The sequence below is a fragment of the Patiria miniata genome, unplaced genomic scaffold, assembly GCF_015706575.1.
Source record: "Patiria miniata isolate m_02_andy unplaced genomic scaffold, ASM1570657v1 HiC_scaffold_21, whole genome shotgun sequence".
Taxonomy (NCBI): Eukaryota; Metazoa; Echinodermata; class Asteroidea; order Valvatida; family Asterinidae; genus Patiria; species Patiria miniata.
Genome location: NW_024037060.1, coordinates 7,239,312 through 7,298,299, shown reverse-complemented (window position 1 = coordinate 7,298,299; position 58,988 = coordinate 7,239,312). Strand labels below are relative to the sequence as shown.

Here is a 58,988-nt window from a genome sequence, read left to right as displayed (position 1 = left end):
GGGGGGGGGGGGGATGCCATATTTTCAATGGGGAGCGCCAATAAAATCCTAAAATCATCACACTATATTAACTACAAATGCACCCTTGTCACGACTATTTCTTTAGGGGAGACCGTTTGCATGTACATCGCAATCCTTTTTGCTAATGCAATTTCTTTTTACGGAATTTATTTTTTTGGGGGGGGGCTAGACAAAAAAAAATGGGGGGGGCTAAAGCCCCCCCCCCCCCCCCCCCCCCGCAGAACCGCGCCTGATTGGGCTCTTTTTTCAACAGCTGTTTTGGCGGAAACTTTACATCTGGATTTTTTTTAGAAGCATCTGATTTTGCCCAATTTTAGTAAAATATGCTCGTCGGCAGCTTTCGACACAATCGATCGCCAGATTTTGTTATCTCGCCTGTCACAACGAATCGTGTTCACGTAATCTTCAGTGGTTTGAATCCTAAACCTCGCTGAGTGGTCCACCAGAGTTGATGTAGAGGGGGCGTTGTCAACCCCTTCACTGGTCACGACTGGACTACCACAAAGATCGGTGTTCGCACCACCATGGTGACCGTTTTAAGCCGATTTTTGGCTAACTTTGACAGATTTTTTGTTAAAAAAACGAGTTTGACAGAAAATTTGACAGAATGGATTTTTTTGGGCAGATTTCTGGCAGAATTCTGCAAAATGGTTATTTGACAGAAAAACATAGCAAATTTGAAAAAAAAATGGTACATTTGTTTTAAAAAAAGCTTCAGTCTTTTCGAACACAACCTTGGAGGGGGACAGGTTGCCTAGTCTAGGTACTGAGGTGCACTGGGAACCGGACTTCGTCGTGTTGTAACCTCATTTTGCCTGAGCTTATGCAATTTATAACATCTTGACTATAGATTGTTTATAATGTAATTTGAACTTTAATTAAGGCAATACTGCAACATCTGCATGTGATTTAAAGTGTGTATAGTGTATTTTGAGTAATTCTGGGGAATTTGGCAGATTTTTGATTAATCTGACTGATTTTTGAAGTGCATTTAGCAGAATTTGGCCATGACCTTACGGTCACCCTGCGGACCACTTTGGTACACCATCTACACATTATACAGTCGGTGACATATCACGCCATCATCATGTGTCATACCACACCTATGCAGATGACACGCAACTATATGTCACATTTTGATCCCAAAACTGCTGGAAACCAAGGGGTGGCAATGAAAACATTATCATCATGTACATCTGATACTAGTCTTAGATGATATTAACAAACTCAAACTTAACGAGGATACAACAGAATTTCTCATTATAGGCTCACAATGGAATCTGAAACGCCTTCGCAGTGAAAGCTCGAATCCCATCAATAACACCCTTTGACTCAGCGAGAAACCTTGGGGCTTACTTTATTTCTATGTCTCCCCCACGTGAATCATGTTTTTGTAACAGTTTAAGGTTTCATCTCAAAAGCATATCTCGAATCAGAAAATTCATCGCTGTACACATAATAGGCCTACTCTCACGGCTAGACTACTGCAACGCGCTCCTAACATCAGTCCCAGCAGCACACCTGAATTAGCGTTTACAGAGCCTACAAAATTGGGCTCAGCTCGCGTTATCTTTCAAGCAGATCGGCATCAAGACCCAGTTCCCCTAATGAAATCCTTCGCTGGCTACCTGTTCATCACAGAATTCGATTCAAGACGACTCTACTTGTGTTTAAAACATTCATTAATCAGTCACCAGATTACTGTAAAACTGTCTCCAACGTCACCAACCATCTCGTCACAATCTCCGCTCCCAATTCAGATCCTTTCAGGTTAACAATCCCAAGAACTCACAACCGTGCCAGAGACAGAACATTCACAGTCTTCGCTGCTAAAGAATGGAACAATATTCCAACCACATTAAATCTGCTAGCTCAATTGTACATTTCAAAAAAAATATTAAGACTTACCTGTTCCATAATTAATTATTGTTTTACTATTTTATTCTCTTTCATTTAGATTGTAAGCGCTGTGATTTTGTTTTACAAAGTAGAGCGTATTTAAATGCCCAGTATTATTATTATTATTATTATTATTAATGCTGAGTCAACATTAAAGGGAAAATACAACATTTGCAAACATCAAAAAAAAACGAAATATCAAATTATCACGAAATACCTTACTGGATTGTTAAGGAATGACAGTCTAAAGCATCCTTTAAAATCGCGGCTCCTGACATTTTCAAGAAAACCTGTATTTTTCCAACACTGGTCGGCTGACCAGCGTTGGAGAAAACTGGTTTTTTTTTTCAAAAAAAATATTCTTAATTTTTCATATTTAGTTATTCTGACTTTTCTTTGAAATCGATTACACACCTTTGAAGGGGTACAAGCCTGCTAGACTGATTCTCTTACCTTACAATTCCCCAAAGTGTATTAATTGCTCCGTTTCATCTTAAGTGGGGTCAGGTACCAGACTACAAGAACATGATAGGAAGTTGGTTTTCCAGCATCTACAAGCCCAAAACGTGAAACAAGTCAGTTTAACCAATACTTTCTATAACATATTAATCCTCCAAATCCATTTATTTATGAAAATGAAGCAAAAGCAAATGTTGTACATTCCCTTTAACAAAAGAAAAAAACCTCTCAAGGTTTTAAGAAAAACTGATGCAACAAAAGACCAATCTCCTAAAAGATAATTGCTGAGAGTGGTCGAACAGCGCTAACTTAACTCTCCCGCAAAACCATGGTTTTGGACAATATTAACAGCGGTGTACTCAGTCGGTACCAACTTTTCCGAGAATGTGATCTCAGCGAATAGTATTCAGTATCTTCAATCCGTCGGCATAGTATTTTGCACGAAGATGGAGTTTTTGATGGAGTGTGTTTTCCGGTTTAATTCTTGGAGAATGTTCGGCTCATGCCTAAGTATGTCTACGCACGGTTTATAGGCAATCTCGTAGCGACGGACTTTCCCTATGGAGTATATAATGGCTGTATCTTGTATGTACCAACAATTCGTGACTAGGCTTACAGGATGTGTTTTTTTTCCCTCAAAAATATGAGCCAGGCGTCCGCTAAAGATATCGATTGTTTGTATGCCACAGATGCAGGCGCGGTTCTAGAACCAATATTTTGGGGGGGGGGGCTACCACGGTGGATCCAGAATTTTTTTCAGGGAGGCGTGCTGAATGTTGACCGGTTATTTTTTCCAGACACTTAGGCCACCGAAAATCAATAGGGGGGGGGGGGCTTATGCCAAGGGCGGATCCAGAACACAATTTTTTTGGGGGGGGCCAACATTTTTTTGATCCCCCCCTGCCTTTATTGCGATGTCACATAAAAAAAAAAAATTGGTTTCGTTTTTTTGGGGGGGGGGGGGCCATGGCCCCCTTTGGCCCCCCCCCCCGATCCGCCCTTGGCTCATGCCATATTTTCAATGGGGAGCGCCAATAAAATCCTAAAATCATTCACACTTTATTAACTAATGCACCCTCGTCACGGCTATTTCTTCTTTAGGGGGAGAACGTTCGCATGTACATCACAATCCTTCTTTTTGCTAATGCATTTTTTTTTTTACACGGAATTTATTTTGGGGGGCTAGACCAAATTTTTTTGGGGGGGGGGCTACAGCCCCCCCTAGCCCCCCCCCCCCCCCCCCCCCCCCCCCCGTAGAACCGCGCCTGCTGTTGACAGATGAATAAGATGAATGCAACTAATTCCCAGGAGCAGATTTATCTTCTTCTTTTTAAGAACTAAAAACGAGGGATCCATCTGAGCGTTTTCAAGCGCATTGCTTTTGTCAGTGGAATTTAAAAAGAAGAAAACAAGAAAGACAAAAAAATTAATACCCTGCCATTTTCTCTATCGTGAATAATCAGGGTTTAACTTTTAAGTTCACTAACCAGTCGGGCTACTGAAACAGACTCTTAACTAGCCCGCGGGCATGTTCACTAGCATGCATGTTTTTTCTTTTATATTGTCTCATTTTTTTTTTATAAACAACGATGTGGCAATGTGCATACATGTAAAACGTGTATAGGGACTGAAAGTTGGTGGCCAGGCCCGGATTACCCAATGAGCACCGTAGGCACTGTGCCTAGGGCCTACGAAAAATTTGGGGCCTACGAAAACTCGGGGGAGGGCCTACGAAAATACCGCAGTGTGCCATAACTGACGCTGTACAGCATGTATGCATTGGCCCCACTAATGTACGTGCAAAGTCTGTCGTTCTGAAGCACGATGCCAACCATGGGCGTCGATCGGTGGGGAACGAGGGACTGATGTCGTTCTCCAACGTTTTTCGTCCCTGAATAAAAATACGTAGCCTACATTTGATTTTATAGCTCAGAACAGCTGATTTAATGACTCCAAACTCGAAAAAGATGTTTAAATGATGATCTTGTGCTAAAACTTTGGCAGTCTTAAAAATTGCCTCAGATCGCACCACAGGGCGCCTAGAATCCATTTTTTTTTCAGGGGCCCTTAAGAGGGCCCCGAACCCGCGCCGTTTAGGCTTCGCATTCGTACAATTAGTACTGATCAAGATACACATGTATGTACCACCCCCACTTTGAGAAGCGAATGACGCCCTCGAGAATTGGTGCCAACAGGCTGTTAGAGCTAGGACCTACACCAGTTTGGCCTGGCTTGATTTGTACAGTCCCCCCCCCCCCCCGACAAAAGTGTGCTCTGGATCCGTCCTTGTACCCCCACTCCCAATAGGTATAGCCACAGATTTGTATTATGTGGGTTTTTTTTTGACAGGGACATTTTCCGGTTATTATTACATGATTTTCGTAGAGTATCCAACTGAAGGCGTTGATAACTCATAACATGGTTTTGGGGGACATTCCTCATTTTGCACATTAGGTCACAAAATATGTGCCCCCTCGAGATGAAAATAAAACAGCCCTCAAACGCACATGAAAGCATTATGATCGCGTTTAAAAATGATATCCTCTCTTATAGGCCTAATGCAAAAGTGCCCCTCAAAAACACAAATACCCTCGAGATGGAAAACTATCCCTCGAAAACACGAATGACCCCACTCGCAATACAACAATTTGTGCCCCACTCAATGGAAAACTGGCCTCGTTGGCGTGCGCCGTCATCAGGGGCGTAATTCCCGGGGTGGGGTGGGGTGGGGGTATATATACCCCCACACTTTTTGACCGCGGGGATGGGCTATTGAATCATCCCCCACTTTTTTGTGATGAGAACAAAATGAGGATTTGAGGTATTTTCCGAACATCCCAGCAACTAAAATATATTCAATAGCACTGGAAAGTGGAGAAACAAAGTACAAAAGCTTTTTAAAATGTAAGCGCGAGTATACATAATTGATAAAGAGCGTCCCAGTATAATGTGTTGTCAAGAGTTTGCCACGGAGAGTTCATTTTTCCTAGTGAATTGTGGGAGATGGTCGACAAATTTGCAGCGCGGTACATTTGAAATTGTTAGGTTTTTTTCCGGTCAGTAGTTTCGTAAGCGTATGATTCGAGTATAAATTTGCCTTTTTCTTTTCTTTGTATCAATATGGTGTTTAAGTAAGGCGGCAGAACGCTATACCCGAATTTATAACCACTTAGCTAAAGTTGTTTAATGACACTCATTAAACGGGCCTTGTTTTGTCAACCGTAATTTGAAAAACTGACTCTCCATTGCAAACTCTTGATGGCGCACTGCATTGCGAATCGCCCGAATTTGATGATTTTGGTCATCCCCCATCCCCCCCCCCCCCTCGCCAGCATATATTTACGCCACTGGCCGTCATTGCACTCGCGTGGTCACGATTCTAATCATGCCACAGGCTGACGTTAATGTGACACTGTATTATAATGGCATATCATTCCCTAGACGTAGCGAAGTACAAGAAAAGATGAAGTTTCCCAAGCTAGCGGAGCTGAATTAGAATTTTAGACAAACAAAATTCCCCCGTAAAAAATTGTAAACGGGTCAGTAGTTTGATATAAATATAATGAGGTGGAGGAAACTTGCTAGAATTTCTCTCAGTCATAGCGAAATGTCAGTGCCGGCCGAAAGACGCGCGACGCGAAACAATAATTGATGAGACAGAATAAGGACGAGCTTGGTAAGGTTAATTGCTCGTAGTGACTCTGAGGAATAGTCAACTGCTCGGTACTTAAGAACGATTGTAGAAAATAGTTACGTAACAGCATTCATGTATATATAGCACGATGCTGATGCATCTTTCGTGCAGCTATGAAACACAAAGTAACTCTCCCACTGCGGAAATAAGGATTAAGTTTAAACGCAAAGAAAAAAGCACCTACTGAAACAGCCTAGTTGTTAAGCTGTCTGACAGTGGACCCAGGGTTAGGGGTTCGAATCCGCTTGGTGTCATTTTTGGTTTTCGATGCCCGCGGTTCTGTCATTTAAGAGTATTAATTTCCCGTCGTCATTTACCAACAGCAGTTAGCTCGGTCGGTCGGTAAGCTGACTCACAAGTTGGGACTGTCTGCGAAGTCCAGGTTGGCATCTGCGTATAGGTACGGGGTTCTTTTGCTGACTCGGCAGCAAGGCTTAGGGTGTCACCTCGTTTCCTCCCTTTATGGTGCCTGACTTTCGAGTTACATGGATGGACAGGGAAGGAGGTGTGGTGGGCCGGGTACCGAGTCCCAGAAGAGTTCTATATGGAAGTCGGTAAGGGGCTCATTGAGTTAGGGTCATAAGTCCGACTCCTGAAGACTTGGCCATCGCCACATAACTTTTTGTTTTATTTTCTTTCTTTTCTATCGGAGGACAATTGCAAGAATGATTAATTTGTTATATTGAGAGCTTGTACTGTAATCGTTCGAAATTAATTTTTAAAATTGCTCGAAAATACAAAATTCAATCCAGCTATGATGTTTTTATTTCATTGTCGCAAAACTGCATGTACATACTCAGTACCTTTGCGCATACATTGTTCAGGCCTGTTCCCTGATCCCAGACTGCAGGGGGGGGGTCTTTAAATCCTATAGTGGCATTTTTTTATGTTTTTATATTTTGTATATGCACAGCTGCAGCTGTCAACCCCCCGTATATGAAGCGACTTCGCGCGGCAGCTTGTGCCGACATGACAGAATGTACAATCTTTTGACATGGGTTTCAAAACCTGATTTTAGCTTCGTGGAGTTTTGAGCAGCGGTATTTATTATTTACATTCTCCACTTTGTTCTTATTCCCTCTTCCTTTCTCCTTCTTCTCTGTTCTTCGGAACACTGGTGCCTAGGCGGGCCTACGAAACACTTAATCCGGGCCTGCTGGTGGCGCTTCAGGGCCCCTCGAAAAGAATAATTAATGTGTAAAAGTCAGACTTTTTAAAATTAGTTTGGTATATTGATTTCTTTAAAAAAAAATCACCCGCGGAATTTTATGGAAACTGAAAAATCGCATGATAAGAAAGAGAAATATCCTGCAAAAAATGGACCTGTCACTTCCGAAAACTTCCGTGTGGACTCGTGAAACTTGATCACTCGTTTAAGCATGAATATTCATGGGATAATTTTGTGGCAGACAATTTTTTTGGAACAAACTTGAAGGATTTATTTTTTATTTACAAACAAATCTCAAATGACCGTTGATAAGAACTGTATTAAAACGTGATCCAAACGAAATCTAGAATCCATCAGAGTAGGTAGGTATAGGTTTTCCCGGCCAATTTCACCAAGTTTTCATTCAATTTACCGCCTGGCTCATTCGATTTAGATTGAAATTGAAAGATCACGAAGATCGGCATTCGACAATCAAAAAGAATCATTCTATTTCACTATCCGAGCATTCTATCGCCTTTTATCTTCACTCGTCTCTATCAAAGATGCATTCATACTAAAAGTATCGCTTTGTTCATTCAATTTCGTCTTAACCAGCAGTCTTCAATCCGTAGATGCCTTTTTTTTTCTTAATTAAAGGGTATGTGCAATGAATTGTTCTCATGTATTCTTTTTGTGCAACTTTTATGTAAAAAAAACTACACATTTGACAACATTTTTTGGTCAATCTTATTGCAAAAGTGCACTTCTTTAAACATTTAAAAGTTTCCATGCTTTTTCGGACTACCTATGAGTGTGCTGTCACTGTGATGTCATTTCAGGGAGACACTGTTCAGTTTAGTGGTTTTTCTTTCAAATTATTCATCCAAAACTTGCTAATTGAAAACTTTCGTGTGAAAGCATGCATTAGCATAAAAATGGAGAGGGCACACAAAAAAACACCCTTCAAAATGGAAAATAAAACTTGCGATTAAGGTTAAATGTTACACAAAGATGTATTTTCAAGGTTTGCGTTGAAAACTTACTTTTGCATGGGCCCTTTGAATACGGTAAATGTTCGGTCGGACATACACAAGAAAACATAAATAACGCAAGAGAAGTGTTCCCGATGGTTGCCAAACACACGTGTCCCGATGTCTTGCACGTCAAAAAAGTCCCAACGTAAAGATACCCCTTGATCAAACGTTTAAACAAGTAGACAAGATCAACAGTGAAAAATAAATTATCTTAGTCACTTTCAATTAATTATTTTGTTACATCTTGTTTCCCTCATATCAGTTAATTTGTAACATTGTACATTTTACAGTCATCAAGATTTTTTTTGTGGGGGGGAATGAACCTTGGAGGAAAATAAGAAAACCTATCGATTAAAACATCTTATTAATTTGAATGACCATACGATGAAAGCGATTGCCCATAAACGAATAAGAAACGAAAAGCACGGTTATACGTTATAAGCGCACAGATGTTCGCTAATTTGAATGCGTCAACCGTCAAAAGGTTGCGAAGACTTAATTTAAGACTGCTACAAATTAAGCGTTGAATGCATCAAAACGAAATAGCATGCCCGAAAACGAACACGAACTTTCAGAGCAAAATCTTGGCTGCCTAAAAATGAAATTGAATGAACCCAAAATGAAAAAGAAACCCCAATTTGACCACATGTGCAAAACTCACGTGAAATTGAATGGCTGATAATGAAACTGATTAGAAAAATTCGGAAATTCGCCGGGAAAACCTATATTAAAATCTTCGCGTCGTTATCATTTTCGTTCTCACGCAAGCACGCGATGTGAAAACAGACGCGATCGAACAAGGAGACCTACAATCCCGGCAAAAATGGTTGGGACACTTGGAAATAACCTTAGCCTTTCACGGTCACCCACTCCCCCGCTCCCCCGGTCAATGTTGTTCTTTCCAGCTGATGGAGCACACACCGCGCAATGAGAGACAACATTGACAGGGGGCCGGGGGGTTGTGGGCCCAGCGAGATTTGGCCAGGATTGTAGGTACGAAAATAGGTCGTTGGTAAAATTCGCTTTTACCCATTTCCGACTGATTTCTCATCTATTCTGAGGCAATTTTGTAAGTGTTTTTAATAAAGATCTTATAACTTAACCCGTTAAAACAGTTGATAAAAATATACACAAATTGATAGATGTGGTTTCTGAATTTCATGATTTATTTCTTCCTGTCCTTTCATCTTTGCCGTATCCCAATAATTTTGGACTCGCCAGCCGGGCTACTTAAGGAACAGTTTGACTAGCCCGCCGCTGTTTTGACTAGCATTTGTCTAGCGGGCTGCCGCTAATTTCGAACCCTGGTGAATAACGTTTTTCTTACGGTGATGGCTACTTTCAGTGTTCCTACCCTGGTACTATGGCACAGATAACGTCATCAAACAAAGGCGTAGAATTTTGTGTTCCGACGTCTCGGGAAAATGCCTTGAACAATGAAAAAATCCGGGATGCTCGAAATTGGAACAGCATTGAAGGTGAAGGGGACCATCGGACACTAGGTGGCGCTTTAGGCTACATGAAAATAGTCTGGTTCCCAGATCTAAAGATTCTGATAACTATAGGACGTGTCCAAATTACTTGGATACGGCTGGAAGTTACACACGGGTCTATGGTATTTCCAGCCGTAGCCTAAAATTGTTTTTAGGGATAACCGCGGCAGATAAATGCACACAAAGCTATGCGGACGTGGCATTCTCTGCAAATTTTCGTGCAATCGAAAAGAGATGGAACTTTCGTTGGCACTTAAGTTTTGACACACAGGACACCTACACTTGGCTGTCCAAAACGTTTTTTTGCAAAATGTTATACGTCAGAACACGATGATATCTTCAATTAGTTGCTGGTACCTCGCTATGCTTTTAAACGCATACGATGACATTTTTTATCCAGAAAGAAAAATCGGCAAATCTTGATGTGCACATGCGCAGTTGGAATACCGAACTGGCTTATTCGGACGCGGCCCGATGATAACTTATTCTGACTAATATTAGATCAGGTAGCCGCATTATATCACGTGACCAAACCGGGCAAAACAATATTTGTGCGGTATTACAAAAAAAATTGTATTCTGTATCTGCTGATGTCTACATAAAAAGTTATCTTGTGATTTTCAGGCACAAGTTGTTGAATAAGTATTTTTCTCGAAGTCATGGGCCATACATATATGTGACTCCTATCAAGATTAGTACAATTGTCATATTAAGGGAATGTGTGTTCGGGAGGTATTATAACACTCTGTTTAAGACCGGTGGAAGTCTGGATAGGTGATAATTACCCAAGGCGAAGCGAAACGTTAAAAGGTACCGGATTTCATGGGAGTCCAAATTTCATGTGACACTGGGAAAGTGTTTAAGACCAGCTAGCCATGTCTTTATCATCCGTTTAAGACCGCCACGTGACGGGCTCTCGACCAATAGGAATGCGTAAACTGTCTTAGGTATTTATGGATATTTTTAATGTCGTGCACAAAGAATGGAAAAGAGGTCTTTATCGCATTACTTTCTGTCTTTTGTTGTGTATAAAACAGCGAAAACGTGGATGTCACTTCCGTCCTTTTTATGATGCCTTCAAGGTTGCTAACATGAAATTATACTTCATGGCGCGGCTTGACGAATCTTTTCCTACTTACTCTTAAGAGGATAACAAATGTCATAAAAAGTAATTTAATTGAAAAGGTATATCCATAGAGCAAGGAACTACCCATGAGCCCGAGCAATTGGTAGAAATTGAGTTCGGCTGCCACTCCTTTGTAGTATAGTTTTTTTTTATTGCAAATGCATGTGCCCTTGTAGTTCTGAAATGGCAAAAGGATGTACGTAAATGTGCTATTGAATTTGCGATCCGAGTGAAAAATGCAGTAAAAAGCATTCAATGGCGGTGGCCAGGGAGGAAGTGAGGTTGTAGCCTATGTGACTTCTTCAGTGTGCTGATATTTTGACACTTCAGAGCTTCCGAAGACTTCGTTCCCTGGAACCCGACTGGGTGTCGCCCTTATAAAATCCTTGCCCTTGATTGAACGAAGCCATTGTGATCTGTAATAAGTGCCACCTCCCCTCTCTGTCTAACCCCGCCCCTGACCCTGAGTACAACTCGTCTGTCTGTCATCCAGCATAAATAAAAAGAAACACCTATAGTGAATGAAAGAAAACAATTTGGTGCATCATAATATTTAAGTTTAACTTGTGAATGACATTTGAAATCATTGCACCAGCGATGATAGTTTATGGCTTGGCGCGCTCCTCGGTCTTTGCACTTGTGATGTTCGTTCCCTAAAAAAAATATTTACGAAAGGATGTCCTAGTAATTTTGAGAAGGGGAGTTGCGAGTGAAAGCTATGCTAAAATGTTACCAGTATAATTGGGCAAGATTTAATTAAGTGCATATCTAATAAGCCTAATTGCACAAAAGGTCATAAATTGTTTTAAAAATTTACAACTTGGTGCTCATTGGCATTCTTGCGAAAAGTTCGTTCAGCAAGATCTGGATTTGACTCTATGTTTCATCACAGTCTTTCAACTTGATATAACTACTTGGATGTTTGTGTGTGTGGGGGGGGGGGGGGACAGTGGAATCCCGGAGTTGGTCTGGTTCCTGTTGTCCTCACAATACGATTCAGGGAATTCTAAGTTGATGGACCAGGATGTACGCTATTTACGCTCATGGATTGCGAGATGAACGCCCTCCTACGCGAACCCGCCCTAATGCGCTCATCGTCGCCCGTAGACTGCAACGCAGACGAGAGGAATCGAATGGCGTACAACTTCGGGATGTACACGCAGGCTGCTGTCAGGTAGGCGTTTAGCAGCACGGCCATACAGATCGCAGCTACTTTCTGCAGGCTATCGCGGGACGTGTAGTAAACCGTTATGGCCGCCAGGCACGCCAGAAGGGTCGAGTAGACGCTGGCCCCAATGAACTTGGACTCGTTGTAGTTGTCTGGCACCCTGCGCGCCAGGAAGGCGAAGACGCAGCAGGCCAGGATGAGCACCAGGTTGTAAGTGCTGGATACCAGGAAGCCGGTGTCGAAGACGCAGTACAATTCAAGACGAGGCTCTCTGGGCCTGAAGGTCAGTAGCTGGGGCTGGCAGGGGTGGACTGCTGACGTCACGATGACGCAGATAACCTGCATATCGAGACATAAACGCACCCAAATAATTCAGACGTATGGAGATGAGTCAGACATTATTGAGTAATTCAGACATATTGAGACACGCCTACCCATAAGAATTCGTATTCTCGAATTTACTTGTATACTCGAATTTACTTGAGGTTCAAAGTTGTACCTTGTTTCGTGGTCCCTGAAATTGTTTTCTCATGAATAACTGTCGATGCTTATTAAAGTATTTTCCAATAAAAGGCACACAGTAATAGTCCTGAATTTTCAACAAGTGAATATTTCTCTCATATGTAAGATATTTCCCCCTGACAATCAATTCAATATTTAAACATGGCGATCCAATTACTTATGCAAAGTTTTTTTTTTTTCATAAAGGCACTGCTCAAAACAAACAAAAAAATTCAATAAAAGGTTGAAATTGACTGGAGCGGAAAATGAACCTGCGACCTCCCGATTGTACACCTATATAGGAGACTCGGACATGCTCAGAACCAATGATATTTGAGGGACGTTTTGTTGCCCAAAGGGCGACTGCAATGTTTCCTTCATACCAAAAAGGTCGTGTAGGTTCTAAAAAATTGAAGAATTCACGAAAACCGTCTCTATCAATTTATAACAAGGACCTGGCAATATTAAATTTTAACCAGGACTGCCATTGACAAATTACAAGCCTGTAAAGAAAGGCTATACATTGATTACCATTAATTTGATTAGGAGTGTTTTCCTGTATATAGTCCATTATCGCTTAATGTTGTTTCTTGACAGTCAGGGGGAAAGGCCTGACCCATCGATCGAGATATCAATTAATGAACGAGATTTAATGAATTCCGTTCTAGGGGATGAGGCGTAAGCTCAATTATCCCAAAATAATTGTAGATAATTTGACAGAGGCATGGCTGGAGAAGAATGTCAATGTCTTTTTTTTCTTTTACAAATTGATTGATTAACGAGAATGGAATTCAATGATTATGTTTACGAAGAGTAATTCTCTGCCAAAAGCCACGAACGGCGCTATACATTTCGAGGGTCTGGTGTGATTTATGCCTTCCCTCCATCCGCGCATTCAACACAACACTTGCTGCCTGTTTTCTTGCGGGGTTGTGATAAAACAGATTGTAAGAGATATATTTTGAATAATAATATTCATCACTGGATACATCTCGATAAGATTATTCAGAGGAAAAGAATCTGATTATAAAATATTTTATGAAAAGAACACTCTTTGCAAATGACATTATGCTTTAGAACCGTGCACTGCCCGTTCCTGAATGTCAATATTGTGTTTTAAAAATACACGTTCTTTAAATTTCAGTTTGACGGGAGAAAATACAGAAATAAAACTAATGTCTTCGGTCTTTTCAAAGGTGATAGCCCTTCCCTTTGTTGGATTGATGTAATGGATCTATCACTCACAAAATTTGTCAACGATGTGTAAATATAAAAACTGACTGTCGGCTTTTTTTTTCCCAGTACGAGTCTGTTTACAGCACACCAAAATAGAATAGGTTGAGAAAATATTATGTAGGTACCGCACACAAAAGATAGATACTGCCATTGTATTTAGTTACCAATTAATTATTTTTTTTTAAAGCGAAAAAAAAATGCACAAAATAGCCAAACTATAGTTAGATCCTACTTGACAAACATCGCACACAACAAGGCACATTGCTGAAAATGCAGTAGTGACAGAAACATAGCCGTTATTTTGTGGAGAAAACATTGTGGTCGACAACAAACCTTTTTTTTTATCATACTGATTTAATGTCCAAGCAAGTCATCTGTTGTTTTTATTATCATTATTAATCATTTCTGGTAATGAAACCAAGGATTCCTCAAAAGCGCCCTAGGCACTGTAGCACACAAGCCTGAAGAAACATGTAGAGAGAAGACAATGACAAGAAATTACGGTTTTAGAGGTGGGAGGAGAAGCCCAGAGGAATATTCTGAGGAAAACCCACGGAATCAGGTAGAGACTGAAAACCCAATCCACATATTGGCCCAGGCGGGATTCAAACCCGGGTCACAGCGGTGGAAGGCGAGGAAAGTACCGCTACGCCAACCTGACCCCCCCCCCCATATTTAGTAATATGCTAAATTGTCCATACTCACACAGCCCCCCCCCCCTCCCCACCCAGGGGGAATTAACTCTCGAATAGCTAGGAGCATTTCAGCCAAAGAAATTAAATGAAATGCTTATTGCTGGGAGGAAAAAGGCAATAACGTAAACTAATTTGGAAACAGAAGACACATGTCGAATTGGTCAATTCAATTCGGTGTCATTTCCTTGCTACGTCCTTTTCAATTAGTTCCACCCGTGTGATTTATTCATCTTCGTCAAAATGCCATCATATTAATGAGTTGTGGAAATTGAATATCAGAGAAAACAAACATGAAAGTCTTATACTCCACCATTCGGACCAATATGATTTGTACCAATCGCGTTGTGACGCAAGGGGCCTTGAACGGTCGGCTCGGCCGGGAGGGAGTTGTTTTTCGTGGGCCGGGATGGGTGTTTCGCGGGTTGTTTCTTGAATTAGTTACCTGTTCAAGGGGCTCTCAAGAAGATGCATATTTGATGTAATAATTGCACAAGAATATGCTACTTTGGAGAATTTCATTCTCATATGCTTGTCTAAACTCAGGAGAAAGGTGTAATTTGGACGGGTATAGTTGCAATCTTTAGTGGCTTTCTTTGGATCTCTTCTTTAGCATTACGCTTACGGAGAAAACAAAATTCACTTGCCAGATTAAATATAAAAAGGCTTATTGTCAAATCCGTAAAATATGCCTGTATACATGCATATTCATGTATAAAGGTTACCCTATGTGAGTAAAGAACACACCAAACAAAATGTCTTGCCCAATTTGTTTTTAGATCAATTTCTTTAAGCAGATTTAATGCAGTTTTGTCTTCCTGACAAATATTCAACTGTCAATTTATATCCAAGTTCACACAAGAACTTGTTCAGTGTATAGAGACTATAAACTGGGTGAAAACTGAACATTGTACATAAGCATTACTTCCGAGCATTATGGATTTCGAGAGGGAGCAAGGGCGGATCCAGGGGAGCCAACGGGGGCCATGCCCCCCCAAAAAAAAACCAACCCCCTTTTTTTAAACTTACGTCGCAATAAAGGCAGGCACTGCGTACACCACCAAAACAAATGGTTAAAGTGGTCAGATATTGCCTCAGATCGCACCACAGAGCATCTACAATCCAAAAAATTTAAGCGGGCCCCGAACCCCACGCCGTAAATTTTTGGACCCACTTTTTGGCGGACCAAATTTTTTTTGGCCCCTCAAAAAATTGTGCTCTGGATCCACCCTTGAGAGGAAGATGTTTAAAACATATTACTATAAAGTGTTGTCAGCATTATATTTAACTATATATGAATAAAAAAATTAACTTTTGATATCATGTTGGTAAAGCAAATCAGTTCGTAGTATGTTCCTCGTTTTGTATGTTTCAACTGTGTTAAATTTACGAGATACCAAGAATTGAAGATGCAGCTTCGACAGGGGTTAGAACATTCGCTCATCGGAACAAGAAAAAAACCCAGTTTTACAAACAAGACTTACTTGTTTTCTACTGGAAAAGTTAAATTGGCAAGTGAGAAAGAGCGCATATAGTTACCTGAATTAGAATCAAGAAGCAGACGATGGTGAGTTGTACCGTGGGAGATATGAGACGTGGCCGGCCCGCCGACTTCCTAGCGGCCCTGAAGATGCGGTAGATCCTACATACTTTGAGCAAGGTTGGGGCGTAGGCTAGCGTGAAGCAGAGGCTAACAGATGCTTGGGACATGCAACAGGTGATGGGAGTGGGTTCTGCTATCAGGAGAAAAGGAGCCACAAACCCAAGAAGGAGGCCCAAGACATTGACGCTGCTTAGCTCACGGCTAGTCGCCTTGATGACGTTGTGGTTGCGGTACCAGGCCAGTCCAAAAGCAATGATCACGGCTAGTGTCAAACCCATACACGACAGGATCAGGATAGTCAGCTGCAGCGGGTGGGTCCATTCAGTCGTCACTGGGGTGATCGGGACGCAAGAGGAGCGTTTCTCGTCGGGCCACTCGGTCTCCTCACACTCGATGCATTCTGTGTGGTTAAACACGATGGCGTAGGGCGCGCAGGCGGCACACCCGAAGCAGCAATTCTCTTTCAAGGGAGCGACCCTAGAACCGGTGGGACAGACATCCCTACACGTTGAGGTCGGTACTACATCGGATCCGTCTGCCCAGATGATATCCGTATCAAATCTTAGACGCTCTGGGGTTGTGGCATCCCAAAGACCCACCGTAACCATTTGGAACTCCCCCTGGACCATCTGGGCATTTTGAAGGAGGTACTTGCCTGACACTGCTCCGTCCGAGTTGAACTCGAATCTTCCTCTCTCCTCCTGGAAACTGACCGCTTTAAGATGGTGTAAAAAGTCTTTTCCTTTCACCGTGTCGGAAGTGGACGAATTGAGCAAAGAGTGCAACGCGTACGCAAATGCATAAACCGCGTCTATGACGGGTGACATGATGGACGACGGGGTGTAGAGATCCCGGTGTGGTATTCCACATCCGTCCTCCACCCACACCGTGCAATTATTGACTGCCTCCCAGTTTTCCAGAAAGATTTCGAACCAGGGATTCTTCAAGATGGCCTCCCTGTCCAGACTGGAGAAGTACTCAAAGAACCCACTAGGTTCTGGGTTGTGAAGAAGCACAAAGACGGTACCCATGGGTGGTGTCTTGCCCGAGCCGTCCCGACCTACACCGTGCGCCCAAGCTTCACTGCCAATCCAAATGAAATGTTCCTCCATACTTAAGTCTCTGGCGGCTCCAACAACAGCGTTTGCAGTGGCCAGTCCGGCAAAGATGACCAGTACGCGCGCCTTACGGGCTTCCAATAGCTTCACCTTGACCTTCTCGAGTTCGGAATGTGAAGGGTACTTTTGGACGGGGAGGGACAGAGCCACGCACACCCCTCTCCCCTCGGCAAGACTTTCCAGCGCATGAGCCCCTCGGATCCCGTAGGTATCTGCTCGGTAGATGATGGAAACGTACTCCCAACCCATGTGGGAGATCAGGTCCACGATAGCTTCGGCCTGCAGGCGGTCTGGTGGTACGGTGCGAAGGAAGTATGGAAATCGGTCCTTGTCGCTCAGTTCGTCGCTTGTCGCGCCGAAAGTGATCATCGGTGTGTCGTACAGGTCTGCCACCGAAGTCACGGTCAGGCTAGCGATGCTCGTCATCGGACCGACGATACCGACGACCTTCCCGGGGAAACCAGAGGATGAATTCCCGCATGAAGACTCCCCGTTGTCCCCTCGGACGAGCGAGAGAGACGACCAGAGGGCCAGGTCTTCATTCCGACAGCTGTCCCTGATATCGAAGCCAAGCGTTACGTTGGGAAGCAGGTCTACCCGGCTGTTGATGTCATCCACGGTGTATGCCATGGCCTCAGCCTGCTGCAGAGACCACATTGTCGGGATGGCATCGCAGTCGGTGAAGTGCAACGGGAAGAGTCCACCGAGGATGTAATCGCCTTGCCGGGCGTAGGCCAGCCGAGCTGCCGGTGGAACTGCGCTCCGCACGGCACCGATGATTACAAATAGTACGCTGGCGGCACATGACAGCGTCATGGCTAAAGACATGAATCGCGGTTGTTGAGATTAAACTATGTATGGGTAGCCTTCAGTTAACAACGCTTTTAAAAATATCCAAGGGCGTACTGGACGTCTTCTCACAGAGCTGTGCTCACAAATCGAAGAGCTGCACGTATGAGCAGACACGCTAAAATTGAAATGGACGGTTCCAAAATAGTAAGAAATAGACTGCATGAATTCAAGACAGTCGAAACAATTTTATGACCGAAATCGAGGCATAACATTAACATCATGATGAATACGTGACCATATATTATTTAGCTGACGGTTGTTTGTGTCAAGTCGTGATATCTGAAAGAACGCCAAGGTTGAATGTCGACCATTAAAATATTCATGTCCAGAATAAAAACACATCGCAATCGATAACTAGGCGCGCACTGGACTGTTCTACCGACTGATCTTTACAAATTTACGTTGGTGGCAAAATTGATGTTCAACTATACGATGCTGAATTAATATCGTGAAATAAAGTTGGCTACCCGTGCTCTTCAACATATTCGATTTTTTTAATCCGAACGATTTTTTAAACCGTACTTTTTTTTTTGAACGGAAAAAACTAATTTATTAATTCGTATGTTTTTGGACGTTTTCAACCTTTTTCAAAATACGCTTCTATTCTGCCGGGTCGTTTTTGCACCAATAATTTACAAAAAGATACGCCCAAACTATTGTCGGCCCCATAAATAATTGAAAATTTGTTATATGTATAATATTCCATAACCTAAAACAAAATATTTTTTTCGGTGTAAAACTCTAACATAGCACAACGAAGCAACTTTAACAAACGAAAACATAAGAAGAACCATTTACCAAAAGAGAACCATCTTCGCTTTAGTCAGCGTGTATCGTTGGCGCCAATTTCAATTAACGACACAACTCGTGCAGCTCTTTCAAGTGGCTGAGTGATGAAAGTGACAGTAAGTAAGCGGCCAAAGTGCAGCTCCGATGTATATTCCCTGGATAGAAAATGTAGTTCAAAAGCTTCGGTTTTGAAACTCAGGCTCCTCCAAAACATTGTCTTGTTTATTCATATGTTCTTCACTGCATCGGCGTTCAACTTTTCCAGTTGTGTTGGCCCGTGCGTTCTGCATATTTTGTAATAATGTATTTCTTCATTATCGTTTGCAGCATAGCGTGGGTATACTGCAACTGAAATTGCGTCAGTATTAGATTATTTTCGAGTCATTTTAATGTTCATATTATTTCGGGGTCAATTGGGTTTTTTTAAAGGTAACTTAATAATGCGGTTATTTTTGTTCAACCCAATGTGTGACATAACTAGTGTTCAACCCAAATAGATGACATATTTAATATATGTCATGCGTTTGGGTTGAACATAGTTAAGGGATGTAAAAACATAATTAAGGCCAAAAAAAAAGTCTCCGGTTTCTGGTATGCGCGCGCGTCGCCGTAGCCATGCGCGTCGGCAAAATGAAAAAGTTTTTTTTTCAATACAAGATGATGTCTCAAAACCGCCAAACTCACTGGTTTGACTGGAATCCTGCTGCTGCACAATTTTAACGTGTTTTTAGATGGGGTTATGATCGAGAATAAGCTTTATGTGGCCTCTCTGGACTCCCATAAGTTTAGTCGGGCACCATTTGCAGTCATCAGCCGACATTTGAAGCCAAAAAAAAAAAAAAACAGGTAAAAAAAAAAAAAAAGCCGCGTCGCCGCACCACTTTTGGGGCAAGCTCCATACCAGAAACCGGAGACTTTTTTTTTTGGCCTAAGGGATGTCATAATTACGATGGTATGGTAGGTGCACAAAGGGAAATGTCTTGACTGAATGGAATCTTTTCGAGTATTTTCTTTTCTAAATGTTCATAAATTATAAAGTTATTCATACCGTACCTTATATTTTGCTCACGAATTCGCATTGAAGCCAACTGACTTGCAATTTGACAGAAAATCACAATTTGGAGAAAACCAAATATTTTGAAATGACTACAGATTGGAACTCTGACGCCGAGTGATGCATCATGCAATTGAACTAGCTGTATCCGATACTTCTGGACACAATGTACGAATTCTATTGTGCTCGTTGTATTACTAAAAAATGGCATTCAGCACGATCTCAAAAATCAACTCTGATTTGGTCGAGTGATAGTGACACGGCGTGACATTTTAAAGCTTAATAAATGCTGGAATGCCATTTTGAGCGAGTATCAAACATTTTAATGCATATCTATACGATAAAGGTAAACATGTTCGTTACCGTTTTGACGAAGTGACGAATCCGTCCAAACTACCGAGATTTTAAGCAATCTGATATTTTTTTGATATTCTAACATATTATGATGTGCTCTACACGTGATTACCAAATTTCGAGACACAAAATGCTATCTTTCGTTAATTACGCTAATTACACAAAGGAATGAAATTGTTGCGAGTGGGTTCTAATAAGGGGTTCAGCAGCCCCCCCCCCCCCCAAAAAAAACCCACCTGTTCTAAGAAAACAATTTGCACTCCGTTGTAGGCATATTTACTGAGGATTTTTTAAAATGGAGAATACGTTTTTACAACCTTCTCGACATCTGCACACCCCTCAAATTCCCTGAAACCTCCAAGAACATTTTGTGTTAAAAGCCAGTAATGAGCAAAATTTCCCTTCCAAGGACAAAGAAGGCGAGGCCAAACCGCGACCGACTAGTCGACGGGCACGCAGACGCTTAAAATCTAATGAAATCGCGAAATGAAATCACCAAGCCAAGGAATCGAACGCCCCCCCCCCCCCAAACTCTGGCGACGGGGAATCTCCGACACTTCAAGTTGACCGAGTTGGAAAGTACTGGCCCCTTGGCCGATAAAAGGTTGTCATGGAAATCGCGTGAAATCAAGAGGTCTGTAATCATGCAAAGCGAAACACTGCACTTGAGAACTAAACCATAATCAGACCGAATGTATACAGCATGCATTGGCCAATTAGCCAGATAAAAAGAACCTCATTCAAAACATTTTTTGTTACTAGGACGATTTCTTTATTTATAAGTACTATTGTCACCACTGAGACTTGATAAAAACCAAACCATAATTGAAAACAAAAATATTTAAAATAATACTTATAATTCCAGAAACTTTTAAAAAATAAATATGGAGTATAGCTAAAAAATTGTCTTTACGGTATATAATTGAACTTATGTTATCAGCTGGAAGATTCTTTTTCAGTAAATAATTTTTCGACCACTAAAAAGGCACAATTTCATAAGTGACCTGTAAAAATTGTGCTGCAGATAGGTGCAGGGATTGTGTCTTTGATGATACAAGCATGGCATTTGGCACACAGTCAGAGTATGTCTCGAAAAAGATATTTGGCTATAGGCCCATCGCAGATTTGTCCTTTGAAAAAAAAACTAGGTAGAACATCAATCAATGGCAGCCATTTTGAAAATTTTGAAAATTGTTTGTTACTCTACCTATATTTTTTCAAAGGACAAATCTGCGATGGCCCTATAGCCAAATATCTTTCTTTAGACATACTCTGACTGTGTGCCAAATGCCATGCTTGCATCATCAAAGGCACAATTTCCCCAAATATTTCCCCTATCCGTCCCACTAAAAAAACAGTTTCAGTGTTGCTTAGTAAATTAAAGAATTAGGGTTTATTTTTTAGTTCTATGCATCTGTCGACATCTGGTTGGCTCAGATACTCATGTTTGTAATCTTCTTCAGTTCGAAAATAAAAGTGTACCAAGTTTTAGTGAATTGTTGCATACCAAAAAAACGCATGCATAAATTGCTCAGCCAATAGTAGATAGATAGATACAATACAATATATACACAAGAATAATATTAATTTAAAAAAAAATATAACTAAGACGTCAAAAGATTGTCCTTTTTCTAGCAAACACTCTGAAGATCAGATCCGAATCTCAAGGAGCTTGACAGACAACACTGCTTGGCAAATTGATGTACTGAGCAAAAAACACGCAGGGAACCTTCACATTTTGCTAGACAAATACCTTCTATATATTAAGCATAATACTGTGCTTAACACCTCCGTCAATTTGGCCTGAGAAACTGCTTAAAATACTCAATGTACTGAATTTATGTTAAAATACTTAATGTACTGAATTTATATATTTTTAATACATACTTCACACTGGGGCTAACTGATTTCTAAAACTGCTTGGAGACTAGGCACTTTGCAGATTACATATTTTGAGTTGGATATACTCAAGTACCTCTACATATCATTGTTAGCATTACAGTTCTTTTAATTATGTTAAAACCAAGCACAATTCACACCAATCATGAACATTTACGAACACATACAATTTACAGATCCAGTTGTACTGTACAAGTACATGTCATACAGACATTGTAAAAGGTTCATGAATCAAAGGCAGACATTTCGGACTGCCAGCAATTTGAAAACTTGAACCCACATTTGATCATAAAAAGTTAAACAATTCAAATAAAAAAGTAGCTGTGCAGCTTTCTGATTTAATTTGTCGAGAATGATGCACTTTTGAACACTCAGGTCACTTGACCTCAGTTTAGGCCAAGTTGACCCCTCAGCTTGATCTTAACTGACCCCTCAGCTTGACCTTAGCTGACCCCTGAGCTTGACCCCAGCTGACCCTTCAGTTTGACCCTAGCTGATCCCTCACTTTGATTCCAGCTGACCCCTGAGCTTGACCTTAGCTGACCCCTCACTTTGACCCCAGCTAACCATTCAGTTTGACCCCAGCTGATCCCTGACTTTGACCCCAGTTGACCCCTCATTTTGTCTCTAGCTGACCCCTCAGCTTGACCCCAGCTGACCCTGCAGTTTGACCTCAGCTGACCCCTGGAGTTGACCTTACAAGACGTTACATCCCCAGCAGCACTGGTGGGGGTAGTCCGGGGCGTGGACCTCATGCTCAAAGCCGTAGACCCAGAAACGGGTACTGATGTCCTTCCAGTCGTAGTGGGCTTCGGTCACGGGTACGGAGCGAAGTGTCTGACGCTTAAAGCAAAAAAAGATAGAGACGGATAATTTCAAAATGTTTCCAGAAGGCACTGTGCATAAAGTGACCCTCCAGGACACTGGATTTCAAATGTTACTGTCAACGACATCTGTATTGAAGGTAAGTATGATCGTTTGCTTTCTGTACATTTTTCTTTCTTTGAAGCAACAAAATTGCTCAACATCTTAAAGTAGGATGCGTAAGAACCGACCTGTGCAAAGTTTAACCCAGTGGCTACTCTACATTTAGAGAAAACAGGCAAAACATATGCACAATTTGTTGGCCTCATGACAGGATTCCATTGCTAATACACGTAAAAAAAGTGTGTCCACAGGCACACTTTTAAAGGGAAAATACAACATTTGCAAACATCAAAAAATAAAACTACCAAATCATTTGGAAATACCTTGCTGGACTGTTAGTGAATGACAGTGTAAAGCATGCTGTAAAATCATGGCACCTGGTATACTGTCATTTTCAAGAAAAGTGGTATTTTTGTATCAATTTCCAATGCTGGTCGGCCGACCAGCGTTGGAAAAAACTGGCTTTTTCTTTCAAATACTGGCCCCAATTGACCATCGCACTTGTTTGCAATCGATTACACACCTATGAACGGGTACAAGCCAGCTAGACTGGTTCCCTGACCTTACAATTCCCCAATGTATGTAAACCGCTCTGTTTCTTCTTATATGGAGTCAGGGAACCAGACTACAGGAAAATGATTGTTTTTCTTGGTTTTTATAGCATTTTCGAACCCAAAACCTCAAAAAAGTCAGTGTAACTATATTTGCTATATATTTCCAACCCCCCAATTCCATCCATTTCTGAAAATTACAGCAAAAGCAAATGATGTATATTCCCTTTAAACCAACTTCATCGAGTGTTTCTCCTCTTTTGAGCGTTTCTCCTCTGAACGATACCATTTCAGGAGGAATAATTTCCCAGGGTATTTGGTACCAGTCCTATATCTTCACTTTGAGCAAGGATTTTCCCGTTAAAGTGGTCGGTACGTTTCCAGGTAATTGCAAATGCTACTACGTGCCTTTAACGACAGCTGTGCTAATCCCAAGTCATTAAGTCTCAAGTATAAGTACAAGAAGTACTAATATCACAATTCCCTTACCTGTTGCAGAGTCATAGCATTTGGCCAGGCGGTGCGATGTTTATCAACCAGACGAATGGAATTCTGGTTGACTTCTTGGACGGGGTATTGGGATATAGGCCACACCTGTCCGCACACAATCACAATCATTTCACAACAGGCAATAAAATGACACAAAGATCCCAACGAGCATTTTTGCGAGTTTTTTTTTATCTTGATTACATTCATTCTCTCAATTGATTCTCTAAATTAGACTATCACTGACTGAAGACCCCAGGCCTGCAACTGGGAAATCCCCAAAACAAAAGAGGAAATTCAAATCTTTCCAAGGCTTTGTAAAGTTGTTTTTCTTCTTAAAAACCTCATCACCAGCCTAATTTACTAGGAGCCATACCCATTCTGGCAAATTCCAACACCCACATGGGAAATTGTACACACACACTGTTGGACTTGGTTTCTGAAGGTATGCCAACCCCAGTGTAAAAGACCATCAGTTTAGGGGAACTGCACCTTTCCCAACATATTTAAACAAAATCTGCTGTTGAACTTTGGTGGGTTGAGTTCGGTTAGGCTTAATGTAAAACATGGGGAGTAAAATAGTAGAAAATCAGCTGATCCGAGGAACAGTTGCATGCCTAAGACCCAAGTTTTGGACATTTGCCAGTTAATCATGAAAAAAATAACTTAGAAAATGTAGGAGGGAGAGCTAGACAGTATTTTTGGAGGGGGGGGGGAGGCCCAAACTCCCCTACCCCTAGCATGCTTGCTTCTGAATTAGCTGTGGCTGTTAGTAATGCACATGTCTATGGGACAACGATTCAGTCACTTCCATAGATGCAAGGGTAATGGTAAGCCGTAGTCAAGTAATTCAGATGAAGCTCGACACTTACAAAAGGCAACGTCTGCTGGAAGATGGTCTGCCCGCTGACGCTCCTAATCAGCTCGTCAGGCATGTCCGAGCGTTCCAAGATGTAGTCCTCCAAATTGTTGGTGCTGCAGAGGAGAATTAAATTCAATGTAATAAACAAGGGCCTGATTGCATGGCACTGCTAACTTTTCATAGCACTGCCATAGGGGTGTGCATTTACGGGTAGTACATGAACCGGTTATCCGATTGAAAGAAACACGGGTATCTGGGTACCCGTGAAAGAAACCCAACCTGAAATTCAAATCTCGGAAGTTGCTGTTTAGTTTTTTTCATAAAGGTCCGCACGATAATACTGCCACATCGGTGCGCCAATACAGCATGTACATCGAGCTTTACGGTGTAAATTTCAACTTTCACGAGCGTCATAAAATGTGAAATATGCTTTGTTTCCCCATGTAGCCTGGTTTTCATTTTAAGAATCCTCCACAAATGACATTCAAAACCTTGCTTTTTTATTGTCAGAGAAGTTACTTTGTAAGATGTTAAGTTGGTTGCGGGTACCCGATTCCATAATCTGGAATCTAGAACGGGTTCCTGACATTAACGGTCAGGTACTCGGCTACCTGGTTCCAATGCACAGCCCTACACTGCTAGGCACACCATTTTTCATTAATTTCAGTAACCCTAAAAAGAACAGAATGCTTTTTGCATACCAAGTTCAAAAGGCAAAAAGGTTAGAAGGAAGGAAATACAAAATATACACATGCAAGGGTTGGCACATCAAGGTCTTGAGATATTTATCTTAAAGGGTTCATGAAGTGAATCTTTCTTAGGAACACATTTTGAACAACTTTTAATCTTCTTAATTTTACAAAAACTATTTGATATCCCTATTTGGTTAATTGTATTGAATAGTGCACTTTTTTTAAACATTAAAAAATGTCCATGCTTTTCCGGACAATTGAGGGCGCTGTTGCTGTGACGTCATTTCAGGAAGACAGTGCTCCGTTGAGGGGTTTTCTGTTCAAATCACTAACCCAAAATTTTCTTATTCAAAACGTTTGTGAGAATAGTTTGCGCACCGGCTTACTGCCATGTACTGACACAACAACGTATCACCACAGAAAAAAAGAAATTACGACAGCGAAATATCCAAAATTCTGGCAACTTTTGGTGCTGAAATACCCATTACATTGAGGTTTCTGCCTGAAATGACATCACACTTTTTGCTCATGAATATGGAAATCTCGGTTTACTCCAACTGCAACGCAACAAGGAGTGCTGAGCAGTATTAATGCAGATGCAGAAACCCAAAAAAGCACAATACTACCCATGAAGATGGCAAAACGAAAATTGTAAATAAGGTAAAGGATACACGAATGTGCATTTTCAAGGATTGCATTTTACAAACCACATTGCGTGGCCACTTTAAGCGAAAAAGTGTGCAAACCTTGGGCATATTATGGCGCAGACATGCTGTTGTTCAAATCAACATGGAGATGTTTCTACTACTGTGTCCTACTCTTACTGCAAATTCGATTCTCATTTTTTTGGCCAGTGGCTAACAGTCTCTGTGAAATACACACAGGCTCTATCAGCACAACTTTACGCGATCATTAGCAGCATTATTCGGCCCCAGTTCCATTTAGCTTGCCTGATCGAATCATAAGCTAAACTTCCCTCTCCCCTAAGCTTGGAACTTACTAGGAGACAGTCAGCAGAATGAAGTGACGAAGCTGTCTGTGCCCTTGACAAGTCGGGCATGTGACTCGACCGTCACCCCCGCAACGGCCACATCTGGGAAAGAGCAAACAGATATAAATTAAACTAAACTGTGACATGTTTTAGACACTGAAAAAAGGTCAACAATTAAGAATATTTTTTACATTTTTGCTGTAGATATTGCAGTTTTGCACTATGCTTCAAGTCTGCCACGGAGATCACTTTGTTGCAATTTCTCACTCCCTTAAAACAAGCTCGATATATCAAAAGCTGCGGCCCAACTCTTGGCCTGCTGTAGCCTTTAAGTCATGTATATGTACATGATGTAAACGTCTGTTCTTGCACAACTACTCACGTGGTCGTGACTGTCAATTGAAAAGGATTCCCATTATTTTGTTGAACGTCGGTTTGTGCATGCAGTGTTTTATAGCATGTGGAACACCCAATATGCGTGCAGCACAGTGCTAGCCCCAATGCGAAATGAGTGACCTCGCGACCCAATTCTCCACGACTGCAATAAATTTTTCTGCTGGTCAGTGGAGACCTGATGAAGCACGTGTTGTTGCGAGGGCCTAAGGGACAAGTGATTGATTGCCAAAAATAGGCATTTGCTGAAGTTTGTTACTAACCAACGTAGAGACATGATAATTTCTTGAGCTGCTTTCTGCAGCTAACAACCGAAGGATAGAATATAACTTCCAGATTTCAAAATGGAATTCCTGTTTCAATTTTGAGATTGGAAAATTTCTTTCATGTTTTTGTAGCATCAGTGATTGCTTATTGTCAGCAAAATGTTGACGTTTACTGCAATGACAGGTGTGACATATTTGATCTGGAATTTTGAGGTTTTGTTGTTTGTTTACTTGTTTGTTTTTGTTTTGTTTACCTGCGTCGTCCCGAACCGTGGCACCAGCTGCAACTCACACGATGGGATTTACCGTCACGGTGGACAGTCCTACGGCCACTTCCATGACATGAGCTGCAACGAACCTAAACAAATCATGAGGAATTATTAAAGATATAGTCCATCATTTGTAATTTGTGCATTTTGTTCATTTGAAGCAAAAAAAGTGTTCAAAATCTAATGAAAGATACCAAACAACTAACCTGATGAAGTTTCAGCTCAGCTTCAGCTGTATATTCCGAGAAAAACAGCATTCTAGGATCTCAATTTCAAATCCAAAGTTGCTGAATCATTTTTTGAATTGTTTTGAATTGCAGCTATACGTGATGTTGCGCTCTGATCCGACGAATTATAGCAACTGCGCGCACGCGTGCGTTGTGCCAATGCTTGCGCGTGCTTCGTCGAATAACAAAACGAACTACTAATTTAAATTTCTTATTGTGCGTCTTTAGACGCACCGTTGCAAAGGCCTTCTTTCGTTGATTATATGACAGCTTGCCAGAAAGAATAATTTCACAGGGAGTTTAGTCCCCTTACTACCTTTCAACCAAGTATGTTTTTCAACAATAATTACGCCAGTTACTTTTCGATGGCTGCAAATGATGGACTATAGCTTTAAAGGGAGTGTACAGCGTTTGCTTTTGCTGCAATTTTCGGAAATAAATGGATGTGCAGGATTCAGTATGTTAAAGCAAATATTGTTAAAATGACTTGCTTCATGTTTTGGGTTCGAAGATGCTGGAAAATCCAAGAGAAGCAACCATTTTAATGTAGTCTGGTTCCCTGACCCCACTTAGGATGAAACAGAACAATTTATAGACTTTGGGGAATTGTAAGGTCAAAGAATCAGTCTAGCAGGCTTGTACCCCTTCATCACAGGTGGGTAATCCATTGCAAAGAAAATGGGGAATAATGAAATATGAACCATTAGGAGCTCTTTTTGAAAAAAAAGCCAGTTTTATTCAACACTGGTCAGCCGACCATCATTGGAAAAATACAAGTTTCTTGAAAATGTCAGCACACCAGGAGCCATGATTTTACAGGATGCTTTTGACTGTCATTCCTTACCAATCCAGTAAGACATTTCATTATAAGTTGATCACTTCCTTTTTTTAAATGTTTGCAAATTTTGTATCTTCCCTTTATGGAATTCAATTTGTACTATTTCCTCCATCTTGCTTATTTCTTCTCTATCTTGCTTTGCAATCTATATAGGCATTAAAAAACACCTAAAAGCCTATCCAGCGGACAAGTAAGCTAAAAATCAAGGACATCTCTTTGCTAGGTTCTTTTTTTTTCTTAACGCAGAATTCACAGGCTTCAAGTTGGACTATATGGAACAATTTTAAGTGTGCGTCAAGACTTCTTGAGAATTTTGTTAACTTACCCGTCCCCGTCCATGACAGCGTCCGCACATCACAAAACCACATCCTTGACACCGATGGCATTGCTGTCAAAAATGTAAAAACCATGAAATATTTGCAAATATAGGCTCATCTTGTTTTCTTCGATGTATCCACAATCGTCATGGCTATCCCTTACTCCCTCAGAATTTTGGTGTTAACCTGAAATTTTGGAAAATCACATCAAGTCAAGTATTCTTTGAATCCCATATGGGTAATTACAGCTTGCTTGAAATAAAAAAAAAATTAAATGTAAAAATTGTACAATTTTTGTAGAAGGTTGTCTCAGCTATTAATAACCCTAACCCACCTCACTCCTCCAAAATCCTCCTAGCGGTTTTGGAGGATTCTAGAGGATTGAAGATGAATGGTGATTGAATCAAATGAGGATTCTGGAGGATTGAGGATGAATGGTGATTGAAGCACATGAGGATTTTGGAGGATTGAGGATGAATGGTGATTGAATCAAATGAGGATTCTGGAGGATTGAGGATGAATGGTGATTGAATCAAATGAGGATTTTGGAGGATTGAGGATGAATAGTGATTGAAGCACATGAGGATTTTGGAGGATTGAGGATGAATGCATTTTGAGGCAGGACTGTCTGATGATTTTGAAGGATTTGGCGTTGGGTTATCCTTCATTTAAACACGAGTGCAAAATTTTGGGATGAGGAGGATTTTGGAGGATTGAGGATGAATGCATTTTGAGGCAGGACTGTCTGACAATTTTGAAAAATTTAGGTGGAGTTGCAAAATTTTGGAGGATTTTGGAGGATTGAGGATGGTTGTAAGCAACAAGGGCCTAGGGGGTTAGGGTTTACCCTAACTCCCTAGGCATTTTTTTGCTAGAATGCAGCCTCAATCCTGCAAAATCTTCTGTTTTTTTCTTGAATGTGGTCCTTGGAGGGGTGACCACTGCCTCAATCCTGCAAAATCCTCCAGCAATCACTGTCAGTATGTGGAAGCAGAGCCAGTGGCATCCTGGAGCAGAGCAGTGGGTAGGATTTCAAGTAAAATCTAGGCCTAAATTTGTGCACAGCTGAGCATAAACAACACAAGACCGTGACACAATGCATCCTCCAAAATCAGCCACAAATTTTTGCCTCAATCCTGCAAAATCCTCCATTTCGCAAAGAGGATATTTTGGAGGATCTGGGAAGGTTAAGGAATGAAAATAACATTAAAACTACATGATATCCAGCCCTTTTAAGTTAAAATCAGCACTGAAATAAAAAAGGAATTGAATTTTTATTGTTGCACAAGGAATAGTGGAGGATGGATGTTGGTTTATCATCACGTTATCATCTTGCAAACTTACCCTGACAATCGAAGTGTGAGGGACTTCTAGATTCTTCTTGTGAGTGAAGAACTGTTGGTCCGGCTTGCAAGCCATGGACCACACAGGCGGGGGCGCACCGTTCTCGGGCCCGTCTACGTAGCCGCCAGCGTAGGGCTTGAACTTCCGACTAGTGGACCTCGCTTCATTGAAGGTCTCCAGCTGGTACTAAGGAACGATGATTCAAGCGAAAAAGTCAGACTACAGTCGACTCTCATTATAAAGAGCACTTTATAAAGAGGTTCTGCTTATAAAGAGCAGATTCTGAGGTCCCAAATCTCAGGTTCTCTTTGTGTTTCTTTGTTTCGCTGTCCTTTTATAACACCATTCCTGTTATAAAGAGGTAATTTGGCTAGTCCCATCGACCTTGTTATAACGAGAGTCGACTGTACATGAAATTATTTTGTCTAGATTTCTGTTGGGGTTTGTGGTAGTAGTGGGAGAAATCGGAGATATGAGACTCCGGCTATCCTACTTTTTTTCAAACCGAATAATAGTTACCCGATATCAAGGTAAGCTATTCACCTAACGGTCATGCCAACAAAAGCTGAGAGAGATGCCACATGCAATGCCCGCAAGGGCTGCATTGGTGAAAAAAAATGGTTGGGAACTCTCTGATCAGACGAATGGGCAGGCTATTCATGAATCAAGATGACCGCTAGTGAATGTGGTTACAATCAGAGACCATGCAGCAAATTGGGGATTGTAAACTTCTAGTTGTTTTCTTTACTTCCAGGGCCCAATTTCACTGCGCTGCTTAACAGTTAGCAGGAAAGTTGCGTTTAGCATAGCAGAAAAATGTGCTAACCTTAAGCACTATTTCACGGCGTGTGTGTGCTAACGGTCGCACGTGCATGGAGATTTCTATTGCTATGTCACTAAGTTAAGCAAATTTTTCCTCTGAGGTAAGCATGCCTTTTGCTGTGTTTATGATTACGGTTTCCGTGAAATAGACGGAGGCTCTGTTAGCAGAAAATCGTGTACTTAGCAGCGCCATGAAATTGGGCCCAGTTGTTTTCTTTAGCCCATGTCACAAAAAATAGAAGGGTGTTTTTTTTTTGTTAAGGTTGGTTTCAAATATCCAGTTTCCAAAATACAAATCGAATAGTAGAATTCAAACCGAATTTTCAAAAATCTGGATATTACTCCTACCACTAATTTGAGAGTACATTTGGTACGTTTTTTAAAGGTAAAATGTTTCATTTGGGAATATTTGTGTATGCATTTGACAACAATTTGTACCGGTTACAAAAGTGCCAGAACATTTACATGTATAGGAACATTTCCAAGTTTTCTCCTCCTATAGGGCCAATTTTCTGACGAGCTCCCAACATGTACTTCACAAAGAAAGGCACACCACTTTTTTTTCAGTCTACTTTCAAGTTCAATTTCAGTCGTTTTTGTTGAGATGGAAAGAAATTTCCAATTGTTTAATAACTTTTCAGAAGTACTGAGAATTATTTTTTGGAAAAAAACAAATCATGAATATGCCCAACAAACTTGACAAATACAAAAATATCGATTACCGTATAAAAAAAAATGGCGAAAGTTTGGGGATTTGGACAAAATTTCCCCACCTTGCCCCCCCCCCCCCTTCTCATATCTACCTTTTCCTATCAAACTCATAATACTAAAGATGCCTACTTACACAATATACATGAAGCGCTTGACTTGGAATGATCTTGCTGATTATTTTGGGGAAAAAACTCCTATGCCCAACAAACTTGACGAACACAAAAATATTGATTACTGTAAAAAAAGACAAAAGTTTGGGGATTTGGGCAAAATTTCCCGCCTCCCCCCCCCTTTCATATCTGCCTTTTCCTATCAAACTCATAATACTAAAGATGCCCACTTACATGGAGCGCTTGACTTGGAATGATCTTGCTGATGGTCATGTTCTTGGCCGGTCTGGAACCGTAGCAGCAATGTTTGTCAACGAAGGCCAAAATGGCCGCCCTTACTGCCTCCTCTCCGATACCATCTCTCCTAAAACATGCAAAAATATGAAATTGAAGTTAAAAAAAAATCAAGGACGGACATGAGAAAAGTAAAACAGTCGTGTGGGGCTTTCTTTAACATACTGAGGTACAGTGGAACGCCACTATAACGAACATCGTTGGATCCACAGAAAGTGCTCGAAAGTAATTAACGATCGTTCGGTATGGCGATTTTGAACCGCAGGTACCCTCTTTTGACCGGTAGTGAACTGGCATTTCTCACAAGTGGTTTTCCCTTTTATTCCTTGGGGAAATTAAATAGCCATCTATCGCTCTTCAACATTCAAACACGATGTAACTATAGGTCGTTTGAGGTTTGGGAATTAAAGTGGCCCAAATAGTGTTTAATACAATGTACAACCCGTAGATTTTTTATTAATCTGTTGAATTTTTTCAACAACAATGTTCGGTACGTTTTGTGCATTAAAACCGGGAGCCAAGTATGATGTTCGGTATAGCCGAATGTTCGGTATAGCGGTGTTCGGTATAGCGGCGTTCCACTGTACTACTAACATCAAGTCATGCCCATATCGTCGTGTCCATGCAACAAGGTCTTATCTCTTAAATGGGCAGTACGACCTTGTTGCACAGAGGGTATTCACACGAGATGCCACTTTGTTGCAGAATGGGGTTATGACCTTGACGCACTGAAGCGATGATATGGGATGCACCCCAGCTGTCACATCTATGTCAAGTTTGGATGTAAAGCTCTAGTCCATCATTTGCAGCCATCCGAAAAGTAATTATTGTTGAAAAACATACTTGGTTGAAAGATAGTAAGGGGACTAAACTCCCTGTGAAATTATTCTTTCTGGCAAGCTGTTATTTTGAAGTAATCAACGACAGAAGGCCTTTCCAGCGGTGCTTCTTAAGACACACCGTAGGAAGTTTAAATTAGTAGTTCGTTTTGTTGTTCGGCGTTTTGTTGTTCGGCGAAGCGCGCGCAAGCATTGGCATGACAAACACGCACGCGCGGTTGCTATAATTCGTTGGGTCAGTGCACGACATCGCATAGCTGCAATCGGCTTAGTGAGAACGTGTCTTAATTGGACGCTGAATTCAGGCCCAATTCAAAACATGATTCAGCAACTTTTGATCTGAAATTTAGATCCTAGAATGCTGTTTTTCTCTGAATATACAGCTAAAGCTGAGCTGAAACTTCATCAGGTTAGTTGTTCAGTACCCTTCTTAAGATTTTGAGCACTTTTGGTGCTTCAAACAAACAAAATGCACAAATTACAAATGATGGACTATATTTTTAAGTTAAAAATTAAAAAGGACGGACCGTAAATTGGAATTCCAGTGATTTAGTAAAGCTCCTCAGCGGTTTACTTACGAGTCAAAGACTTCTTGAGGGCGATCACTTTCCGAAGGAGGTTCGTAAGCAGGGGGAGGCACTGGGGGGCCTAGGATAAAAAAATGAAAGAATTGTTGACTGTTATTTTACTCTAACTCTCAGAGACCTTTCAAAAATCTACCAGGTTTGGGAAGATTTTGGACTTGCTTTTCATTCACCAAATTCTGAGGATTTCCAGAAATTCCAAAATTTTGTCTATTTTATCTTCTCTCTTTACTTTCTTTAGGTTTGCAACCACAGATGAGCATGTACATGTTTTTACTAGGAATACTCGGTTTTTATGACCCAAATGAAACAATCTACCCCACAAAATATAACACCAGAAACTGTTTTTGTAGTTAGCTCCTCTGACAAGCTGTCCATGAATATTCAAATGAGTTGGGAGTGGTTTAGCTCATACAAAGGTCAGGGCTAAGCAGAATATTATCGCTTAGCAAATTTGTTTGCTTAGCACAAATCATCCGAGTACCAATCACGAGTAATTTACTTTGCATGACATTTTGGCTGGTAACCTGCTTTTGCAAAGCAACTATTTTCTAGGCTGAGCAAATGTCTGTGCTCCACGAAATTTGTCCAAGGTCTTGAATCTTACCATCCATAAATGCCACAGTCTCATATCCCGGCACAGGTTCCAACGAATTCACATCGGGATTTTCGTCGCCGCCCTCGGTCGCGTTCTCGTTATCTTCCGGGTCGGAATCGGCAGCATTGTCAAACTTGTGAGGAGGGGCGCCCTCAGCGACAGCATTGGGAGTCCAGGCTGTTAGAATATTGAAAATGACTTCCGTGAAAAAAAAAAGAGAAAAAAAAAAACACCAGAAAAAAATCCAAAAGGAAAGTGGTGCAATGCTTTGGGAGAAAAGTGAACATCAGTGTGATGCGATCAAGCTAAATGAGTCGGCCCTCGAATTTTGGTGTTTTTTTTTTACATTTTTGAACAGAAAATAGAATATCTTTCAGTTTATATTTGGTGAAAACCCCATGTGAATACGACCTTCCGTTCAGAAGTTATGGGCAGAGGCAGATCAGAAAGAAGAAAACAGAGAAATCAAACAGAGAAATCAACGATTCAAACTTCAAGTGTTTACTGAGTAACAATAAAATGCTTTATTTCAGGTAATTGGATATTAACTCCTTATCAAAAATGTCACATTTTAACTACTTTATCGTGAGTTTTTCTCAAAAATAATAGTTGACATGAAAGAGGACATATGTAGCCTACGGATTTTACAAAAAAGTCAATTTGAAATTTCCACCCCTACTGACCTATTTTGGGCTATATCTTAAAATAATAATTGCCGACAAACGACTCTGTGTGTCCATGTTGCCCAATGTTATTGATTTTAGCAGGTGAATATAATTTTTGAAGTTTTCTTTGAGGCAGAACACTTTTACTTGATAGCACACGGTTAAGCATATAATTCTTTTTTTTATTTGGCATTAAAAACCAAACATTATACCTGCAGACTGAGCCCCTTGTTGAACAGTTCCTGGTGGTGCAGGTGCCCCATAGCCTTGCTGTGGTGGAGGTGCACCATAGCCTTGCTGTGGTGGAGGTGCACCATAGCCTTGCTGTGGTGGAGGTGCACCATAGCCTTGCTGTGGTGGAGGTGCACCATAGCCTTGCTGTGGTGGAGGTGCACCATAGCCTTGCTGTGGTGGAGGTGCACCATAGCCTTGCTGTGGTGGAGGTGCACCATAACCCTGTGGAGGTGCCCCATAGCCTTGCTGTGGTGGAGCACCCGGAGCTGTCCCATAAATAAAACACATAAAAACCCGAAACCTTGAAAAGAAATACTGAGAAAGCACAAATTGCGGGTGAACTCAACTGAATTGGGGACAATCGTAATTGTACATCTATCGTGGTCGGTACCTTCTTTCGACACAAACTGTGCTGAACACTGGTGTAGAGAGTGTAGCTTCTACCAACATGTAATTGTTTTTTTTTAAACTCAAAGCAGTTTAACTTGGATTCCATATGCAGGGGGTGATTGGGGGAGGGGGACCTCATTTCCAGGAGGGGGCAAAGCTAATGCATTGGGTTCTTTTTGGCCTCCCTCGAAGTTCAGGATGGGGGGGGGGAGAGAGGAGGGGGGGGGGGGAGAGAGGAGGGGGTGGTCGGGAGAAGACAAGGTGAGCATGCATAGGCCTCGCATGAGAGAAAGGGGGCCAGTTCCCCCATTCCCCTTCATATCAGTGATGATTTGTAAGAAACAAAGGATCAATTTCAATCACCTATACTGACAAGTAAGGTTTATTAAATCACAAGATCACGGCTTCGTTTGGGCTCAAATAAAAAAAAAAGTAAAGTAAAGTAAAAAAATAAATAAACAGTTTCTCGTCTGGGCTTCTTGAAAAAAATTACGTTTGCCCAAGATGGAGGATTTTCCAAGATGGATGGATTCCTCAATTTTCTCGAATCTTTTGCTGATCTGCAAAATTGTGTTCAAAGGAGCCGTCACCCTTTCTACTTAGCTACAATTCTGTTGCAAACAAATAAAAGACAATTGACAAATTACTAAATATAATATTGCAAATGCATGCACGTATGAATTTTAAAAAGCAAAAGGAGGCAATTAGCGGGTAAAAAGAAGCGGGCAGGGCAAGAAACTGTTTTATATTTTTACTTGGCCTTAGTTTCATTTTTTTTAACAAAGATACTTACGTGGGTAACCCTGTTGTGCCATTATTTTCTTTCACTCTGTCCGACTGCTTGTTGTGTGGTGATCCGAATGCACGCTTATAAGATGATCTGAATGCCAAAGAAATAGATTAGTAGTATATCTAGCTGTGCTAGATCATCGCTAGATATGTTAATCTTTCACTAGCCAGTACATGTACATGTAGCATGACTCATGCAACATTCGTGAGTCATGGAATTTCTATGGCCTCCATGAATTAACATTTCCATCAAATTTTAAATCACATGAACTAGGCCTATATTATTATAGCCCCATAAATGTTTTTATTTTGGCAGTGGACATTTAGCTGGAGACGGCAAACCTTTAGTAAACGTTAGCTTGCCGGATATGCACTGAACATGCGCAGTTACTGGGTTTTTTTTTTACAAATTTTAGTCTAAAGTGCTCCATGCCAACATTATCGTTGTAACTTCATTATTCACAAGATGGGAATCAGACCATTTTACAATTTCGGACTTTAGGCCAAAAAAAAAAAATTCGGTCAGACCAAAGTTCCGGAATTGACGCGGCCACGCGGCTTCTTTTTTTTCTTTCCTTCAAGCTTGGATTGTACAGACAAGGTGGGTACTATTTTGCTTTTTTGGTGTCCTCATGTACATTGGTGTCCTCCATAATTTGCCTTGGTGCTTTCGATCGTTTGCCTTGGTGCAATTTCCCATTCCTTGGTGTTCTTTGGTAAAAAAAAATTGAGGAGGTGCGGAAATAGAGGGCGCTGTTGGACCGACTTATTTTTTTTTCCGGCCTTATCATGATTTCCCTTTAAAAAAAAATCCTCCAGAGCCACAAATCTGAAAAAAGAAAATGTAATACTCTGCAATAAAATGTTAATCGCCAGCGGGGATCGAACCCAGATCTTCCCGCTTGTGAGATACGTTGCTCATCCACAGGTGCTACACAACCGTTGGTGGTAATTTAATATAACTTATAATTCAGCCCTATCTTAGAGAGTACAGCGCCCTCTGTTGATAGGGATTGCCGCCGGCAATAATTCCACTAGGCCTATCTATATTTATAGCCCCATAAATGTTTTTATTTTCAAATTTAGACTTTATTTGTAATTAATTATTTACGCTTTAGAAGCACACTCACTCTCTTTAAACTTTTATTAAAGCCCCTGTCACACCTTTGCCTATCCTAATTCCTTATGAGTTCCTTATCAAAAAATTTCAATACGCAGCCGTAAGCTCAATTAACGTAGAAATGTTTTGATCACCTCGACTTATGTGCCACGCACATCTAGCGTACAAGTCAACGAATTCAGCGCATAAATTGCGTATGAGATGCGTACGAGTTGCGTACGCAGTGCACAACATTATTTTTCGGGCTGCGAATAGGTCAGTATGCAGTGCGCATGCCGAGCGTATTCCGGTCGCACCCGACTTATGCCGACCGCATGCTGGACGCACTTCTGAGCGTATTCCCACCGCATTTCCGCCGCTCGCCGTTCAGCGTGCGTTTCATCTGCACTGCAAATACGCTATGTATACGTCCAATACATGCGGCTCATATGCTGACGGGGTGCGTCACGAACACATAGCGTACTCGTAACGCACTCGACCGATGCGGGACCGATGCGCTGCGTATTTATAACTTATGACCTGCGTCACAACGTACACAGCGTAGTTTTGTGCATGCCCAAAACTATCCTGCATACTGGGCCGTACCATGCGTATATCTGCGTACATAAAACCTACACGAAACGATAGAGATGCATATGAGGTGCATATTGTGCGTACGACTGCATGCGTATGAAAGAAATGTCAATGCGCAACTCATAAGGAATTAGGATACGCAGAAGTGTGACAGGGCAGTGACAGGGTACTCACTGAGGGCCCTGTCACACTTCTGCGTATCCTAATTCCTTATGACTATGAGTTGCGCATTGACATTTTTTTCATATGCAGTCGTACGCACAATACGCACCTCATATGCATCTCTATCGTTTTGTGTAGGTTTTATGTACGCAGATGTACGCATGGTATGGCCCAGTAAGCAGAATAGTTTTGGGCATGCACTAAACTACGCTGCGTATGCTGTTACGCAGGTCATAAGTTATAAATACGCAGCGCATCGGTCCCGCATCGGTCGAGTGCGTTACGAGTATGTGTTCGTGACGCACCCCGTCAGCATTATGAGCCGCCTGTATTGGACGTATACATAGCGTACTTGCAGCGCAGATGCAACGAACGCTGAACGGCGCGGCGAGCGGGGGAAATGCGGCGGGAATACGCTCAGAAGTGTGTCAAGCATGCGCGCGGTCGGCATAAGTCGGGTGCGTCCGGAATATGCTCAGCATGCGCACTGCATACTGACCTATTCGCAGCCCGAAAAATACTGTTGTGCACTGCATACGCAACTAAATGCATCTCATACGCAATGGATGCGCTGAATTCGTTACTTGTACGCTAGATGTGCGTCGCGGAAAGATTTCCATATACGAAGTTCACTCAACACTCTGTGTACAAACCCTATGAGAGTGGACTAAAAAATTCTAAGTGTTTTCTAAGATTTGCTTGTATTTTCTCACTGCTCAAATTGACTTTGATGACATGAAATTGCTATCTGGGGGCTTGTTAGTCAATACAGAGGAAAATTAGTGAACTTCGCATATGGTAATCTTGCCTTAGAGGAAAAAGAGATGTCTGAAAAAAGGGGGATGGCGATTCACTGCAAGCGCCGCGCCTAGGGTTGGAACGGAGTCCGCGGTTGGGCTACGCCGCGCCATTCATGCGCCATTCATGCCATTGGGCATTGGATCGGAGAAAATAAGATGTGCTTGTTGGTTGATTTACCGTTTAAAACACTATACTTACGTTTTGTATTTTTCTTTTTATCGTAAATCACGCGGAAATATATTCTGGATCTTGACACACAACACACTGCTTTTGTGAAAACATGAAAAATGTCATTATTCTGACTAGAAAACTCACCTGCTAATCCGTGTATGACAATCAGTGTCGTCCAAGAACCAGTCAATCATTGTCTTTTTTAACGTGTAGTTCGCGCAAGGGTTTTTGGCATATTTTATGTAGTTTAGGATAATCTACGATTCGAACTCAACTACACGCAAGTCACACGAGCAACGTATGTCAATACACGTGCTTGACAACACACACAAATAACTTTCTGTTGTACATAATCTGTTAGGATAATTCTGTATCTGTATCTAGTCTGTATCATAGTCGGCAAAGCATCCCGTGAGAAACACTAACTTGTACCGTTCGCTTTCGTCCCCTATTTTTGAACCAGTTTGTGACATAAACACTTTTATACTTGAAAATGAAAGACCAGTCCAAAGTCCAGTTGTAATTTTTTGTTGACACAAATTGTGCAACTACAATAGCAGACGGTTGACAACAAATGAACACATTTCTCCAGTTTTCTCTCGGATCGGGAACACTACGTCTTTTCCAACCATTTCATTATTTTCAAAGATCCAAATTCACAAATTAATGATAAATAAAACAATACACAATTTCAGCTCTTGTATTCACCTTTATGGCGCAAATTTATATTGGAATGCATCAAGCAAGTTATTGTTTTTCTCTTCGGAGAACTATTTTTCCTTTCTTACTTTTGTGGTCGGGAATATAGCAAAGCAATATCTAAAAACAAAATGGATGTGAACAACTAGCATTCAAAATTTAAAAAGTTTATTTTACTAATGAAGCATCGCTTATAAACACAATGAGTTTGTCGGGGAATATGGATATAAGTCGATTCACATCTTTGGTTAAGGACTGTGTTTACCGTGTCCGTTTACTCCACAATATCTAAAAATGCTACACATTGATTAACTGAACTGGTAAAAGTGAACCAAGGAAAACAGAACTGGATGAACTGACACTGATGAACTGCTCATGGGGCAGTACTTATACAGGGTGAGTAAAAAAAAAAGGAAAACCCAAATGGTGCCCCCTATTTTTTTTTTTTATAAAGAAGTTCTGCATGATGCTCGTTCAAGATCAAGGATAGGAAAGCCCAGTTAATAAGCTTTCATTTAGTGAAAAAAAAATCAATTAAATCGCTCATATACTTTTCCAGTTATGGAATTTTGAACACAAACACAAACGATTTTTTTAACCTTGTCCACGGATCAAATTTAAGGTACGTGATATTTCAGTAAAAACGAAACCATGTCGTTTCCTGAAAATGACATTGATATCAAAACTCATAGTCTTGACTAACCATGTTATTCATGGAAGCAGCAGGTATTTAATAATGTTGTGATAAGTGCCTGCAACAATGGTAATGAGAGTGTTCTCATGTGTTTTTTTCTTATATGTGAATAGTTTTCGTTTTGCTGAAATATCAATGACCTTTATTGTGATCCGTGGACAAGGTTAAAAAATGTTTGTGTTCAAAATTCCATAACTGGGAAAAGTACATGAGCGATTTGAATGATTCTTTTACTAAAAGAAAGCTCATTAATTGGGATTTCCTATTATTAATCTTGATTAACGCGCTACATGCTGAACTTCTAAAATAACATATATTATAAAAAAATAGGGGGCACCATTTGGGTTTCCTTCTTTTTTTTTATTACTCACCCTGTATAAGTACTGCCCCATGAGCAGTCATTCAATCTTCAGTTCAATTTTGATACAATCTTCAACTCGTCAGTTCAACGTATCGATTCAATAAGCCTCTGTACTTATGACGTAACACTTTGTTTACGTGTGCACTTTCCTATGGAGCCAGTGGGGGTCCACGGTCCACTGAGCACCTTAGGAAAGCACACACGCAAACAAAGTTTGACGTCATCAGTACAGAGGCTTATTCAATCATGTAGTCAGTTCATCCAGTTCTTTTCCTTGGTTCACTTTTACCAGTTCAGTTTATCATCTTCATCTGAATGCAACAGGCCAAACTTGGCCCATGATGCCAATGTGTATTAAAATATTGTTGTGGACTAATTATAAGTAAAATAAAGTTTTAATCAATTAAAAGAATGCTACTTGTTCACATCCATTTTGGTGTTTGTTGCATAATTGCTTGCAAAAGGTCATTGATATTTCAGCAAAACGAAAACTATTCACATATCAAAAAAAAAACACCACATCGGAACACTTTCATAACCATTATAGCTGGCACTCATCACAACATTTATTTAAAAACCTGCTGCTTCCAATGTTAAAATAATATGCTTTATATTGTCAAGAGTTGTGATATCAATGTGATATCATTTTCAGGAAACGACATGGTTTCATTTTACTGAAATATCACGTACCTTAAATGTGATCCGTGGACGAGGTTAAACAAAAACGGTGGTTGTGTTCAGAAGTCCATAACTGGAAAAATACATGAGCGATTTGAATAATTCTTTCACTAAAAGAAAGTTTATTAATTGGGCTTTTATATCCTAGATCTGGAGAAGCTAAATGAAGAACTTCTTTAAAAAAATAAAAATAGGGGGGACCATTTGTTTTTCCTTTTTTGTTTACTCACCCTGTATACTGTGGAAACAGGTTGTCTTTGAAATAATAAATAACACCTTAATAACACCTTAAAACAATGATGTAGTAAAACTAGGTTGTACTGAGCAAATTCCAGTGTCAAATGACCAGTCACTGGGCAGTGAAGGGCAATAGGGATTACACACTGCATTAGGCACACTGTGTGGTGTATGGATACAAGGAAAATTATGATGAGTAATGCATTACAATAAGGATGATTAATCGTTTTACAAGAATGACCATTAAACAAGTTCAAAAAGTAACAGTGATAATTAAAGTGTGATAATTAACTAAAGATTAAGATGAATTGATAATCAAGAACTGGTAATCTGAAAACGCTACAAGTTTTTAAAAAACTAAAGGTACAATATTAAGGTTTATGAAATTTGAATATATGTTTTTTTAAATAGATATTAAAGGTTATTTTTAAAGACCAAAATAATGTTACTGCAATATAAAACTTCATGTCAAACAAAAATTAAGACTTGTTAGGATGTACATGTTTAAACATTCTTTTTATAAACTTATATTCTCTATATTGAAGGATAGAATATTTTGTTTCAAAAATTATATTTCTTCTCTTTTAACAGTTGATAAGGCGAGTTTCTTACAATTTCAGTTGTCGTGGCAATGATCACAAATACAAAGTAGCAAATTACTTTACATTACATAGTACATGTCGTATAGCACCTCAAATATTGTTACATACATATTTGATTAATACAAATTTCTTTCAAATGGTAATTTAAATACCATTACGTACAACACACCTATAAAATAAGCATAAAATATCAACCAATTATAAAGTTTTGCTAGACAAAATTTGTTCTGCGTTTAGCATAATTCTGTGCTAACAGCAGGTCCGTGAATTGGGCCCTGACACAGCTTTAAATACTCAATTTACTGAACTTAAAAAAAAATCTGCAATTTGCTCCAGGGCTAACTCTAAAATGGTTAGGAGACTTGGCATTGCCAATTACATATTTTGAGCCGAAAATACTCAATAATTGTTAACATTTCAGTACTTTTAATAATGTTAAAACCAAGCACACAACAAAGCAAAATTAAGCATAATGTATACATACAAACACATAGCAATTTGCAGATCCAGTCATGCTTTGCATTCAAAGGGAGACATTTCTGACAACCCATTGCCATCATTTTGTGAACTTGAAACGAAAGTTAAAGAATTCAAATAAAACAGTAGCTGTGCAGATTTCTGATTTATTTTGTCACAAATGCCCAGGCACTTTTGAACTCTCAGGTCACCTGACCTCAGTAAGTCAGTATGGCCCCAGTTTACTGCACAGGGTAAAACCAGCTATTACTCCTCAGTTTAACCCAGCCGACTCCTTCAGTTTGACCGCAGTTGACCCCTCACTTTGACCTCAGCCGACCCCCACTTGACCTCAGCTGACCCCTTATTTTGACCCCAAGTGACCCCTCACTTTGACCCCAGATGATCCTTACTGTGACCCCTCACTTCGACCCTAGTGGACCCCTCACTTTAAACCCCAGCTGAACCCTCACTTTGACACCTCACTTTGACCCCTCACTTTGACCCCAGCTGAACCCTCAAGGCTTGTGTTGACCTAGCCTTGACCAAGGCTACCAGCTTGTTCCCGCTACCGCACACCGCGCGCGCAGCGACACAATGTTGTACTATACCGTTAGCCCATAGAGCTATATAATAAGTTCTTTATTATACAGCTCTATGCGTTAGCCCCAACGACCCTTGCGTGTGCTTTGTGTGCATGTACATACGCCCACACACACTTCCGCAAACAGCCGTACAGTAAGTCGAGGCGGAAGATACTTCGACTTATTGTACGGCTGTTTGCGGAAGTGTGTGTGGGGCGTACGTACATGCAAACAAAGCACACGCAAGGGTCGTTGAGGCTAACGGTATAGTACAACTAGTGATTGTGTAGCGGCGCGTGCGGTGTGCGGTAGCGGGAACAAGCTGATAGCCTTGGTCAAGGCTAGTGTTGACCTTACAGGACGTTACACCCCCAGCAGCACTGGTGGGGGTAGTCCGGGGCGTGGACCTCATGCTCAAAGCCATAGACCCAGAAACGAGTGCTAATGTTTTTCCAGTCATAATGAGCTTCAGTCACAGGTACAGAGCGAAGTGTCTGACGCTTATGTACAAAACAAACAAGAAAGTGATGTGCACAAGTTAATTACTGTTAACCAAAGCTACATTTAAGGAAGGCTATATAGGATCGTTTGCTTTTTGTATTTTTTTTTCATTTGAAGCAACAAAATTGCCCAAAATCTCAAGTAGGATGCATGACATCTAACCTGTACAACTTCTGGCTCAGTGGTTATTACACATTTTGAAAAAACAGACAAAACATATGCAAAACATTTTGGTCTTGTAACTATAGACTCCTTTGCTAATACACCTAAAAAGATTGCTTACTGCAATGATGGTTTTCTTCTGAATGATACCATCTCAGGCAGAATAATTTTAGCAGGGTTCCGTTTCTGGGTAGTAACCAAAGTCACAGTACGCCTTAGAGTCCTTGTGAGTCAGTCACAAGTCATTCTGCAGTCTCAAGTATCTTAATATCTTTGTCATAATTCCCCTACCTGTTGAAGAGTCATAGCATGTGGCCAGGCGGTGCGATGTTTTTCAACCAGACGAATCGAATTCTCGTTGACTTCTTGGATGGGGTATTGGGATATAGGCCACACCTGTCAAACAAATATTCATATAAGCACATTTACAGGGCTATCATTGGCAAAAAAAACCATTCTGGGAGAGAGACAGACATAGCTAAGTAATGCAGACGTAGCTTGATCACTTACATGAGGCAACGTCTGCTGAAAGATAGTCTGTCCACTGACGTTCCTAATCAGCTCGTCAGGCATGTCCGAGCGTTCCAAGATGTAGTCCTCCAAATTGTTGGTGCTAAAATGAAGAAATTTACATCACGTGTCATTTTTGCAAGAGATGACATCCCAGCACAAAATTCCTTTATACGAAAATTGACTGCAACACCCTTTCTATTTGAGATAAGAACTAGTACGCCTACACTAGAGGGGTGGTGGAGGTAGCAGGAGGTCTCGGGTTCTATTCCAACCTGAGTAAGCTTGTTAATTCCTTTCTCGCTAGTCCTCCGACAGCACCAAGTAAATGTGTTGAATGGAAAGATCCAATGTAAAATTGAAATCCAAGACATCTAGTAACAGTACACCACTTTCTGTTTAATAACAGAACCCTTTGTATTTCAGTGTTATAGTCGCGTCCATCACAAGTCCTTTCATAAAAACACGATAACAATGACAAGGGAATGCTTTTGTAACAGTTCATTTGAATAGCTAGTGACTTGACTTGAGACTAAAGGACTTGTGATGGCATTGTGATGGACTTGTGACAGACCGGTGACAGACTTGTGATGGACTTGTGATGGACTTGTGATGGCATTGTGATGGACTTGTGACAGACTTGTGATGGACTTGTGATGGACTTATGATGGCATTGTGATGGACTTGTGACAGACTTGTGACAGACTTGTGATGGACTTGTGATGGACTTGTGATGGCATTGTGATGGACTTGTGACAGACTTGTGACAGACTTGTGATGGACTTGTGTGGACTTGTGACAGACTTGTGACGGACTTGTGACGGACTTGTGACGGACTTGTGACGGACTTGTGATGGACTTGTGATGGACTTGTGATGGACTTGTGATGGACTTGTGATGGACTTGTGAGGACTTGTGATGGACTCGACTGCAACACTGGCGTATTTCACAGGGACCGTACAACAGTACATCATCATCATCATCATACTTCGCGCCAGGGTTTTTTTTGCCGAAAACTTTGATTTTTCGCAAAAGGCAAAATTTCCCTGCCAACTTCTGATATACAGTTAAAGACCACAAATACTGATTCGCAAGAGTCGTTTCAACAGTATTTGTACGATGTTTCCTGCCAAAACCTCATATTTGTTCACTACTCTGGAGCGTTAATTGTCGAACAACAGCCTGTCCACAATGGCCACTTCAAGATCAACACATGGTCCGCCTCTACACATACTTCACACTATCACAGACTTTGTGTTTTGTGTACAAAGGGCATGTTAGACGTCATTAGCATGTTAGACGTCACCCCGAAGGCGAGTCACTGAGGCAATCTTGACATTTTAACCGTCAGCCGTGCCTGTGTATAGTGCATATGTTATCACGTCCTCTGACGCGAACAGATTAGATGCAAGTGTATTTCTATTGTTGCGTAACTATGTTTAAGCAAATTGTGTATAATTAAAGCATGCTCTGCCTTGTGCTTACTGCTTACAGTCTCAATGAAATGCCAGAGACTCAGTTATAGCATGGAGGAATAAGAACAGCAGACTTCATGCACTTAGCAACACCATCCAATTTGGCTTGTGTTACTTTGGTTTGCCAATTCTTGAGTTAGACTCGATCCCTTTATCCCCCAAAATAAACAAACTAAAAAAATATTTGAAACCTACTAGGAGACAGTCAGCATAATGAAGTGACGAAGCTGTTTATGGCCCTCACAAGAGGGGCATTCGACTCTACCGTCACCCATACAACGGTTACACCTGAGGAAGAAAACAAACAAACATAAACAACACTGTGATATATGTTTTATACTAAAACAAATTCTGGCATGGTTAGAAATCACATTGTAAAAATTTCCTACGCCCCCCCCCCCCCAAATAAATACAAAGCACAGAAGTATGCTTTTTAGATTTCAAAATTGAATTAAATTTCTGTGTTTTTGAGCTTGACAAATTTGTAAAACAGAAAATCTCTTTTGTGGTTTTGTAGCATCAATTGTAAGCAGCATGTTGGTATTGCATATACCTAACCTGTAACAACAGGTGTGAATTTGTTTGTTTTGGGGGTTCTGCTGTTTATTAATTGTTTGTGTTTTTGTTTGCTTTGATTTTATTTTTACGTTTCTCGTCCTGAACCGTAGCACCAGGTGCAAGTAACAGTATATCTTTCACCACCACGGTATTCAGTCCTAGTGCCGCTTCCAAAACATGAACTGCATGAAACCTAAACAAAAATAAGGAGGAATTATCAAATTAGTTAGGTTTTGATGGGATTTTATTTTTCAAGTGAGCTTTTTCATCCATCTGGCTTCTTTCTTCTTTTCAGTGTTGTAGTCGAGTCCAACACAAGTCCCCACAAGTCTATCACAACAAGTCCATCACAAGTCCGTCACAAGTCCATCACAAGTCCTTCACAATTCCATCACAAGTCCATCACAAGTCTATCACAAGTCCATCACAAGTCCATCAAAAGTCCATCACAAGTCTCCAAAAGAAGTATGGCCATCACATTAAGTCCATCACAATTAGAACATCACAAGTCGACTTCTGAAACGACTTGTCTACAAAAGAACTCAACTACAAAACTGCTTCTCTATCCTGCTTTACAATGCAATCTAGGTATAACTCTACCCTCTAAAATCTAGGCCAAAAAGATTTTGGAGGATGCAGTGTGTCAAGTTCGTAGGATGTACCCTGCATTGTTTTTGTTCAGCCATGCATAATTCAGCCCTTATGGTCACTATCATCCACACTGCTTCTGAACGTCATCAACAAAGCCTCAACCCAAAAAAACTGAGTAATTTGGAGGATTTTGAAGGATTGGGGCAATGCTTTCACCCCTCCACTGATCAAAAAAAAAAAAAGAGTTTGGAGGATTGAGGCTGAATCTAATTTTTAGTTGGAGGATGTTGCAGGATTGAGGATGGTTCCTAGCCAAAACGGCCAAGTGGATTAGGATTTAAAAGTGTCAAAAGCCAATTCAGCCCGCGACATAGCAGCTAAAAACCAAGAACCTATTTTTGCTATTTTTTTTCATAAAACGAAATTCAAAGCCTACAAGTTGGGCTAAGGAGCAATATTAAGTGTGTATAGGCGCCCTGTACCCGTGTCTTCCCCAAGCATACTTTTTGACTTTTTTTCCTTACCCGTCCCAATCCAGCACAGCCTCCACATGTCACCAAACCACATCCATTACACTGTTGGCATTGCTGTCAAAATGAAAAAAAAGGTACTGAAAAAAATTACAGGGTTCACATCACCAGAGCGATCTTTGTTTTAAAGTAGGCCGATAAAGTACAAAGATATTTTGCTGTGAAACTGTAGACTTGAAATCAAGTCTGTAATGAGTGGTTTTAATCGCGTCCGCCGCCCGCGACTGCCAAGCTCTGTGCCGGGGGTACGACATACCGCATGCCGTCCTAGTAGCGGGGACGCTACGTACATTTTCGACCCCATGCGTGTGCGATCCCATGCCGCGCAGTGTACGTGTATGTACATCGTACATGTACATGTACATGACTTTTGCATGAATGGTTGTAGCGCTCACGTTGCGTGAACGGCGGTGGCATGGCCGGTATGCGGATAAACCACTTTAGTCCAAGGACTTGCCATCAAGTCTAGTGAAACTGAAGCCTCAGAACCAAGTCAAGTATGAAATATCTTGTCTGGATAATAAAAGCTTTCGTGCAATGTATTAAAAATAAAGAATATAAATCTTTTAAAAGTTAGTTAATAAATCAATAAAATAATAAAGACAAAAAATATCTAACAAATTTAAGTTAAAATCAGCACTGGAACAACAGATTTTACTATGCCTCATACATATTCATGATCGAGAGCCGAATTTTCACTGGTCCATTCACCGTCACGTGCCAGATACTGTTTACCAAGAGCGCGCAAGGGTATTCACGCATAGGGTAAACACGCATGCTTAGTAGACGGTCTAGTACAATGCATGCAATTTACTGTTGCACAGGTGTAATATGCACACGCGAACATCGCCCTAGCTACACATAAAAGATGGTGGCGCACGTAAATGTTCGTTAGCATTTTCCCAAGCTCAAAGATGCCAAACTGGGGAATTTTGTCAACACTAAAGATTTTAATAGGAGTTACTGTGTTGCAAAGAAACTTTTCTGAGGTTGAGCAAATTATTGTTCTGGTGAGCTGGACCAGTTTCTCTGAAGATTTGTATGCCGAGGTGCATACTGCAATATGAAAATTTGGCAACTGAATATGTATGAGGTACAGCAAAACAAATATAACACAGTTTAATTTAGGTGGACAGTCGATATTAGCTCCCCGCTGTATTGGTAGTCGACACACTTGTTCTGAGGGTTCCAGTTGTCAACCTCCAATGCCTCGGGGAGCTAATATCATATCCACCTAAAACCATGTTATACAGTGGAACGCCCCTATAATGAACAACACGGGATCCACAGAAAGTGTTCATAATTATAGCTCCATGATAATAGCAATCGATCGGTATAGCGATTTTAAGCTGCCGGTGCTCGAGGAAATCACTTTTCAATAAATAGCGCCCTTCAGAACTTCACCCTGCTACCCTGGTAGTTACTGAAAGACTACTTTGAACAATTTCCAACTATATAGTTTTTGAGCTTATATACTACCTACACTGTACAGCAATGGGGCTTAAATGGGGCTTTTCCTTCCATTCCATGGGAAAATAATAGCCACTTGTCGCTCTTCTGTTGACATTTTTCAACAACAGTGTGTACGTTTTGTACAGAAAAATCAGGAGCCTGCAAGCACGATGTTCGGTATATCTGAATGTTTGGTATAGCTGTGTTCGGTATTGCGATGTTCCACTGTATTTGTATATTATTGCACGAGGAATGAAGGAGGATGGATGTCGATTTAGCACCACTCTGCAAACTGACCTTGACAACCGAAGTGTGCGGGACTTCTAGATTCTTTTTGTGAGTGAGGAACTGTTGGTCCGGCTTGCAAGCCATGGACCACACAGGCGGGGGCGCGCCGTTCTCGGGCCCGTCTACGTCGCCGCCAGCGTAGGGCTTGAACTTCCGACTAGTGGACCTCGCTTCGTTGAAGGTTTCCAGCTGGTACTAAAGAATGATGATACAGTAGAACGCCATATAAATGAACACGATGGGGGCCACACACATTTTTTTATAGTATCATTATAGCATTGTTATTGTGCATTATAAGAAAAATTGTTTGAATTGTTTTCGAAGAGCAAATGGACTCATGAGCTCTAGACTGCTAGAAAAGCACTTTAAAAACCTCCAACCTTGAATTCTGTTCTTTTGCCCAACAATTTCAAAAATGAATGTTTGACTTTAAAAAATCAAATCCTAACTTTTTTTTTAAAAACAATTATTTTACTTTAAAATAAATATAAGTATACAATGTATTAATAGCTGATGAAACCATTTTCTGAATCGTTCAGAAATAGAATTCGTTTGGGGGAAAAATCATGGATACTTGGTATTAAAATGACAGTTTCTCTGGAAATATTAACAACCTTTTGGGAATTAAACCAACGTACAGCGCTACTATACCAAGCATATGAATATCCCCATATCTTACACAATTATAAAAAACATTAATCATCATAAAACATAATAAATGCCCACTTCTGAAAAGGTGCCCACTTACGTGAAGCCCTTGAGTTGGAATGATCTTGCTGATGGTCATGTTCTTGGCTGGTCTGGAACCGTAGCAGCAATGTTCGTCAACGAAGGTCAAAATGGCCGCCCTGGCGGCCTCCTCCCCAATATCATCTCCCCTGAAAATATACAAAAATATTCAACTGCAGTAGAGCATTTGTCATTCTCAAATGACGTACATGAGACATTTAAACCAGTCGTGTGATGTTTTCTTCAACAAACTGAAGTACTAATCTCATGTCTCGCCCACATTGGATACATCCCAGCTGTCAGTCTATGCCAACTTTGGCTGTAAGAAAAACAAGGTAAAAAGGTGAACTGACTGCAAATTAAACTTTAATTTATAAAACTCTTTGGTGGTTACTTACGAGTCAAAAAAGACTTCTTGAGGACGGTCACCTTCTGTAGGAGGTTCGTAAGCAGGGGGAGGCACTGGGGGTCCTAGGGTTAAAAAAAAAAAAAAAAAAGGAAAATGATTTCCAAAAAAGTGTAATTTTGAGATCCTTCAAAATCCCTAAGATTTTTTTGGAAGATTTTAAATTTGGGTTTTAGTCCCTGCCTGATTCTGTGGATTTTCCACTGTCACTCTGTGGTTGTTGTCTGTTTCTTCATTATCCTAAAGGGAAGATACAACATTTGCTTTTGCTGTAAGTTTCAGAAATGGATGATTTGGGGGGTTAGTATTTTATAGCAAATATTTTTACACTGACTTAAGTAAGATTTGAGGCTTTGCATGGTGGAGATACTAAATAATGAAGAGTTTGCGGAAACACCATGTGCGAATAATTTCTCAAATAAGAGAATGGTTCTGAAAAGAACCAGAGGTATAAACAGAATGGTTCTGAAAAGAACCAGAGGTATAAACTCAGAGTTTATACCTCTGGTTCTTTTCAGAACCATTCTCTTAGTTGAGAAATTATTCGCACATTGTGTTTCGTTAAACTGACTTGTTTGAAGTTTTGTGTTCGTAGATACTGGGAAAACCAAGAAAAACAATCATGTTCCTGTAGTCTCGTTCCTTGATCCCACTTAAGATGAAATGGAGCAATTAATAGACATAAGGCAATCGTAAGATCAGGGAACCAGTCAAGCTGGCTTGTACCTGTTCATACTTTATCATAGGTGTGTAATCGATTGCAAACAAAATGCGGACTAACTAAATATGGTAAATTGGGGGCAGTGAGTATTTTAAAAAAGCCGGTTTTTGTTGAACCCTGGGCGGCCGACCAGCTTTGGAAACTGATACAAAAATACCACTTTTCTTGAAAATGACGGCACACCAGGATAAGACTGTCATTCACCAACAGTCCAGTAAGGTATTTCATAATAATTTGGTAGGTTTGTTTTTTGGATGTTTTCAAATGTTGTATATTCCCTTTAAGATTTCTTCGGTTTGAAACTACAGTGCATGTATATACAGGGGTGAGTAAAAAAACCCAACTAACAATTGTTCTACTGAAGTTCTGCATATAGCGCATGTAGCACTTTCAAAATCTAGGATATGAAGCCCAATTCATAAAACTTTCTTTTAGTACTAGAATTATTCAAATCACTCATGTAATTTTCAAGTTAAAGAGTTTTAAACACAACGGCTGTTTTGAGGTTCTGTCCACGGATCACAACAAAATTCAGTGTTCTTTCAGCAAAACGAAAACAAATCACATAAGGATGTGTGTGAATTGTTTTCGTTTTGCTGAAAGACCACACACCTTTTTGTGATCCATGGAAAGAATTTTACAACGGTGGTTGTGTTTTAAACTCCGTAATTTGAATAGTACATGAGTGATTGCATGATTCTTGTACTAAAAGAAAGCTTATGAATTGGGCTTTCATATCCTAGATTTTGAAAGTGCTACATGCAGAACTTCACTAAAACAATCATTGGGCCCGACATTTTGGTTTCGTTTTTTGCTACTCACCCTGTATGTCCTTATAAGAATCCTCATTGTGGCTGGTAGCCTGGGACCGATTTCACAAACCTCATCTTATCTTACAACTCATCTTGGGACTTAAGACGAGTTCCCGCGCATGTCCTTTTTTCTTATGGCGTTATATCGCCTAACTATGGCGTTAGATTCATGAACAATACCAATTATACAAGTTATTACTCAAAACAAAGGAAACCACTGAACATACACTTTTTAAGGTTTTTGTGAAATTTAACATTTTTGGAGCGCTACTGCACAAAGGATATACAATAACCCAAGATTTTTTTCACCAGATATGAAAAGACCATTGTCTGAACTAACCATAGCCAAGAGAAAATTATTCTGAGTGCCCTGGCAAGTGCCATTTTGGAGGGATAAAAATGGGGGTAAAAAATGCAATTTTGCTAGTTGTAAAAACATGCTTCATATAGGGCCTAAAATAATATAAAGGGAATTTTTAGAAAAGTTTCTATTTTTTTCTTGTAAGGGTAAGGATGATACTTTGTCATGATACAGTTACTTTTGTGATATTACTTCACAGTTTGGCTTGATGACCTTCGAAAATAACGCAAAAAATGAATTTTTGCAGCCTCAAAATTGCCCAAAAATGGCCAAAACACATAATGGCCCGTAACCATGGCAACGGGCAAAATATCGGTTTAAAATGTCTATTTTGGTTACTTGCTCCCAAAGCCCTTTCATCCCACAAAGTATAAAAAAAAATCGATTTAAAAAAAAAAAAAAAAAATATCGAGTTTTTGAGCGTGGACACTTATGAATTATTTACACAAAATGACTCTTAAGAGTCATTTCGTGTAAATACTTCATATGTGTCCACGCTCAATTTTTTTTTTTTAAATCGGTTTTTTTTACACTGTTATGAAGTATTTACACGAAATGACTTTTAAGAGTCATTTCGTGTAAATACTTTATATAAGTGTCCACGCTCAAAAAATGGGTTTTTTTAATACTTTGTGGGATGAAAGGACTTTGGGAGCAAGTAACCAAATTAGACTTTTTAAACCGATATTTTCCCCGATGATTTTACCGACAAAGCCAATTTTTTGGTGGGTGGTCACACCCCACCCTCAACCCCAAGCAATGGCCCCAGGGTGGGGGAAGGGGAGGCTGTGAAAAGGAAGTCTATGTAATTTCTAAAGTGTTCACTTGCATATTATTTATTTACATTTGTTTCGTTATGCAACACACAAGTTCAAAATTCGGTGGCACGGGGGAGTGGGCGGGGCCTAGCCAGGTGTGAGTGGGGAATGGGAGTACAGGACCTACTATTCATCCACTGGTCTAAAAATGATACAGAGTCTGATTCTGTTTGTGAAAATGTGCTTGATTCATGAACAATACCAATTATACAAGTTATTACTCAAAACAAAGGAAAACACTGAAAATACACTTTTTAAGGTTTTTGTGAAATTTAACATTTTTGGAGCGCTACTGCACAAAGGATATACAATAACCCAAAATTGTCTCACCAGATATGAAAAGACCAATGTCTGAACAAACCATACCCGAAGGGAAATTATTCTGAATGCCCTGGCAAGTGCCATTTTGGAGGGATAAAAATTGGGTAAAAATGCAATTTTGCTAGTTGTAAAAACATGCTGTATTATAGGACCTGAAAATAATGTAAAGGAGATTTTTCAGAAGTGTTTCTATTTTTTTCTTGCAAGGGTAAGGATGATACTTTGTCGTGATATAGTTACTTTTGTTACATTACCTCGCAGTTTGGCTTGATGACCTTTGAAAATAACGCAAAAAATGGATTTTTGCAGCCTAAAAATTGCCCCAAAATGGCCAAAACACATAATGGCCCGTAACCATGGCAACGGGCAAAATATCGGTTTAAAATGTCTATTTTGGTTACTTGCTCCCAAAGTTCTTTCATCCCTCGAAGTTTAAAAAAATTCGATTTTTTGAGCGTGGACACTTATATGAAGTATTTACACGAAATTACTCTTAATAATCCGTAATAACGAATTAAATAATCCGTAGTAACGAATTAATAATCCGTAATAACGAATTAAATAATCCGTAATAACGAATTAATAATCCGTAATAACGAACTAAATAATCCGTAATAACGAATTAATAATCCGTAATAACGAATTAAATAGTCTGTAACATATATACTTCCAGTGGCGCTAATGGGCTTTCGTAAGCTTTCGTAGTAACCAAATGGTATAACGCAAACAAATACGGCGTTATAACGCAATTAAATACGGCGATATAACGCAAAACTACGGCGATATAACGCCATAGTACGGCGATATAACGCAGTAGTATAGCGATATATCGCCATAGTACGGTGATATAACGCAATAAAATACGGCGATATAACGCAATAAAATTCGGCGTTATAACGCAATAAAATACGGCGTTATAACGCAATAGTACGGCGTTATAACGCAATAGTACGGCGTTATAACGCAATAGTACGGCGATATAACGCAATAGTACGGCGATCTAACGCCATAAGGAAAAGGGACTTGCGCAGCAAATTGGCGAATATGAGCCACCGTATGATTGCCCTCAATAAACCTTCTCAGCGCTACCTGTATGTACTAGGCATACACACACACATCTTGCTCCACTGTACTCCGTATCCAATGCAGGGTGGTAATGGTTTGGACTTAGAATTTTTCAGCAACTCCCATTCATTTTGTGTTGCTTCGTTCTGAAGCATTGTCCTGGGGACTCCCACTTCGTAGCTGCGTAGCCAGCAACAGGGTAGTTGGTTTGGACTTAGATTTTATTCAGTGATTCTTTTCCAGTGATTCCAACTGCATAGCCAGAGATTTTAGGGGTGTATTTCCGAGCGCGCGGTATTCTGCATTTACTCCCATTATTCATGAGATAGCGACCCTAAGACCGATCTTAAAGGGAATGTACATCATTCTTTTCCTGTAATTTTCAGAAATGAACTACTTGAGGGGTTAGTATAGTAGGTCAAATATTGTTACACTGACATGTTTGAAGTTTTGTGTTCGAAAGTGCTAGAAAAACCAAGAAAAACGCAAATGTTCAAGTAGTCTGGTTCCCTGACTCCACTAAGGATAAAATGGATTTATAGATGCCGGAAAATTGTAAGGTAATGGAATCAGTGTAGCTGGCCTGCACCCGTTCATGAACATGTTACCAAATACCCCCCTGCAAACAAAATTTGGACTGAAAAAAATGGTAAATTTGAAGCAGAAGTTGAAAAATAGTTAGGTTTTCCAACGGTGATCGGCCGACCACTGTTGGAAATGTATACAAAAATGCCAATTTCTTGAAAATGACTTCACACCAGGAGCCATAATTTTACAGGATGCTTTTGACTGTCATTTACCAACATCCAAGTAAGGTATTTCGTAAAATCTTGATAGTTTAATTTTTCGATGTTTGCAAATGTTGTATATTCCCTTTAAGTTAAGACATTGAGGAAGGAATAGTCAGCTGCGGCATTGCTAAGGAAGTTAGGTGGTGATGAGTGCGTCTATAAGTTCGGTGAAAATGATCCCAGGACCAGTCGTGAGTTAAGACGAGTTACCCTTCCTATCTAGTGCTTCGTGAAATCGGCCCCTGTTTTTACTAAGCATACATTATCTGTGCTGAGAAAATTTCTGTGCTTAAGTAGCAGCTCCATGTAATTTGGCCAAGGTTATTGAATCTCACCATCTTCGAGAGCCACACTTTCACATCCCGGCACTGGTTCCAACGAATTCACGTCAGGATTTACATCGCCGCCCTCAGTCGCGTTCTCGTTATCTTCTCGGTCGGTATCGGCAGCATTGTCAAACTTGTGAGGAGGGGCGCCCTCGGCAGCAGCACTGGGAGCCCAGGCTGTGAGAAACATTGACAATGAAACAAGCAAATATAAAGAGGAAATGCCCAACTGCTTGGGGATCTCAAGGACAGTGGCGTAGCCACCGGGGGGCGTGGGGGGGGGCGACCGCCCCCATGAAACCTTGTCGCCCCCAAGTCGCCCCCCCCCCCCCCCCCCCACTGAGATTTTGAGTTTCTAAAAAAAAATTATCATTGATCTACATGACGCCATGGTCCCTATTATGTACTACAATGTATCTTTTGCTTAGAAAATATTGGTTAAAGTGGTCAGAAATTGCCTCAGATAGCACCACAGAGCATTTAGAATCCAACATTTTTCGGGGCCCTTAAGCGGGCCCCGAACCCCACGCCTATAGCTCAGAATTCTGGTAGCTGATTCAACGACTCCAACCTCGAAAACAATGTTCACAAATTTTCTTATGCCTTTAGCTGAGAAAACCTCAAAAATTATGTTTAAATTATTATCTCTTTTGCTAAGATAATTATTGGTTAAAGTGGTAAGAAATTGCCTCAGATCACACCACAGAGCATCGAAAATCCAATTTTTTTTCGGGGCCCTTAAGCGGGCCCCGAACCCCACGCCAATAACTCAGAACCGATAGCTGATTCAATGTCTCCAACCTCGAAAACGATGTTCAAATAATTATCTTTTGCCAAGAAAATATTAGTTAAAGCATGGAGGAAAGTCGTAAGAAATTGCTTCAAATCACACCACAGAACATCTAGAATCCAATTTTTTTCGGGGCCCTTAAGCGGGCCCCGAACCCCACGCCGTAAGGGCTTCGCGCTTCGCGCTTGCATCAGTTATGATCAAGGTATGTCCCTCCCCCCCCCCACTTTTGAGAAGCGATTGACGCCCCTGCTTGACGCCCCCCATGAAATGTTCCAGCCCCCCCAGCGCCCCCCCCCCCCCCCCCCCCACTGAAAAATTCCTGTCTACGCCACTGCTCAAGGAGTTAACAGATGGTTGGTTTTTTTTAATCTGGACCAAAATTTGATGGACAAGAAAAGTGATTCACAACATAAAATGTACTCTTGGCCAAAGACGTCAGTGATCAATAGCGATGGTTTTCTTTTTTTTACCTACACGCACCAGCGTCTTGGGAATCTTGCAGCAATGGGTGCGTGGCCGTTTGATGTTAATAATACACTGTTGGTGTAAATATTGATGTCTTCAAACAAAACGGCGGCTTCCCATTTGAAACCGGTAGTTGCACTCACGGAGGTAGTACTGCTTTGCATATCTAATCAGCGATACTGGATGATCACACTTCACAGTTGAATTTCTGCATGTGTAGCTCGTATGTTTACAACTGTCGTGCGAAAACTACATATACATTTTCAAAAGAGAGGCTAAGGGTTCAGTACCGAACGTTCATTGATGCACATGCGACTGACTATAAACCATTTCACGATCGCTGATTGGTTCACTAGGAAAGCCTAGTGGGAAAATAAAGAAAAAGTTAAACGGCTACTACAGGATTCCTAAGACGTTAGTGCGAGCAGATGTGCTGGTGTAATCAAAATAAACATGAAACCATATGTACGATCCAAGACTACATAAAATGCTGCCACCGGTAGCACAAGCCTTACCTGTGAAAAAAAGTTATCATCTGTTTATCAAATACTTTTAATATATTTTTGCAGAAGAAAATAATGTTAAAGTTTTCTTTGCGGCAGAACACCGTACTTAATTGATAGCTCATTGTTATCTGAATAAAATTCCTTTTCTCATATCTCTCAGAAATTAAAAAAAACACACGCATACATGGCTGCTGAGATCCTTGTTGTGGTGGGGCACCAGGAGCTGTACCATACACAAAACACATAAAAAAAAACCAAAACAAAATTATCCAGAGAAAGAAGAAGGTACTTTTTATAGATTTTCAAAATATCATGAACTTTTTTGCTGATACAAAACTGTGTCCAAAGGAGCTGTCACCCTTTCTATATACATTCAAGGAAAAAAGAAACGCACCACATAAAAATTCTCATAATTTTGGAAGTAGGACCGGCATTGTAAAAATGGTGCATGTGTTCTAGATTTTGAGCATTTTATTTTTAGAGATAAACGTCAATGGTTAGGCTACACCTCTATGTTCCGACACCCCTATGTTCCGACTGCACATATTCCTATTCCTAACCCTAACCCTAACCCTAACCGGGAGTAACACAATCTAGGTTGTCGGAACATAGGGGTGTCGGAACATAGAGCAGTCACCAACGTCAATGTGTATTTATCGCGTTCCGGTTGAGTGATTTGGGTGAGTGCCAAAAACTGTGTTTTTGCATTTTATGCTAATGGTTACACATGAGTGACTCCCAGATATGCATTTGACCATTCATGTCCTGAACACAACCCTTGCCTATAAAAAGACACCAAAATGACGCCAAAAACACTTGTATCCATGATGCCACGACTGTCACAACCTGAGAGAGACCGAGCCATTGGCTTGCTCCAAGCCGGAAGGAACCGACGGGCAGTGGCCAGGCTGTTCGGGGTCCACCACTCAACGAGATCATCCCCCAGAGACACAACAGCAGCTGAGGGCGGCACTGGAGGAAGAGTGGGCTGCTATCCCACAGCACCAGCTGCGACATTACTGTCGATCCATGAGGCGACGAATTACAGCTGTTCTTGACGCGAATGGAGGTCATGTTAATTATTGAACTGTAAATGCCATTGCGTTTCTTTTTTCCTTGAGTGTACACTAGTTACAACAAATATACAATATATTGACACAATTGCTATAAATATTGCATATGTATGAATTTAAAAAAGGGGGATTGAGGCAGGCAGAAAAAAAGGTAGCCAGCGGGGACATGTAAGAAACTGGTTAATTTTTTTTTTACTTGGCCTTAAGACAAGATTATAGTTTTGTGGTAGCACCATGTGAATAAATCTCTTTTGTATG

At 40.6% G+C, this 58,988-nt stretch overlaps 3 protein-coding genes across 3 annotated transcripts; all 3 read right to left on the bottom strand.

Annotated features, from left to right (window-relative positions):
* Nucleotides 1-11,879: 11,879 nt before the first annotated feature.
* LOC119729866 (metabotropic glutamate receptor 4-like) lies at nt 11,880-18,007 on the bottom strand. Its single transcript, XM_038202659.1, has 2 exons — nt 16,010-18,007; nt 11,880-12,380 (listed from the first exon to the last, which is right to left on the bottom strand). Exons 1-2 carry the CDS (start codon nt 18,005-18,007, stop codon nt 11,880-11,882), a joined length of 2,499 nt encoding a protein of 832 aa, XP_038058587.1.
* A 3,769-nt stretch (nt 18,008-21,776) lies between these two features.
* Nucleotides 21,777-39,368, bottom strand: LOC119729654 (protein SSUH2 homolog). The gene is made up of 13 exons (XM_038202316.1): nt 39,310-39,368; nt 36,343-36,429; nt 35,138-35,425; nt 34,270-34,437; nt 33,657-33,726; nt 32,180-32,309; nt 30,303-30,488; nt 28,967-29,029; nt 27,562-27,665; nt 26,658-26,750; nt 24,976-25,078; nt 24,107-24,211; nt 21,777-22,982 (listed from the first exon to the last, which is right to left on the bottom strand). The coding sequence occupies exons 2-13, from the start codon at nt 36,362-36,364 to the stop codon at nt 22,836-22,838; spliced, it is 1,479 nt and encodes a 492-aa protein (XP_038058244.1). The 5' UTR covers nt 36,365-36,429; nt 39,310-39,368; the 3' UTR covers nt 21,777-22,835.
* Nucleotides 39,369-43,795: 4,427 nt separating this feature from the next.
* Nucleotides 43,796-58,731, bottom strand: LOC119729865 (protein SSUH2 homolog). Its single transcript, XM_038202658.1, has 12 exons — nt 58,504-58,731; nt 57,447-57,513; nt 55,903-56,070; nt 50,671-50,743; nt 50,292-50,421; nt 49,553-49,738; nt 47,798-47,860; nt 46,772-46,875; nt 46,320-46,412; nt 44,650-44,752; nt 44,431-44,535; nt 43,796-43,976 (listed from the first exon to the last, which is right to left on the bottom strand). Exons 1-12 carry the CDS (start codon nt 58,729-58,731, stop codon nt 43,830-43,832), a joined length of 1,467 nt encoding a protein of 488 aa, XP_038058586.1. The 3' UTR covers nt 43,796-43,829.
* Between the last annotated feature and the right edge of the window lie 257 nt (nt 58,732-58,988).

Coding starts and splice junctions, on each gene's coding strand:
- LOC119729866 (XM_038202659.1), bottom strand. CDS start 18,007: ATGACGCTGTCATGTGCCGCCAGCGTACTATTTGTAATCATCGGTGCC. Junction 12,381..16,009: donor GCTTCTTGATTCTAATTCAG/GTAACTATATGC, acceptor CTCGATATGCAG/GTTATCTGCGTCATCGTGAC.
- LOC119729654 (XM_038202316.1), bottom strand. CDS start 36,364: ATGGCACAACAGGGTTACCCAC. Junction 30,489..32,179: donor TTCCAAGTCAAGCGCTCCAT/GTAAGTGGGCAT, acceptor ATCGTTCCTTAG/TACCAGCTGGAGACCTTCAA. Junction 27,666..28,966: donor GCTGTCATGGACGGGGACGG/GTAAGTTAACAA, acceptor TGATTTGTTTAG/GTTCGTTGCAGCTCATGTCA.
- LOC119729865 (XM_038202658.1), bottom strand. CDS start 58,731: ATGACCTCCATTCGCGTCAAGAACAGCTGTAATTCGTCGCCTCATGGA. Junction 49,739..50,291: donor TTCCAACTCAAGGGCTTCAC/GTAAGTGGGCAC, acceptor ATCATTCTTTAG/TACCAGCTGGAAACCTTCAA. Junction 46,413..46,771: donor TACGGTTCAGGACGAGAAAC/GTAAAAATAAAA, acceptor TTTCTTCCTCAG/GTGTAACCGTTGTATGGGTG.